Source organism: Thermobia domestica, chromosome 1 (genome assembly GCF_964235325.1).
Source record: "Thermobia domestica chromosome 1, izTheDome1.hap1.1, whole genome shotgun sequence".
NCBI lineage: Eukaryota > Metazoa > Arthropoda > Insecta > Zygentoma > Lepismatidae > Thermobia > Thermobia domestica.
Genome location: NC_137454.1, coordinates 369,552,859 through 369,624,947, shown reverse-complemented (window position 1 = coordinate 369,624,947; position 72,089 = coordinate 369,552,859).

The following is a 72,089-nucleotide window of genomic DNA, read 5'->3' as shown; positions in this document are numbered from 1 at the left end:
TGTGTGATGAGTTCGCTTGCAGTGGATCATCTCGTGATCTTAAGCACTTTGTGCGGCGACGTGCTGAGCGTACAGGAAACTGCATGTCTTTTTAGATGTTCCGCCTCACAAGCTTTTTGCTCCGTTGTGTGGAAATGTGTGTTTTATTTCATGTAAGAGCGAGCAAATGCTTGTAGACGTATATTTCAGCGGATAATAACGACTAATCCCTTTCACATTTCTTACGATACTCTTACATACTTAATCGAGGGGGAAAAAAAGTGCACATAATTGTATTTTATGAGAAAGAACAAAGACGCAGGAGTTTAGTTGTTATGAAAAAGAAAATAATAATACAATAAATATAATTAACGTGAGAGGACTTCTGTACCTGACTTTCAAATCAAATCAAGGCAAACCCTAACAAGAACTTATTTTATGGGGCATTGTAAACGACTAACGACAGAATTATTGTAGATATATGTAACAAATAATTCAAGTGTATACCTAGATATTTTGGGAGTTTCTGATCTCGAAAATTCTTTTCTCAATACGATCTCTAAATACGTAATTACTTTTTATTGACTTGCGTTTAGTGCATCCTGGTGTTCCTGGTGAGAACACCTAATTTCCAAATAAGTAAATAATTAAGCTTTTAATATCTCCTGAGGGAGCCTTGATCTCTGAAGACTGGTTCGTGTTTCTACCATTTCTCTAATTTATTTTTCGCCCTTTATTTAATTTTTGGATCAAAAGATCCAATATATTTCACTCAAAAATTTTCTAATAGGCCTTATATCTGGAGAAATACATATAGTGTAGCCAAACCCGAACTATCACTTAAGGTTGGTTTAAAAGGACAAGTTTTGCCGATAGATGTCACTACATTTCTCGTATCGCTCTCGTGTATTTTTTTACCGTTTACGAAAATTCACGATTTCTCTTACAAATTTCAAACTATAGACTTCAAATTTTTATAGAAGGAACGTCATAACCTATCAAAGGCAACAATCCGTGCCGAATTTTATTTAGAATTTTCTTCATTGTTGAAATGGCGTAATTGTTGATATTGGATATCCAAATCTTTAACAATATACTGTTTCAACCATGAAGAAAATTCCAAATAAAAAAATCAGCACGGATTGTTGCTTTCGATAGGTTATGAAATTCCTTCTCTAAAAATTTGAAGTATGTAGTTTGAAATTTGTAAGAGAAAGTGTGAATTTCGTGAAAGGTAACAAATACATGAGAGAGATACGAAGACTGTAGTGACATCTGTCGGCAAAACTTGTCCCTTTAAACCAACCTTAAGTCAGTATGATGTGCTTATTCAAAAAAAAAACTAATTATTGTCCAAAATCGCAATCTTTTGTTGAATTTTTTAAAATCATTCCGAAAATTATTGTTTGCCATACACGTAATTGCACTGCACATCCTAGTAATATTGATACCAGGGGCTATATTGTTATATTGCATACCACTGAATAAATATATAAATAAAAATAAACCACCAAAATCAGAAGATAAGTTAGCAAAACATACCTCCTCAGTCCCTACATCACTCTTCATTTTGTCGAATATTTTCGCTCTTTCTCCTACATACGGTTGGGCGGGAGAAAACAAATTTGTTTTCACTTTCTCTCTTGTAATGTCGATTAAATCGAAATTCACGATTTTTCTTTCCGAAATAGAGCGTGCTCTAAACACGAAAAATCTCATTGGATTGTTCAAAACATAAGAAATGACATGCGATCCGATGCCATACACGTTGAAATTTTGTCTCTAGGAAGAATCGTAAAGAGATTTCCAAGGATCTATCCTATAGTGTATAAAAGGCCTAAGCGTCATACGCGATGTACAGAAATTAACTATCTTGATTAGTCTAGTCATTGAGATAGACTGACCTGCTTAGAACATGGAATACTTTCTCCTGCAGGCAGACCTTTGCTTCGCGAGATATGGGCCATTGAATTTGGAATTAACAGAGCAATTAGGGGGCAGCCTGTAAACGTTTAGTTGAGGTTAAAATTTTAAATGTTAAATAAATGGAATGTTTATGTAAAATAAACATATGCACAAATCGGTAAAGAACTATTTTTTTCCGCGCAGTTGCGGAACCTGTTACTACTTTCATTATATTTCAAAATCTAAGTTCAATATCGCAATTTTACCGTGGAGCTTAGTAATAACGAAATACTGTTTGATCAAAGTAAAATTAAATGAAATCTTTGAGTTTTACGTCCCACTGTTATGCCGGTTAGGCTAAAGAAGACGTTGATTTTGAGAAATGATTGAAATGGTGGAATGAAGAAAGTGGGAGAACCCCCGAGAAAACCCACGCACACGGTGTTTGTCCACCACAAAGTTCACTTGGCAGGAGCAGGGTTTGAACCCGGGACCCCATGCACCAGAGGTGAACGCTCTACCACTGAGCCACCGCGGCCCTGTTTGATCAAATTTAGAGTTTAGCGTCCTTTTTCAGTAGCGACGCTATATGAGACGTTCATCTACAGTTTAACGTGAGATCCGAGCTCACAGTGGTTCAGTGTTAGAGTTTACATCTATTGCGTGAGATTCTTGGTTCTATCCCCGGCCAAGTAAGTTTGTAGTAGACATCGTTGCCATGGGTTTTCTCGGGGTACTCCCGCTTACTCACACATTCTCATTCCACCAATTCTTCAATCATCATCCGCCTCCCTTAGCCTAACGGGCGTAAATGAAGGACGTTAAACTGGAAAGATGTAAGATTTCATTTCATTTCTTAACGTGGGATGTGAACCACGTGAACTCCAGCCGGGATTCGAACCCAGGTCTCTCGAGGGAACTCTAACGACAATCTGTAAAATATTAGTTGGTGATTTCTCTTTCATGAGTGATTTATTGTAATTAATCTGTGAGGGCATGCACTTTAAAGACGAATTACTCTACAATATTCAGTACGTCGAAATTACTGTACTAATTATTGTAATTCATAGCACTTGTAGATAAGTAAAGACCGTGCAGCAATATTTGAATAATAATAAACACTGTGTCGTCGTTACCTGTCCAAATACTGAATGATCTTAAAATAACTAAATAATGAATGTTTTGGATATGTATAATAGCAATATAAGTGGACGTGATTATTATTTTTTTTATTACGTTTCATAGGATATTTTTAGTGTGGCACATTAATACGGGCTTTCCCAACCAGTGTAAATTTATGTAATTAATTTTAAAGGTGACGTGAAACAAAAGCAAGGATAGAAGCCTTTAGGAGGAACAAAATAATATTTTGTGGAACTTTGAATAAAGAGGTGAGAAAAAGACTCATAAAGTAATTCGTGTACATTATACTATATAGATCAGAAATATGGACATTACGCAAAAATGATGAAAAACGACTGGACGCTTTCAAGATATGGGTGTGGAGAAGAATAGAAAGAATTAGCTGGGTCGAGCGGAAAACGAATGAGAGGGTCTTAGAAAGGGCAAAACAGGAAAGAACAATTTTATATATTATTAACAAGAGAAAGAGAAACTGGTTGGGAGATTGGCTAAGAAGGAACTGTATCACGAGGGACGTGCTAGAGGGTATGGTGACAGGAAAGAAAGAGAGAGAGAGGGCGAAGGAGACTACAATTATTGCACGATATCAAAACAGAAAAATCGTATGTCAAGACGAAGAGATTAGCGGAAGACCGTGTAGCATGGAAGTTTCTCAGACAAGTGACCTGCCAAGAATGACAGAACACCTATGATGATATAAAAGTCTCATAAGTGTGTCATGATGTCATGAAAGTACTATAAAAGTGTGTCACTAATCAGATTATGTTGCATGCCAGACGAGAAGTGTGTTTTTAAATTTGAGACATGGCGAGAAAATAAAACCTTTTTTTTTAAAGGCAAAAATCGAGGTGAGATTAGAAATTTCACGAGTGTCGTGGGCATCATTAGTTCGCCCAAATCTTAGATCTTAAACGCCCAAATCTTAGATCTTAAACGCCCAAGTCTTAGATCTTAAACGCCCAAGTTTTAGATCTTAAACGCCCAAGTTTTAGATCTTAAACGCCCAAGTCTTAGATCTTAAACGCCCAAGTCTTAGATCTTAAACGCCCAAGTTTTAGATCTTAAACGCCCAAGTCTTAGATCTTAAACGCCCAAGTTTTAGATCTTAAACGCCCAAATGTTAGATCTTAAACGCCCAAATGTTAGATCTTAAACGCCCAAATGTTAGATCTTAAACGCCCAAATCTTAGATATTAAACGCCCAAATCTTAGATATTAAACGCCCAAATGTTAGATCTTAAACGCCCAAATCTTAGATCTTAAACGCCCAAATCTTAGATATTAAACGCCCAAATGTTAGATCTTAAACTCCCAAATCTTAGATCTTAAACGCTGGTGGACAACATTTCGTTCGTGAGTTTTCTCGGGGTACTCTCGTTTCTTCCCACTTTCTTATTTCACCAATTAATCCATTGCTTGAATCATCGTCTTCCTTAGCTTAAAGGGTATAGTTGTGGGACATTAAACTGAAAGATGTCATTTCCTACTTTAAGCAGTGGATCCCGTCTCACATAATTGTGATGCTGAAAAAAAAAAAGTTAAGAGGAGTTTAAATGAGCTCAAATAATCAACAGATAGCATCACTTGACCTCTCTTTTTGTAATGTATTTTGTAGATAGGGATAATATTCAAAACAATACAATGAAGTTCAAAAGATGAATACTCAGACTTTGTCCAAGGTCGAATTCAATGAATAATCAGGGTATACTGTAATCCGTGTAGTTTTTTTCTTTCATTATTCATACAGTTTCATTATTGCGAACATGTTTCTGCGGAGTAAAATAAATGCTTTGAAGAATGAAAGAAACAGAATATCAAATGAAATCTGAGTTTTACGTCCCACAGTTATCCCGGTTAGGCTAAAGAAGACGGTGATAATGAGTAATGAATGAAATGGTGGAATGAAGAAAGTGGGAGAACCCCGAGGAAACCCACGCACACGGTGTTTGTCCACCACAAAGTTCATTTGGCGGGGGCTGGGATCGAAACCGGAACTCCAAGCACCAGAGGTGAACACTCTACCACTGAGCCACCGCGGCCCCCACAAAATATCAAATACTGTACTAATTATTCTTTTTATTAATTATTCAACTCACCTTTAAACAAAGTTGAAATATTCATCTCTTGAATTTGATTGAATTTCTTTGAATATTGTAGCTCCATACAAGATACTGTCCCGTAACAATACATTGAAAAATAGGGGGCATGTGCTGCCATCTATTGGTGATATCGAAGTCTTTACACTTACCTTAACCCTTTAGCGCGCAGCTTTGCATATGTGCAAAGCTTACTTTGAAATTGTGTTGTACAGTCTGCAGCATAAAACCTGCATCATGAGCATGTAAGTTTATTGTGAAACTACGCCTAACAGCGCAGGGAATCAACATAATGTTTAAGTGGCACGAATCACGCAGGAGAAACCTCGTCGTCCTCCACTGCACACTTATTTTGGAGCAAAAGACTTCGTCGTTTCACAATAAACTTACATGCTCATGTTGCAGGTTTTTTGCTGCGGACTGTACCATGTAGTTTCTAGTTCGGACATAGAAAAGCAGCTTTACATATCTAGTAAAATGCCCTTTCACTATCGAAGTTCTGAATTTCCCGCTAGATGTCATAGTAAGCCAGCGTTGGACTCTTTGCCTTACGTGTTGCACGCGGAGTTGCGCCACATTGTCATTTTTTTGAGCTTTCTTTGCTCGTTTAGGTGGACAGCTTTGAACTGTTAACTTTTTCTGTGTTAGACAGAAGTGTAGTGAGTGCAAAAGTGCAAGTACGCTGACATTCGTTGCGTTTTATTGGTTCTACCTGGTTTTAGTGGACTTTGCAGATGTCAACGCGCAACTTTGCATATACTCTATATGCAAACACCATAAAATATCCCATAGACTCCATATTATTTGCATTATTTAAAAAAATGATTCCGTGTTTTCTACACGGAAACCACTCCAAATTAAAAAATATCAGTCTGATCGGAAAAATGGTGCATTAAAGGGTTAAATTCTAGTTAATCAGTTAAAGATGCTTTTCCGATCATGGGTGATATCAATAAAACGGAGAAGTTACTCATTACGTCCAATTTTGAAGTAGTTACTCGCATTGGTATCAATAAAAAGAGAACTGAGCACTAGTCGTCTCGGCTGACCTCGGAGAAGCCCCGCCCTTTTGAAGTAACCACACCTCTATTCTCGAGCCGAGTAACTACTCCGCGTTTGATATCAATACATGTTTCTCCCTAAGATTCAAGGAGTTCACCTTAATATATTTGGTCTAGGAATTAATTCGTGCGGGTGGACAAGAGATGGCGCAACGAACGGAGCGTCTCACAGTTCCGTGTATCCACACGTGTTGCAAACCCCTGTCATCGCGTATCGTTCGTAGTACAGGGCAGTGGATTAAAGCGTCAACAACACCAGTTTGTAGTTAAGTGAACATGGCGCAATTTGTGCCTGATAAAGTGTTTTTGCGGGATGTCCTGCTGCATTACTTTAACATGCAGAAAAGTGCGACTGAAAGTCATCGTATTTTGGTGGAAGTGTATGGTGACCATGCTCTAGCTGAGCGAACGTGTCAGAAGTGGTTTGCACGGTTTAGAAGTGGTGATTTCGGCTTGGCAGACCAAGAGCGAGCTGGACAGCCAAAAAAATTTCAAGACGAAGAATTGACAGCATTGCTCGAGCAGGATTCGTGTCAAACGCAGGAACAACTTGCAGCAGCATTAGGCGTTGATCAAACAACAGTCTCCAAACGCTTGAAAGCCATGGGAATGATTCAAAAGATGTCACATTGGGTTCCACATGAATTGAAAGACAGAGACGTTGAAAGACGAAAAACCATTTGCGAATTGCTGCTTCAACGACAGAGCAGAAAGGGGTTTCTGCATCGAATTATTACGGGTGATGAGAAGTGGATCCATTACGAGAACCCTAAACGAAAAAAGACCTGGGTGAAACCAGGTGAACCAGGTCCATCACAACCAAAACGAGATATTCACTGTGCAAAGGTTATGCTGTGCATATGGTGGGATATGAAAGGTGTGGTGTACTATGAGCTGCTGCAACCGGGTGAAACTATGAATGGAGAACGTTATCGACGACAATTAATGCGTTTGAAGCAAGCTCTGGCCAGAACACGACCAGAATGGGAGAACAGACATGATAAACTTATTGTTCAACATGATAACGCTCGCCCACATGTCGCAAAACCGGTCAAAACCTATTTAGAAAATGTCGGATGGGAAGTTTTACCCCACCCGCCGTATTCACCAGACGTTGCTCCTTCGGACTACTACTTGTTCGATTGCATGAACAACGATTTGATTGGACAGCGGTTTACTTCTTCAGAAGATATCGAAACATGGGTCTCTGACTGGATCGCTTCCAAGGATGAGGACTTCTTTCGCCACGGAATCCGTACATTGCCTGACAGATGGGCGAAAGTGGTGGCTAGCGATGGACAATATTTTTCTTAAGGTATTTATGTATTTTGTGTTTGTACTACAGCTTCAATGTGTGCGTACCAACCGCACGAATTAATTCCTAGACCAAATACATAGATATTCTGTTTGCATGAAAGAGATACAGCAAAACAAATAAATAATCCTAATAGTAAAACATAAAGAAGCAAAGAGTGTTGTTTTTGTAATATTTCTGTTCTGTTAATATATTCCCTTTAGCATTTTTGCGGGCTAGAATGGTTTTGCTTTCATTGCACATGTTCGTAGGTTGAAACACTGGTAGGAATTGGGTTGGTTGGATTTTAGCCTCCTGTTTGAGGAACGAAGCTATTTGAGACATGGGCCTACCGTTTAAGGTGAAATCTAAAACACAGTGATGCGTTCGAATTTAAAGGCTTCCCCACCGATAATTGAACTCGGCGGGACTCTGTACACCAAAGGCACGCGCGCTAGTAACTAGATCATAGGAGATGGCCAGAGATATTCAGAATATCAAATTACCATAACGGATTAAATTAAATGAGAAACTTTGTTTTCTAATTAGCCTATCGATATATTTTTACTCCGAAATTTTCTAGTGCTCGAACTTTAGTAAACTCCAGATACTTTATAATGCTGGTGAAAATTTATAAAACCAAATACATTCGTATAGTTCTCGAATAGTATCCGTCTGTAAGGTTGTTACAATTTCAAACGCAATCAGACATTGAAACAATTACGTTTTCCATAATAAGTATATTTTCAGTCAACGGCATGTGAGTTAAACAATCACATTTTCCGTAATGAATAGATTTTTCAGTCAATACCATTAAAACGGAATAATTAAAATTTCTGGAATAGAGTTTCAGTGAATAGCGCCAAAATTGAACAATAATTTTTCCATAATGTGATTTTTTTCAGTTTTAATAGCACTAAAACTAAACCATACATTTTCTGTAATGAATGAATTTTTCAGTCAATGTCTCCAAAATGGAGCAATAAATTTTCCATAATGATTTGTTTTTTCAGTTAATTAAATTTTCCATAATAAATAGATCTTTCATTTAATAGCACCAGAATGGAAGAATTAAGTTTTTCATTATGAATAATTTTTCAGTTAGTGGCACCAGAATTTTTGATTACACTCTCTACTATTTTGCGATTGCTATTACGCTAGCAGCACCTGTGTGACAATGACTTGAAGCCTACATATCGCTCACCAAATAGCCGTTTTGTATTATGTAGATTATGCTATTGTGTAGGTTACCTGCTGTATTATCCTTTCAATTCGAAACGTAAGTCATCTCCATGTTTGCTTTGTATCACTACCAGTAAACTCCCGACTCTGTAAAGAATCGAATCTTTCAGTGAAATCCTTTGAAAGCTACAAATTCCGCACCCAAATATTGTAATGGCAGTTATTTAGTCAAATCCTGCTTCCATCTCGTATTACCATCCTGTGCATGTGCCCATCCCACTGATTACTCTTGATACAATTTTATCATCACCCTATATAGGATAAATATTTGTCCTATTATGTTTCTCTCTTTTCTTCCAGATACAGGATGTCCGATAAGTGCTGGAAGTGACTGCTATTTGTTCTTCATACAAGTAAATACGATGAATCATGTTGTTGAAACACTTCTCAATATTATCTGTGAGATTTTACTTACACAGCAACTAACATTATCTTCCAATTCTGGAATACTGTGCGGATGAGTAATATAAACGGAGTTCATAAGATAACTGCACAAGAAATCTGCAGGCGTTAAATCTGGAAAGAATATAATGAACACATACCTACGTGATAGGGCACACCGAACACCAATTTTCTGTAAATGCAGAGGCAATTTCTTCAGCACATGTGAGTTGTTACTGGCCCATACCCGAGAATTTTGGGCATTAATGTATCCATCCAGATGGAACCATAACTCATCAGTCCAGTATCAATCACAAAATTCTTTTACAGATTCAGTGAACCAATGACAATAGTCTTTTGGGGCATCACATGCTAACTACTCTAACTTTATTGGAGTATAATTGCAAATACATGAGGCAAAGCCATGTGTACACTGCCAATGTAGGGGCCGGAGTGGTTCGAAATTGTTACACTTTTGGAAGGATGGGGGAGAGAGACTCACAACATTTGCAACTTGCACATTGATCAGCTGTTCTGTTAACATTGATCGACCGCTTCTCTGTGTATCTAGTAACCTACCTGTCTCCTGGAACTTGCACGGACACTTGATTCAGAATTTGTTTGAAACATCTATTCCGTATTTCTCTGTATAGGCTTTCTGGGTCAAAGTATAATTGCTGGTGCGGATCTCTCTGTCACAGTGAATATACGCTGTTGCATCGGATAGACCATGGCTGTTCAGTTTTTCGACACCTATAGGAAAACAAACAGTTCATGAGATTCCCATAAGGTTGTGTAACTTTTGGAAATAGGCTGTATTCACTCAGTTCTAATCGTCGTAAGGATATGCAACAGCACTACCTCTTGGAATAAAATGAAATCTATAATATGGGACCACTACGTCTATTAATGACAGTAGCGAGACCATGAGACGCAACTCCGGACCATTTACGTTTATTGTCGATAGTAGTGACATCATGCGGCGCATGAATCAAGTTTTTGCTTCCACTGGAATCTACAGCGATATTCACAGTGATTATTCGATTACTATAGAGATTCAAGTGTAGTATATATATCATAAATCTTGGTTAGCAAAATGACAATGAACAGGATATGACGTCACACTATTCCAGTTCGGTCTGCACTCCCATCGGCAGTCGAATCCGAGACCAAGTGGATCAAAGGTGTACTATGTAACCAAATGGTGGATAGAACCTTTAATAAAGTAAGGCACAATCAGAGCTGCAGAAAATCATTGAGGAAGGAAAACCAACGTTTTGGTAAAGGTTTTGAATGCTAGTCAATTACTTTGTTTATGAGACTGGCATATCATTACGCCACGAAAGTCAAATTCTCTGAAAAGAAGATATATATATACACACTAAGAGGAAAAATCAGGAGTTGATATCAAATGGTATAAAAGAAACTTCGGCGCCTGGCAACCTTGCAGATGTTATGGCCATACTATTACCTGAAGCAGTGGGAGGTCACTGGAAGTTCTTCTTGGCTTGTTCCTCCCCATCATTGCTTTCGACTACATTTTTATATGGACCAAGGCAAATCATCACGACAATTTAATATCGTAAAATACTCTCTGAGCAAATGATGCGATGCAGCCAATATCTATTTACGGCAAGTTTTAAATCAAATGTAGACCCCGCCCTCTCGCCGAGAGGTGAACAAGGTCGCTATAACAAAGCTTTAATCCTTCCTATGTCATCATGTTCGCTCACGTTATGTTTGTTTCTTGTTTCAGAAACGGATGCAATAATTAGTATATATTGATTTAAGTATTATTAGTTCTTTCCTTCGTTTTATTATTAATAGAACGAATAGGCTCCTAAAGGTTGTCAAGTATGTGAGGCGGTAGGAATATTGTGGTGAAGAGAACAGAATGTTCAGTAACTGGTTTCTTTAATCTTTTTGCGAATAGCCTATATATTAAAAAAAAAAAAAAAAAAGTAATAGGCGTTGTGACAGCTCATCGCTTCTTTGCTACCGTAAATAAACACGTATTATAGCGTAAATAAAACCTGCTGTTACATCAAACACCGTATAACTGAATGGTCCGTATTCTTGTTACTACTATTTAAGCTTTATTCATTTATATTGTAGAAGTGAGCGAAAGTTTATTTTTTTTAATTATTATTACTGAAGATCCTCATCGCCTTACTATATTTCTGTGGCTTGGGTCCAAAAGGACCAATGTCACTTTTTGGCAAATTTTAACGCCTACAAATGGATATTTTCTTGTGGAAGAAAAGTAAATGTTAATATGAATGGCATATATTCCAAACTATTTCGTGTTGACATTTGCTCTTCTTGCACAAGAAAACATCCATTTATAGACGTTAAAAGTTAAGAGTATCTTATTTTTACCAAAACGTGCTATTGGTCCTTTTAGACATAAGCCACGGATTTACGTATTTTATTTATTTAAGAAGACAAAAGCCATGGTGATTGGAACGAAGGGGTCTGTGTCAAATATAAAAGTAGGAGGGGAGAAAATAGAACAAGTGAATAGTTTTCCATACCTGGGTAGTATTCTTAGTAATGACATGAAGTGCGAACGTGAAATAAAAGCAAGGATAGGAATGGCGAAAGAAGCCTTTAGGAGGAAGAAAAGTCTGTTTTGTGGGACCTTGAATAAAGAGTTGAGAAAAAAATACTCATAAAATGCTTCGTGTGGAGTGTTGTACTGTATGGGGCGGAAACGTGGACATACGTAAAGGTGATGAAAATCGACTGGAAGCCTTCGAAATGTGGGTGTGGAGAAGAATGGAAAGAATTAGTTGGGTCGAGCGGAAAACGAATGAGAGAGTGCTAGAAATGGTGGGTGAGAAAAGAACACTTTTAGATATTATTAGGAAGAGGAAGAGAAACTGGTTGGGACATTGCCTAAGAAGAAATTGTATCATGAGGGACGTCCTAGAAGGTGTGGTGGCGGGAAAGAGAGGGAGAGGGCGAAGGAGACTACAATTAATGGATGATATTAAAACAGAAAGATCATACGCGAAGATGAAGGTGTTAGCGGAGGACCGTAGAGCATGGAAGCTTCTCAGCTGCGGCAAGTGACCTGCCAATAAAGGCAGAATACCTATGATGATGATGATGATATATAGTATTCTAAAGTGGTTCATACAGACATACTACAGATATCTAAACTTTCATTTACCTTGCTTTGTTATAAGAACGACATATTCGCCACATAGGAGAGACTTCATTAGTACATTCGTTCTAGTTTTCTGACAAAAAGAAATCAGTGTTTGCTCGCCTTGTTCTTAAGGTAGAAACCTGAAGTTCAATCTTACTTGTTAGCTCTAAACAGTCTATCGCGTTGTTAAAGATTTTGAATGAAAATAATACATCAACAATGTTTCTCCTTTGCTTAAGAGGCCTCATCCCAGCGAAATTAAAATACCGCTAATTTTACTGTAATTATGTGATATCTTCAAATAGATAAAAGATAATTGAAATGTGGAACAAGAGCGCCCTAGACAATATTATTTTGCGTGAGGTATTGTTATCGCAAGTCACCTAGTGGCTTTCCGTTTTCAGCCGTTTACAAACGCGAAAATAAATGCCGATTTTCAAAATGGTTGGAAATCGAAAGCAGGTAAGTGAGTCGTGATAACGGTATCTCATGTAAAATGATATTGTCTAGGGCTGTCTTGTTCCACATTTCAATTATCTTTTATCTATTTGAAGATATCACATAATTACTGAAAAATTAGCGGTATTTTAATATCGCTGGGATGAGGCGTCTTAAGGGTTTCAAAGTGAAATTTTGCTACGAGAGTAGCAGCTGATTCACATTTAGGATAGTGACCTTTCTGTTCATAAGTGAGATATCTTAAGAATTTAGTTTATCATTTCTATCTGTTTTGTGTAAATAACATGCTTCGTGTTCCATATTTCATGCACTATTTTATAAAATTCATGAAATTTTCGCAGAACAATTTTTTTAAAAAAAATCACGTGGGAGTTTAAATAAACTTCCTCATTATTAATTAATTGGAATCCAAAGCAGTAGGAATTGTGCAAAAGGTTCATAGATCATATACACCGTATTGTATCAAAATCTATTTTTTAAATGTTTTTTTTATTATTTATATGAATAAATGCCACCCAACTTTGGAACTTTTTGTATAAAATAAAAGGCAAATCCTGATCAAAGCATATGCCGTCTAATAAATAATAGCGTTACAGTTTCGGCAAAGTATATTTGTCTTCATCATAATGTGTCTCATGAAGGCAAATATACTTTTCCGAAATTGTAACGCTATTATTTATTAGGTAGTATAGGCTTTTGTCAGAATTTGTCATTTATTTATTTATTTATACTTTATTATTATTTACGAAAACTATTTCATGGACTACATCTCCTAAATCACGAGGGTTAGGAGGGAGTCAAACAGATTTTCTAATGATTGATTGACTTTAAACCCAAGCAGAGAGAACGGTTACGAAGCGTAATAAGTAACGTATGCCGTACTGTGTTGTAAAAAGTTATCGTAAAACATATTTTCTTAATTCAAAAAATGAGATGAAATTTTTGTTTTACATCCCACGGTTTTGGACTTGGCTAAAGGACTGGGTGATAATGAGAAATGAATGAAATGGTGGAATGAAGAAAGTGGGTTGAAACAGGATTAACTTCGAGAAAACCCACGAACATGGTGTTTTGTCAATCATAAAGCCTACTTGCCGCGAGGTGGAATCGAACCAGGGACCCTATGCATCAGAGGTGAACGCTCTACTACTGAGCCACCGTGCGCCTTTCTTAATTCAGAGTAGGGGTGAAGTCAATAACGGGAAAGTCTAAGAAAATATTTGCCATATTGAATCAAAATCGAACCATTTTTGGTGAAAGTTATCGAAGAGTTTTATATACATATATAAATAAGGAAACTTCTAAGTTTGAAAAACATACCTCTTTTATCAGCTTGTCAGTAAACGATTTTAACGTAAAGCAATGTAGTGATCTAAAAACCTTGAAAAAAGTTATTAAATTATATTTATCTATCTACATATACATATTTGCAATTGCTTAGTACATTCTCTGCCCTTATCTCCTCCCGTCCTTTTCTCATATTGTTTGGAGGCTTTTTCTTTCAGATTGTAAAAACGTACTCCTACGTCGCACATTGGCCAGTTGGAAATGACTGGTAGCCTGTATCATACGGCGTCTATCGGCCAGTTCGAAATGACTAGTAGCTACACCATACGTCCTCCATTGGCCAGTTGAAAATGAATGGTAGCCTATATCATACGTCCTCCATCGGCCAGTTGGAAATGATTGGTAGCCTATATCACACGTACTTCATCAACCAGGTGGAAATTATTGGTGGTCTATATCTACGTCCTCCATCCGCCAGTGCATATGACTGGTAGCTTATATCATAAGTCCTCCATTGGCCAATTGGAAATGACTGGTAGCCCATATCATACGTCCTCCATTGGCTAGTTGAAAATTACAGGTAGCCTATATCATACGTCCTCCATCGTCCAGTTGGAAATAACTGGTAGCTTATATCATACGACCTTAAGTGAACTCATCCGAACTTCATCAAATTTAGTATAGTGGTAGACATTGAACGCATGTGCAATACTTTCCTATACAGATTTTTGGTTTCTGAACCCTCCCCCGCTAATCTAGTCTCGCGCGCCTTTGGTGCTCAGGATCCTAAGTTCACGGCGGGAAATCTTAAAAATTTGAACGCATTACGAGTTTCGGATTCTTCACTTTAAACCGGTAGTTTCCATCTTTTTTTTTTTTTTAATTTTGATTGATGACACATTTTGCTGAATGCCTGTAGTGTCATGACTTACATGTTCGAATTTTTAATTAATAATACTGCAATGTAATGGTTTAAGATTATACATTTCTGTAGAGTAATGACTGTGTAATACTGAACATGGTTGGTGATGCTGGAAGCGTTGACTGTAGTCTGTTTCAAAATTGTTTTTACTTAAATGTTTCATGATTAACACCGTATGGGACTGCACGACACACCTGTTGGGAACCACTGTAGGTCCTTGTCTGATATAGCCTCAGTGCTGAAGGGACGCTAAACTCTACCCAAACAACCAACTTTGGTTCCTGTGATATGGGTCACCGTAGTTGGTATTTGGGCTTATTAGATGTTTATTTTATTTTATCGAAAATTTAACATGGAACAAATCTTTAAATGTTAGTGTATGTCATAAGAAAGTAAATGATGATACTGTTGATTAATTGTGTTTAAATGAAGTGTATACCTACAATATAGGTTTGCTAAAGTTAGTAAAAGATAGCATGGGCGCCCGAAGAAACTTTTTTAGGGAGGGGCCCATCTCCCTGGTTGCTATATTACATTTGGTATTTTTTTTTTATTTTTATTAGGAAAATTTTAAGACATTTACGTTTCAGTGAGCCAGAGAGAGGCCCGGACCCCACCCTGCTCCCACCTTCGGGCGCCCATTAAAGATAGCCAACGACGTAGCTGCACTAGGGTACCGCTTCCAGTGAGGTTAGGGATGTTATCCAGTGCCAGGTCTGGTCAGCGTCAGAGGAAAGATGGATGACTGTTCATACTTACCGTATCGTGTTGGTATTGTGGCCTCCGCTCAGCATCGTGAGGACAGTTGAGGAGCTACTTGAAAGAACCATGTAGCGACCTTCTGTCTAAGAGAACCAGCCAGCATTCACAGCGAGGAGAGCAGATGTACTGACCGCATGTCTTAAAGAATTGACCCTATACCGCTAAAGGTTATTGCTCCGTAAGTTCTCTTTACTCGAAAATTAATGAATGACGAATTTTTCCCACGATAATTAAATATACTAAATAATTGACATAATGTTGCTGTACAGTTAACTAATAGTTTGATTATTCAAGATAAACGAGAATATTTTAAATATATCGTCGTATGCTTGTTCGTTATTTGTACGTAGCCAATGAAACATATTCTCCTGTGTGTACACATACTAAATCGATTGAAATTCGGTTCCCAGTATACGTCTTGCTTCTCTTCTTTTATCCTTCCTTTTTCCGTTTTGCTTTCCCTTGTTGAGGTTGTATTATGGATGATCTGTGTGTGCTTCACTGCCTCGTGCGTGTAATTGCATCATCCACGCCCAGCCAGAGTCTCAAACGGACGACCTCCCGCATGGACAGCCACATCATAAATCAGTGATGCGGTCAAGACACATATTTTGTAATGCCTCTTGCAGAGATCCAACTAAAGAAGTGGTTCCTTTTCCCTTTACAGCTGCTCACATCTGTATCAGAGCATTGCAGATCCTGCAATCATAGACCGCTTAAATGTCAGATTGAATTTTTATGGTAGTATTGTTGGTTTTCTTTTCTTCGTTGTAGTATTGTGCTGGTTTCAAAACTAACTGAGGTTTGTATTATGGTTAGGTGAAAAAGCTAAGTTATTGTACCATACAACTACCGAAATTCATGAATGCAATACAAAATTTATTAACTTGAAAAAAATAAGTCCATGTTTTTGCCTCGAGGTACAAAGTAGTAGCCAAAATTTCAGAAGGGAGACATGGTGGCTCAGTGGTAGAGCGTTCACCTCCGGTGCTTGGGGTCCTTAGTTCGATCCCAGCTCGCGCCGTGTGGACTTTGTGGTGCACAAACATCATGTTTGTCTGTTTCCTCGTTTCCTCCCACTTTCTTCATTCCACCATTTCAGTCATTTCTCATTACCGTCTCCTTTAGTCTAACCGGCATAATCGTGGGACGTAAAACTTAAGGATTTCATTTCATTTTTTTCATTTCATCTCCAAATTATCAGACTATCTCAATTCCTTTAACATATTACACTATTTTAAAATCATTGTACACAGAATGATATAACTATTCTATCAGGCCTTGTTTCCATTTTGTACTAATACACAATAACACACTGAGCAAGGCTATGTGATAATATGCAATAAAACAGTATCACGTAACGGTTTCAACACAATAACTGTGTCTTCATCAGACTTCCACTCCTTCTCTTTGATGATGATGTTTAGCAATATTGGCCAAAAAAAGAGAAAAAATTAAAATAATAATGATTATAACCAAACCTCATAATATTTTAGAATAATTTGAGTTAAAACTGAAAACGACTCAATTATCTATGTCTTTTGTGTAAACTTAATGTATATAAATACTTATATTAGACCTATATTAGAAATGCAAAATAACGACATAAAACTCCAAGTTATTTGAAATAACTGTAGAAAATCACTCTTAATTGCGAATGTGGATTATTTATTGTTGTATAATGTTCTATCGCTCAATCCTCATGATAAACAATTATTCAGCGTATAAACATCCGCCCATGAAACCAAACATGCGGTCACATGCGCTGAGTTTTTGTCAATGTCATGAAAATGTTATTTCGATATTAATTTTATATGCACACATTAAAAATTTCTAACGGATGCTTGAGCCTCGGAGTCAAGGCCATACCCATGTAGTCGACACTATGGTATACAAAATTATCGATCAATACTACATTTCTTTTTGTTTTGGAAGAAGAAAGCCAATAATATGTTCTGAAATGAAATATCTAGTTTAATGTCCCACTTACGTACCGAGGCTACGGGAGACGGTGATGATGAGAAATGAATGAAATGGTGAAATGAAGAAAGTAGGAGGAAACTGGAAAACCCCGAGAAAACCCACACACACGGTGTTTGTCTACCAAAAAGGTTTATATGACGCAAGACAATATCTGTGTGGCTTAAAAACGTGCAATATCTACAGAAAACGCGAACCGATTCAGAAAACGACATACTGCAGCTGTATGCTACAGGGGCAGATCGACTCACACGGATTGCATAAACTACTGGGAACACACTGACTCCAGCAGCATTTTTATTGAAGCCAAGAAATTCAAGTGAAAGTTGTAATGGCTTTTCTCCCTTCCTTTTTACATGCTTTAAAAAAATCGAGTAATACCGGTACTTGTGCAAGACTTTTGCGCAAGAGTCTTGGTCTTGCAGGTATGGTCTTGGTCTGAAGACATGCCTGCAAGACTTGCACAAATTGCAAGACTAAGACTCTGGCTCTCATCACTAGTTGTGTGTTACGGTATACTAAAAGAGTAACTATTCCCAAAATGTCAGATTTTTTTATCAAGCACATTGGAGATATTGGACAGTGAAACATGCTGAATTGGCATAATTCCCCAACTTTACGATTTTTTTCCAGACCTTTGAGAGAAGCTAAAGGTCTTCTAATTTTTTAGTATAAACTTATGATCCCGGACTACGTGCACACACAAATTCAGACCTCTACGTCAGTTGTTTTCTCTTCCCAAACATTCTTCAACGTCCAATGCTGCTACTGTAGGCCCTGATTTAATCCCTTTCAAATGGTTTTAGACAAAAATGTTAACAGGACAAAGTTTTAGCTTTGCACAAGTTGGACACGGCCAGCAATTTTCATTTCGGTAGGACCAACTTATGTGGAGATATTGAATAATCCGTAAATGCCTCAAATCGAGAAAACTCAACTGAAAATGCCGGCTCCCGAGATGTTTTAAAAATCCAATTATCGTGATTTTGAAGTATCCTGATATAGGATAAACATTAATGAAATAATTAGATTTTTTGGAGATGGTCGATTGGCACATGCTTCATCACTTACCGGTTAGAATGGATTGACTCAGCAATGTCAGTTGTGGTCAGATCAAAAATAATTGACCGGTCGTATTCACCAGATTGTGTTGGTATTGTGGTGTCCATCCAGTGGCATCGAGCTCTGCCATTAAGAGGCCTCATCCCGGCGAAATTAAAATACCGCTAATTTTACAGTAATTGTGTGATATCTTCAAATAGACAAAAGACAATTGAAATGTGTAACAAGAGTGCCCTAGTCAATATTATTTTGCGTGAGGTACCGTTATCACAAGTCACCTAGTGGCTTTCCGTTTTCAGCCGTTTTGAAACGCGAAAATAAATGCCCATTTTCAAAATGGCTCGAAATCGAAAACAGATAAATGAATTGTGATAACGGTATCTCATGTAAAATGATATTGTCTAGGGCGCTGTTGTTCCACATTTCGATTATCTTTTATCTATTTGAAGATATCACATAAGTACTGTAAAATTAACGGTATTTTAATTTCACCGGGATGAGGCCTCTTAACGGTGAGGGAAAGCCGATTTGCTGACCACATCACTCCAAAAGCATGAGTGCCACAAGCTGGCTGGTAGGCCCTGGCCCCTGATAGCTGTTGCGCCAGTAATTGTATTTTTCTTTTAACTATTCACTATCAATGGCTTGATTAAAGAGTTCGAAAGTTGGGCAATTTCCATTACTTTATAAGTAACTTTGCTGACAGAAGCAAATTAGTAGTCAGTTGTTCCTTGCGGTCGATAATAAACACAATAAAATAATATGTGAGTATCTAATAAAACTAAAATAAAATACAGTTATGTCAAAAAAAAGAGAGAGTGAGAGAGAGATTTGTTTCTTCTGTGGTCATTTTCTTTGTTTCCTTGTAAAACATGAAAACCACAATAAATGTAATCTAAGTTTAACGTCCTACACTTACACCTTACTGTATGTTAAAGGAAATCCTGTGAATATAAGAAAGTTAATGATAAGGAAAAAGTGGTAGAATAAAACAAGTGGGAAGAAACAGTACTAAGAGGGGATTCTTGACCCGGGACATTCTCCTACTGCCTGCACCATTGTTAGCAAGTCGTATGCCTTAAATTGAGAAATGTCTATGCACAACGTTTCTTAGCTAAACTTTTCGTCTAGACGCAGAAGTTAGTTGTGAGAACACTAATGAAGTTGACTATGCGCAGTAGCATGGCCTATTCTATGTTTGCAACAGAGATAAAATCGTTCGAGTGCAATTGCGTACATGTAAGTAGCAGTTAAGATGAAATGGCTGCCGTATTACAAAATCTCGCCAAATGTGAAGTGAGATCTGTCATACGATTTCTCAACGTCAAAGGACAGAATGCAGCTGCCTTCCATCGGGAATTATGTACTATTTAGGGACCGACAGTAATAAGTGAAGAGGAGATCAGACAGAGGTGTAGAGAGTTACAGGAAAGGCGTTCAAATTCATGATGATGAGCGTAGCGGAAGGCCTAGGGTTCATATGGACGATCTGGTGCATCCGCTGATGAGAAATTGCGATCCAGTCGCCGATTCAAAATAACTGAACCCGCCAAGAAGTTTCCGGAAGTGCTTGGAGAAACAGTGCATCGAATTCTGACTGACAAGCTGAGGTTATCACAAACTCTGAGATGGGTGCAAGACATGTTGACAGACACCCACAAGGAGCAAAGTATGACAGCTGCACGTGATTATTTTGGCCTCCTTGGGGAGGATAGGGATGTCCTCTCTTCTCACTTGGTGACAGGGGATGTAATTTGGATATCCGGCCAGTACTGGGAATTCTGTGGCTCCACTGCGAATCGAACCAGTGTCTTTGCGCATCAAGGTTGCACACTAACTGCTTGGTCGCACTACAAGTCCAATTGTATTCATATTTAAAATTGTCTGTTAGCAAAAGGCTTGCCTGGCTATCTCGTCTCGGAAAGATGTTTTGAAAGTGACGTCGTCTCGTATCGTATATTGTCTCCAATATTCATTGTCTCTCTCTCTCTCTGTGTGTGTGTGTGTGTACTTCTCTTTCTCTTTTCTTTTTGCTCTTAACTTTCCACAATTATGTACCATTCTCGAATCGTATCGTAGCCAACCACAGTTAGCAATGATTTACAACCGAATGGAGTTCACTAATTTATGTTGTGTTTAGTTTAATAATAATTTGACAACTTTTGTGTAGTACCAATGAGCTCACTTAGTTTATTATTGTTATTATTGCAGTGGACCCTCGGTTAGCGAACAATTTTGCTTATAAACAAGTTTTGTGAAAATTTTTCCGTCTGCTACGAATAATACTTTTGGCAAAGCAGACACACGCCTGTCCCAACAATTCTATTTGCTTAGTAGTGCTTCTGCACGTTTATCGTAAACATTACCTGTCACAGTTCTATGTTCAAAAACAACTTCTGTTCTTTTTTTCCCCACTTTTTTTGTGTTTTTATCCGTCATACTGTTTTGTCTAATTTAGTATTATTGATTTGTTATTTTCGTTCTATTTCCATCACAGAAAAACACTTATACAGATGGTGATCAGAAAAATGGAAACACCTGTACACGTCAGATGTATAGGTTGGCAGTGGTGTCGTGGCGCCCGCAGCGCCGGACCGCTGGTGGTGGTGTGTTAAATCGGTCTCCATACTACGTCAGGCGCAGTGGAACAGCAGTGTCCAGTGGCTGCAGCAGACGGAGGTAGTGTAAAGTGGGAGATCTCTCAGATTTTCAAAGAGGGCAAATTGTTGGTGCGCGGTTATGTGGAGTGAGTGTGACGGCAGTGGCTACTGTGTTAGGTGTGTCGCGTGGGACAGTGTCGAAGGTGATGACGGCCTACACAACACACGGGAAAACCACATTGGGGAAGCGGAACAGTGGGCGGAAGAAAATCATGAGTGACAGGTCACGCCGGGCATTAAAGCGCATTGTCACGCAGAACCGTCGTGCCACTGTGGAGCAAGTGACGCAGGAACTCAATCAGCACTTCCCCCACCCTGTTTCGACAATCACAGTCCTCCGCGAATTACATAACATGAACTTACGGGGTCGTGTTGCACGGGCCAAACCGATCATCAGGGGCCATAACGCTTTCGCACGCCGCAAATGGTGCCGCGACCATGCAACTTGGACCGCTGAGGACTGGAAACGTGTGATATGGTCGGATGAGTCATCCTTCACCCTATTCCCAACCACGGGCCGTGTTTATGTGTGAAGAACACCCAAAGAAACTTATGATCTGCAGTGTCTCCGCCCAACTGTGAAACATGGCGGCGGCTCGGTGATGCTGTGGGCCGCCATATCATGATTTTCATTGGGTCCTGTGGTCACACTTAGCGGACGAATCACTGCCAACGATTATGTCGCAATTTTAGGAGACCATTTTCATCCTATGGTCCGGATGTTGTTCCCGGACAATGACGCCATCTTCCAGGGTGATAATGCACCCATTCACACAGCTGGCGTTGTTGCAGCGTGGTTTGAGGAACATCGGGATAAAGTTCAACACCTCCCCTGGCCCGCCCAATTCCCAGATCTCAACATAATTGAACATCTGTGGTCCGTCTTGGAAAGACGACTCCGGCGACGATTTCCACCTCCATCCTCTCCCACAGAACTGGCCGATACTCTGCACGAGGAATGGTGTAAAATTCCACTTGCTACCATTCACGACCTCTATGCCTCCATCCCACGTCGCATCAAGGCTGTTCTGAAGGCGAAAGGTGGCCCGACACCATATTAACCTGGTAAGTTGCGATTTCGTTGAGGTGTTTCCATTTTTCTGATCACCATCTGTATATAGTACGATGCTTCTTTGGCTAGAACAGGTAAATTGTATTTACATTAATTTCAATGGAAAAAAAAAAATAATTTCAGTTTACGAACAGCGTTATTGAACTTGTTAAGTCCATAATCCATGGGTCAAATATGTTATATTCTTATTTAAGAGACAGAGCATTTCGGTAACAACCTAAGCGAGTGATTCTCTCGCATTGAAAATATGTAATGTAAGAACTTTTTAATTATCTCATACCAGCCAAGTAAATTTGTGGTGGACAACATCGTGTCCGTGAGTTTTCTTGGGATATTGCTATTTCCTCCAACATTCTCATTCCACCCATCCTTCCATCATCATTCACTTGCATTAATCATCCGTCTCTCTTAGCCTAAAGGGCATAATTGTGGGACGTTAGCCTGAAAGATTTTAATTTCTCATGATGCCTACGCTCCACTAATGGTGAATCACCAGTCGAAACGATAGTTTTCGAATGACATGACTTTCAGTATATTCTGTCTTGCCACACAAAAAATATATTCCAAACAAAATAATTTTTTAAAGCTTTGATTAAAAAGAAATATTCGACATTGCAGGTTCAAGTACGATATATCGAGAAAGATTTGGGATAAACTGGTATTATTGGTCTTAGGTAGAATGATGTGTCACTGAAATATTCTGTTTGGTGTGGCATAAGATGTTGTAAGTTGCTGAGGTCATTTTGTCTTGTAGCTGAAGGTTGACCTTCACCTTGCCTTCAATCAATCACAATTTATCTGGTTCTGCGGCCGGCTCGTGAACGACCATGACACCTATTTCCTTCTCTGATGTGAAAAGGTTATGGCGGGAAGACTCCAAAGATATGTGGTTATACCGCAGAAAGCGTCTGGATTTTCTTTGTGGAGAAAATGGTCAGAGGCAATGAGAATGTAGCTACGAATAAAAGATCAAATATCAGTGGGGAAAAAAGTATCAGCTTGATATTCGAAACGTTTTGATGGCCCGCGGTGAACGGTTTGCCTCAGGCACGTAAACTTTTACTGTATTGAATCAGCATCTATTAACTGTGCCTGAAGCTTCAGGTGTCTGTGTTGTTTATTGGCGAGAAATAGATGGAAAGAACCTTTCACCGAAGGTAATACATCAAGGAAATTTCGAAACTTTAATTACATTCGACATCACTTAACGGAGATTTTCTGTTGGCTTCTTGGGGTTTATTCGTACGGGAAAAAGTTTATTATTGGCTTGAGTAAATTAGCAGCTGGGAAACTCGGATATAAGATGAATGCGTAGTTTCAGATACTATACATATACATATGTATGGAATATGCAAATGTTTGTATAGATTGTTAGTGAACTGCTATTGCTGACGTGTGAAATCACGGTGTGCTGATTCTTAGGGTGCGCATACACTTTCCGCAACACAGCACGAGCATCCACTGTGGCGGAATGTTGGAGCCTGTATACTGTGCATAACAGGACATGATTTGCATAATTAATTATCCAATAACCTTTAACAACATATGTAGAAACAAATTGTAGAAATTGATACCAATTGTGTATTTTCAGTAGTGATTCATCATGCATGTCTGATAATGATGATACTCCATCTCGATTTTTTAAAATTAAATTGAAAATTTAGAAGAGACAGTAAAACTATCATTCTTTACTGCATCAAACTTTATTTTTGTAAAAATAAATTCAGTGACACAGCACGGACATCCAGTATTGTGAGATTACTATGTATGTAGGGTTATCGTCCGTGCTGCAAAAGCCGAAAATGTACCGCTTTTTATAATTTTTCACTCCGTCCTGCAGCCATTTAAATTATTGTTTAATTGTCTGGCATTTAATCAGACTCACATTTGATTCGCATTTTGTTTCCTAAAAACTACAAGAAATGATAGAAATTCTTAATCAGTTTGCGTCATGTGAGTAATTGAGCTTATAATAAGTCTAATATAAATGACTTGACTCATACTGTACACCGTGTGCGTGGGTTTTCTCGGGGTTCTCCCGTTTCCTCCCACTTTCTTCATTCCACCATTTCATTCATTACTCATCATCACCGTCTCCTAACCGGCATAACCGTGGGACGTAAAACTCAAAGATTTCATTTCATTTCATTGACTCATACTGTGGGCCTGGTATGCATTTCTGGCGTAGATCAAATTAAACTCTTGACGAGCAGTGATGTGAACTTTTCAAAAAAAAAAAAAAAGTAACGATAATAGCGCCGTAACCTCGAACTTTTCCTGGACAAGCGTTAATATTTGGGCCTCCCTAGAAAATATGACAACTAAAATTTGGGCCCTCCGATAAACATATATTTTTACTGCTTCTAGGGACTCCGGCTGGCGTTGTACTAAAGGGCCCAGATTACATTTATGCTTTATATTTTGTTAAGATCATGGGGTTCAGCAGGAAATGATACGGTGGACACATTCCATGCTTCACTAACTAAATTGAGGGGAAAATATTCGATACAATTAAAGCCGTAAGAAAGGTATGTATATTATTTCTGGGGCTCTAATAGACATTTTACTCAAATGGGCCGAGATCACATTTATGTTTCACTTAAGTTTATTTATTTATTTATTTGTTTGTTTATTTCTTGGTGAGCCTATTTCATGCTTCATTTATACATTCACGTACGTATCGTATGGAGTAAGGAAGTTTTATCTTGAAATCAATCCTCTCAAACGGCGGGGATCTTAAATGAAGGGGCAATTTCCCCCACAAGTTCCAGCCCTGAATAATTTCATTAAAGTATTCAATGAACTTCTTAAACTTTGACAATTTTAATTTACAATTCCAAGCTGTAATGTAGCGACTGAAAGAATGTTTTCTTTTAATAAATGCTCAGTGGATAAATAAAAGAAATCACTTTATTAATGCAGATCGTAGTAGTAACATATTATTTCAATGTATGACTTGAAGAATTTTTCAAATGCTTTCGCACAAACATACGTAATGCATTTCATCTGCCGAAAGTATGACCTGCGGTTAAATATAATTCTTTTTTATAACTGACTGTCGATATCTTAATGCATTAAAGAGGCTTTCTCAACCTTTTTCATATCACGGTCCCCTTCTGTTACATCCTCTTCCCATTGACCCCGGTAAGTATTTTCCGGTTTATAATAAGCTTTTCGATTATTGCTGCTTATCACTTTTAGTTGTATTTGCATTTAAGTCTTACATAGAAATAAAAATAAATGCCTATAAGAGTAAGAAATCCTTTAGTTTCACGTCCCATGATTATTCCCTTTAAGATAAAGGAGACTGATGATAAGGGCAAGTGAATCATGATAGAATAAATGGTGGAATGAGAAAGTGAGAGAATATGGGAGTATTTTTTTTAAAAAAACACGGATACGATGTTGTCCATCACAAACTTATTTGGCCGGGGATGAGACCCCACGCATCGGAGGTAAGCTCTCTACCACTGAGCCACCGTACCCGCTCTGCCACAAAAAGAAAATGTCTACACTGTTAGCGAAGGTGGTAAATATACCATTCTATTTTACATTTCAACCTGCAACCTACAAGTAAATATAGGAAAGTGCTTACATTTAGGCATGCGCACGAGACAAGATTTGTGGCTGTCTCGTCTCGAAAATGTGATGTAAAAGTGATGTCTCGACTCGAAAAATGTATATTTGTCTATTGGAAGTGCCGTGTCTCGACTCGAATTTTGTCAGGAATATCCTGTTTCGACTCGTCTCGTGCGCATCCCTACTTACATTAGTATGTATACGTAATGTTAATTACAAAATTTGTTGAAAATATAGAGGGTCAACAATCAGGAACCGAGTTCTTTTTCGGACCTGCTATTCAAACCGTAAGTTACAGAATTTAAGAATTTACAGTTTTATTGTTGATCGCTACAAAGCAAAAACTGTAATGGATAGAGAAATTAGTTTTTTGCAATCAATTTAGCGTCCTAAGAATACACATTACATCCTTCACTCTCTACTAGAACCGGAAGTGCGGGCGCGGTGGCTCAGTGGTAGAGCGTTCACCTCCGGTGCTTGGGGTCCATGGTTCGATCCCAGCTCGTGCCGCGTGGACTTTTTGGTGCACAAACTCCGTGCTCGTGGGTTTTCTCGGGGTTCTCCTGTTTCCTCCCACTTTCTTCATTCCACCATTTTCTCTCATTTCTCATTATCACCGTCTCCTTTAGCCTAACTGGCATAACTGTGGGACGTTAAACTTAAAGATTTCATAGAACCGGAAGAGGTAGAAATTCACCATAATTTCAGATTTCAATACTAATTTACGCAGAGCAAAAACGATAACAGCGAGAAGCGATTATTTAAATGGATTTAGCGTTCTTACGATAAGAATATATACCATAGAAATTAACTACTTCCGGTTTTAATGTCAACACTTTAGAATAAAAAGCATAATAGGTAGCGAGAATCAATTTTCTGTTATAGATTAAGCGTCCCAGAAATATATTTTATCTTTATTCTAATCTTTCTGCTAAAACCAAAAATGACATAAATCAACTACTTCCTGTTTTAACGTTGATCATTTTACAGTCAAAACGGTAAGAGAGAGCGAAAAGCGGTTTTCTGCACTCAATTAAGCGTCTCAGGAACATGTTACATCTTTACTCTAATAGCTCTATTAAAACCGGAAGTGGTAGAAATCAACCACATTCAGATTTACCTTTGGTCGTTATAGACTGGAAACGGTAATAAATAGAGAGAAACTGTTTCCTGCAGTCGATTAAGCGTCTCAACAATGCACTTCATTTCCATCCGTAAGTTTCTACTAAAAACGAAAATGGCAGAAATCCACTATGAATTCTGGTTTCAATATTAATCTACATTGACCAAAAACTGTTTTATGAAATCCATTGAGCGTTCTAAAAATAGGTACACTCATGTCCAAAATTATTGTCGCATATCTATAAATATGTTGTTGTAGGAATATAATTTGATAACGAATTCTCCCGCTATTTCTTATAATGTTAGTATGTGTATAATCGGCAAAGACATGTATGTGGCAAATTTCATGTCAAAAGAGCAGTAAATAAGAACAATAAAACGAAAATAAAACTTTTTATCCATTTAGCAACATTTTGTTTTACTTATTCTAATTTTCGTATTTATAATTCTTTTCCTATGAAATTTACCACAAATATACATTTCCAGATTATTCATATAGTATCAGTATTAAAAGTACCCTGTAAAATCATTATCAAATAATATTCTTACAAGGAGACAGTTATAGATATGCGATAATCATTTTGGACATGACTGTACCCCTTCACCATTAACTCCTATTCGAACCAGAAGTGATAAAATCAACGACTTCCGATTTTAACGGTGATTGTTATAAAGTGGAAACGGTAACAAATAACGAGAAAGGTTTTTCCAGTCAATTAATCGTAGCAAGAATATATTCCGTTTTTATTTTAAACTTTTTTAAAAAACCGGAAGGGACAGAAAAAATTCTTTCAGTTTTAACCTTGATCGTTACATATAGTGAAAATCAGTTTTGTGCAATCGTTTAAGTGGTTCAAGAATATGTTCTATCTCCACTTTAATTTCTCTATTGATACCAGAAGTAGCCGAAAATAAACTGTTTCCGGTTTTAATAATAACCCTTGTAGAGTAAAACAGTAATAGACAAAAAAGAAACAGTTTCCTGCGAGCGATTAAGCATCCGAAGAATAAGTTTAATTTCATCCTTAAATCTATACTAAAACTGGAAATGCTAGAAATGCAATGTGACTTCCGGTTTCAGTATTGATCTAATAGAGCTAAAACGATAAGAGTAGCGAGAAGCAGTTTTATGAAAAATACATTTCTAATAATATATACAATATTGATTCTTAATTTCCTATTTAATCCGAAAGTAAGCTTCTTTGTGTATAAACGATTAGTATACGAGCCTTTAGCGTGGGAGACCCGGGTTCGATTCCCTCTGTAATGTCCATCAAATAAGATCCCGTGGCAGTCTATTATATGCTTTATGTGTGTCATTGAAAACCATATGTACACTCGTGTCCAAAATGATTGTCGCATATCTATAACTGTCTTCTTGTAAGAATATAATTTGATACTGATTTTGCAGGGTACTTTTAATACTGATACAATGTGTGTAATCGGGAAATGTATATTTGTTGTAAATTTCATAGGAAAAGAATTATAAATACGAAAATTATAATGAGTAAAATAATGTAAATTTCATAGGAAAAGAATTACAAATACGAAAATTGTAATGAGTAAAATAAAATGTTGCTAAATGGACAAGAAAGTGTTCTTTTCGTTTTATTGTTCTTATTTAGTGCTCTTTTGACATGAAATTTTCCACATACATGTCTTTGCCGATTATAAAAATACTAACATTATAAGAAATACCGGGCGAATTCGTTACCAAATTATATTCCTACAACAACGTATTTATAGACATGCGACAATAATTTTGGCCATGAGTGTACGTCCTTCTGGTATTCTCTGTATTTGCCCATTAACATCCCAACTGCAAATATTTCATCCGTTGTCGACCGTCCTAGCATGAAACAAAGTTGGTTGTCTGTTATTTCGGTCTCTTCCCTCAGTCTTGCTTTTATCATTCTCTCCCAGAGTTTTATTGCAGGACTCACAAGTTTTACTCGCTTGTAGTTGCTACATTCTTATACATCTCCCTTGTTTTTTTTTAAAAAAAACGGATACAACATAGCTTCTTCTACAATCTTTTGGCATATTTCCTTTTTCCATTAACTTATTAAAAGGTCTGTAAAACTACCATAACTCTTCTGTACCATAACTTTTCCATGTTTCAAGAGGGATATTATCCGGTCCTGGGGCTTTACCACTTTTCATCTTTATCATGACATTTTCCACCTCTACCATAGTCACAGGATGAAGTAGTCCCTAATTCGTGAGTAAATTTTCAAAGTTTTCCCAATGTTTTCTTCATTGAGAAGTTTTTGGAAGTAACATTACTCCTTTCCCTGCTTCTTTATTTTCTTTTCATTTGTCAGAACCTTGTTATTTTCATTCGTGATGCAGCGCACATGCGAAATACCTTTCGTTTACGCCTCTTACTCATCTTCGAAAGCTTGATTAATCACCATTTCTTCCTCTTTCGTTTCCAGGTTGTTGTGGAACTTATCATAAGCCTTGCCATTTGCTACAGTACCTTCTTGTCGTTTTTCGCTTCCTTGCGATCCCTCAAGTCTTGTTGATTCCCAGACTTCTGCCACCTTTTTGTATCGTTCCTTTTTCTCCTTCATAGCTGCTTGAACTTTTTTATTACACTACCACATTTCTTTATCAATGTGACCTCTTTTGTGTGTGTGTGTGTGTGTATGTATGTGTTTATCCCACAACTTTTCATGCTGTTTTCTGAGTGCGGTTGATATTCTGCACCACCCCTCTTCTACGTGCATGGCTTCTTCCTTTATTTGCAGTGCTTGAGATGTGATAATTTCCTTTCGATTTTTTCAGCACTTCTCCCATCTAGTTTCCACCACTTCACTCGATCAGGAAGATTTTGTCGTCTTCCTCCTACCTTTTTCTTGACTCAGATATCGGCTACTACGAAGTGGCTCTACTCCGTTAAACTCGCACCTAATATTAGTTGTAGTCCATTGTATTATGGAAGTTTCGTCTCCTTCATAAGATGCTTCTCAACTACACTGAGAAAAAAAATGTAGGTGGCGTACTTAAAAAGATAGGTTACATGCGTAATTCCTCTAGTTTTTGGACAACGTACAGCAGATGTATAACTGAAAACGCATGTTTTATAATACTTTCTGTATAAGTGTTCCATCTATACGTACTTTCTGTATGAAGCAATGAAAGCGGTCAGGATCTCACATACAAATGAACGTATATAACATATAGCTGACGAAGGTAACATAAGTATATGCATGTGAAATACGGAAAACTGTTAGATGTCAGACATCCTGCAACGGCATGATGTAACATCGAAAAGGCAGTGCCCATGTAGCATGCGGATAACGTATGCTCCGTACTGATTTCTATAGTAAGCAAGAGGATACCGTATATGTGTACAATATACCGCTGTCCGGAGAACGGATTTTTCTCTGTGTATAAACAAAAAGAAAATTTGGTCGCTCCTCTTTCGAAACAGACTATCAAGGCCCGAGAGCTATGTATGGAGGTAAAGGCACTTTGTTAACTTCGCCACTGATTTTGTTCAAATGTCTGTTTATTGAAATTTAGCGATCCTTTCATCACCGAAGCTATGCAAAACGTGGATATGCAATTTAAGACTGGGGTCTCTGATTAGATCTCGGCTCACGCCAAGTGCTTTAAGGTGAACAAACACCATGTGTCTATGTGGGCTTTCTCGGGGTTATCCCGTTTCCTCCCACTTTCAACATTTTATCGTTATCATCCATCTCATTATCACTGTCTCCCTTAGCTGTGAAGCATAATCGTGGGACGTTATGAAAGAAAAAAAAAACAAAGATACAATATAAAGTGTTACACAAACTAGCCTAATGAGTTCAAATTTCAGTGCTCTCTTACTGAGAATGAAACTGGGGCCGTGAGCACTAGGGATGTACATAAAGTTCCGGTTTTCAGAACTGGTTCCAGACCTGGATCCTAAAAAGAGTTCCGGAACTGGATCTTAAAAACAGGTTGCAGATCTGGATCCGAAAACAGGTCCAGAACCGTATCTTAGGAGCCGGTTTCGGAACCGGATCTTAGGAACCTGTTCCAGACCGGGATCCAAAAGCGCCCCCAAAGACCCGTGGGGGAGGCACAAAGTTCACCTTCAAAACACTGTAAAGAGGACCACGTGCTTGTGCCCTACCCGCCCAGACCCGCTTTTGCCCCCATAACAAAAAATTTGGTCCACTAGTGGGTATTTAGCCAAATGAGTATGCCAGTTACCCACTTTGTTTAGCCAAACGTGACAAGCGGCCTGCCTGTCGCTTCCACCATTTCATCTAGCACACTGTTCACAGCCTACTGTTTAGCGTAGGGATGGCCACAAAGTTTCCGTTTCGCGAGAAACCGGTTCTTGGAGATTCGGTTTTCAAAACCGGTTCCAGATCTGGATCCGATAACCCGGTTATGGGCCTGGATCCAAAAACCCGGTTCTGGAACCGGATCCGTTCAGAGCCGAAAACCGGTTCCACCAGAACCGGTTCCGGCCATCCCTAGTGAGCACCAAAAGCATATGTGCTTTCCAACTAGAATATTGGGTAAGGATTTTGGCATTGATCGAAGTAAGGTAGTCTGCATCACGGCCCAGTATCCGTTACTTCTTCACGTTGCTCCAGGTACCCATTTCAGAAAAGCCATGTGAAGGTACTCAGAGAGCCACATCAGAACGGAGATGGAACGAAGACCGGTCTCCCAGTTGGCAAATAGATGCCTTAGGTCTTTTGCCATTGTTGGCAGGTCACTTGCTACAACTGAGAAGCTTCCATGCTCCATGTTTTTTTTCGCTAACCTCTTAGTGTTCACGTACGTTTTTTTTTTAAATATCATCCATTAATTGTAGCCTCCTTCGCTTCTCCCTCTCTTTCCTGCCACCATATTCTCTAGCACGTCACTCATTATACAGTCCCTTTTTAGCCAATGTCCCAACCAGTTTCTCTTTCTCTTCTTAATAAAATCTAAGATTGTTCTTTTCTCCCCCACCATTTCTAACACAGTCCGCTTGACCCAACTAATAGTCTGTTCTTCTCCACACCTACATTTCAAAAGCTTCAATCGTTTTTAAACATTTTTTGTGTGATCCCCCATGTTTCTGACCCATACATTGCGAACTTTACACGAATCATTTTATGAGTCTTTTTCTCAACTCTGTATTCAAAATCCTACAAAATATATTTTCATCTTCCTAAAAACTTCTTTCGCCATTCCTATCCTTGCTTTTATTTCACGTTCACATTTCATATCATAACTAATAATACTACCGAGGTATCGAAAACTAGTCACCTGTTCTATTTTCTCCTCTACTACTTCTATATTTGACACCGACCGCTTCGTTCTAGTCATCATGTCCTTTGTCTTTCTAACATGTATTTTCATCCCATATTCTTCACGGCCCTTCCTCAAGTTTTCAACATCTGATTTTCTCTTCAGATTTTGCAGCAAGTGTCATATCATCTGGAAATCGTATACACCTGATCATTTTTCTCCTATTGAAATGCCGTCTTTATTTTATAGGCTCTTATTCACTGTCTCTTCTAAATAGGTATTAAATATTTTTGGGTGCTCTTTTGAGTTCATAGTATTTCTCTGTAGTATTTCACTTTTAATTTGCGAATTCAACTCTTATTTACCGTTCATAATTTCAAGTCTATACGTGTAACTAAGCATGGGTTGTATCCTTCTTAATTTGTTTTCAAGAGTCTATTATGAAATAACAACACTTATTGTCGTACTATATTCGTTGTAACACAATGTTAGTCTCATATTAGTATCTTTTAGTTTTTCTAATAATTTAAAAATAGAGTATTTCAGATAGAAATACAGTATTTCATTAGCCTTCCTAGCAACTTAGTTGCTAGTGTGCGCCTTCGATGCACGTGGTCCTGGGCTCGATTCCCAAAGGGAGAGCATTGAAGGCATTACGATAGTTTGGATTTCACCTCAAATTGTTGGTCCACGTCACACACAGCCTCGATGCTGAAAAGGATGCTCCAACCAGACACGGCGATTGGACGTGAAAAGTGGGGGTAGGGCAAGAAATGATCTGAATATTTGTATATCAGTGTTAGTTCTCCTGGTTTGTATATCGGTGTTAGTTTTCTAACACTTCGTGTAACGAGAGGTTGTATAGCTAATAGGATGCTATCTAATAGAATATTTTCAGTTAAAATACAGTATATCGTATTTCATATTTTATTAAGTAAATTGACAGGAGTAACGCAAGTAGGTACTAGCCCTTCGTGCTCTTAAACAACGAAAATGTAAGAAGAGATTTGATTCCTTGCTCATGAACATCTTAAAATTGTCTGGAAAATTGTGTAATCAGATTTTATAACAAATTTGCAAAACAAATAAATAGAAAGGATAATATTAATCATAGTGATGAATAATGAGGCTTATTTTGCAAATGTTATATTAAAACTGGGGATTATATTTTTGATTCCACACATGCCATTAAATGTATGTTACTACTCCTAGAAAATGGAAGACAATAAGACACAAAGCATGTGCTACAACATTTAAAGGAATACACAATTGCAATATTAATTGCTTTGAATTGTAATTAAAACGCAATTTCTGTAGCTTTCTTAACTCCACGGGAATACAAATAACCAATACGTACTCACACAGCGGCAAATACTATATGGCACCATTTTTTCTCTGAACCAGTAATACATACAAAAAAAACTTTAAATTTCCAAATGAAACTATATGTATTAAGGGGTCAGTTCAAAAAAGTGGGAGGGCAACTGTCCCCCTAACGCCGATCCCTAACTTCAACCAACAATTAAACGATACTTCATTACCATTTATATTTTTGGAAATGTTCATCTTTTTTGTGTGTGTTTCTTTTTTTCTATGAATAGACTATGAGTTAGGAACAATCTCTGGAGAAACAGTTAATTGTAAGTAATTGGCGTGCCCCTATCTACGTATTTTCCGCAAATCGTGTCTGGTTGGAAACACTTGAACACAGTTGGAATGTAATGAAGCATTGTAATTGGTGGCTTCGTTTATTACTTTACAGTTTTGAAAGGAATGCCCGACGTCTTTCTTTTTTTTTTTTTTTTTCCAGAATGTGGAATTTTAACAGGAATATGATTACACAAAGCGGGCAGATAAGGAGAAATAATAATAAAAAAATACAAACTCTTGAATTATTTTGCTTTTTTTTAAAAAAAAATGTTTTGGAAGTGAGCGTGCATTGGAGTGGAAATGTATCTATCAGGGATTTAATTTATATAATCCCACGAAGGTGGTTGCTCGTGGAGCACCACATAATTCATCTGCTCATTTCCTGTTATCTGACGAAGTGAATACTTGATGAATAGAGTTACCCTGTAGCATGGAATTAGTAACTAGATCTTCTTACATAACCTGTTTCTGGCTGCTTGTAGAAGAATATGTTTTTCTTTTTATGTAGATAGTGATAAATCATAAAAGAGCAGCGTCACAGTTCAATTTTACCAGTTTTCTTATCAGCCACTTTCTTTGTTCTCTTCTTGTTGTTGTTATTTTTGCTTTTTTTCTCTCTTATTTATCTGTTCTGCATAGAAAATTTTTGTTTGACCTTATCCGTCCTTTGTGTGGATATGTAATTTTTTAATTATTACATTTTGCCAATTACCAAGATGTGTGTGACTCAAGGTTTGTCTTCAGGTTGGCAGATTCCACTTGTGCATCGCTCATGGAATTTCTGATCACCTTCTCGTTGCTGTCTCAGAGCTGAAGTTAATGTCAAAATATACTGTTCCCATCTATCATGATGAATGAGTTCAAGTATAATTTTTGTAACCTTTCTAATGTGGTTTCTGATGTATTATTATTTATAACATGCATAATGCTTATCTGATATGTCTATTACTTGAGGTGATGTTTTGCAAATTTTGATGAATGATTTTTGCTGTTTTGTTCAATTCTCTGTTATGAGAGTCGGTTGGTTAGAGGATCAGTAAAACCTGATGTAACATCATTTATTTGCTAACAGATCCCCGTCGTAGTAATTGTAATTAAGTACTTGCTACAGAAGGAATATGGCTTAATAACCGGCACAACATTAAAGTTGGTCTCTTCTGTGGTAAGCCGGTTTGTGATTAGAAGAGTAGGATGCATAAGATGAAGAAATATTTCTGTAATTTGTCTTGGTGTGTAACTACCAGGGTTTTCAGTGGTTTTCTGTTTTTTTTATTTTTTTTATACTCTCATTATCAAAACATTCTTTTTACCATCAGATGCGTTTCCGAAACTGTTTCCTTAACTTGTCCAACATATGTTCACTTTTTTATGCAAATGATGCGGTCAGGACTTTGTCTTATACAGTCACGAGCAAAAGTGTATAGTTTCTTGAACGACCTGCCAAATTCTAAACACCTAATTAGTGTATTTGATAAAGTTTGTGAACTTCTGTCTAATGATATAAATTGAAATTCAGCCACAATCAAAAGATTAATGGGTGGGAATTTAGCAAACCTTTCAGCAGCGCAAGGTTGTATAAGATGTGGACCTACAGCTTAACGTTGATTCGAACCACTTGAGTTCCCACCAGGAATCGAACCGGATTTCCCAAGCTGAATTTGTGGAGCTCCCTCATGGCTAAATGGTTACAGCATACTCAATCAATAGAGTTTATAAGGTCATACAAGAAGTATCATTGTTCACTGGTGACAATGCGGTTTATTAATATTGAATCAGTATCCACATTGTCAATCAGGTCCTTGAAATGGTTATGCGCATCTCCTGCTTGTCTATTAACGTGCAAAAAACCACTTTCTCAGAAGCACGTGTGTCATGTGCAATAGAAGTCCTTTGTCTAAATGATGTGATAATTGCCATGGCTGATATATACTACTTCTGCAACAGGGGTGACGTGAGCTAATGGAAACCCACTCTGACCCACCACCCACCATGACCCATCGTCATCAACTCTGATCCATGCCCTCCTCTCCACTGACTAAAGAGTTTACACTTGTAATAGAACAAGGCTGTGAAATTATCAATCGATCGGAGTTTGATAACCCATGATCCACATCCTCCTCTTCACTGACTAAAGAGTTTACACTTGTAATAAAACAAGGCTGTGAAATTATCACTAATCGGAGATCGAACTTCTACGATCAATCGCTCAAGCACTGCTCTGTTACAATACCAATGAATATGACCTTTATGATATGAAATGGTAAAGAGTTTGGCATGGGCCATATTACGATGAATTTCATTTTAATTATCATATATAATTATTTCCTGGTTGAATTACAGATACTTTTCAGTGGAAAATAGGATGAAATTTGAAACTCTCAAACTAAAGTAGGCCAAAATAAAAATAAAAAAAAAAATGTAAAATTCGACTGTCTCGAAATCCAAGTAGTAAGTCTTATTGCTGTTATTACAATTACAAATATCAATATCCAAAAGTGCTTAAGGTTTTTTTTTTTTTTTTTTTTTTTTTTTTTTTTTTTTTTACTTGGAGATACTCATCTCAGGTAAGTAAATAGGAACAAATGAAAAAGGAAAAAAATGGAGGCCTTGAAAGTAAATCATAGACAAATTCACCAGCGTTCAAAAGACGCTGTCTACAGTGCACTGAACAGAATGGGTCGGTGGGTCAGTGGGTCACGTCCTGTTGACCCACGACCCGCTGACCCACTTCAGCTCTGTTCTGCAATACAAGCCTTATCACTTGTCCGGAAACGATTTTCATGGACAATCTGTTGCACTTACTGGATTTTTTTTTTTCGTAGTTCTGATTGGCATTAGATGTCTTGTACTCGTGTCATCTTGAAGTATGTATTTGTGCACACAACATTTCTAGAAGATGAAGCCCATCTTCAAGTGTCCAACAATGTTTCTATGTTATCCATACCAAACATATCATATTAATAAGTACTTAGAAACTAAATTTCGGGAATGTAGCTATACTTGCGGTAACTCATCAGCAAGTTATAGTCACGCTTCGCTACTGGTAGTATCAGAATAATTCCTCGTGTATAAATAGTTTAATCATCTAAGCTGTCTAAACAAACACGTTCTTGGATCTGATATTTGCATATTGCTTGTTGGACTTACGTTAGATCAAACTGAACCAGTGAAGCGTCAAGTGTAATTTGGGAGGCTCTTCGTATATTGATTGAGATGTTTATCGGAATGACTCGTGGTCATGTAGATTTCAAAACGGAAATTGGAAAGTTAGACTGCGGAACGACACTGTTTCTTATATACCATCTTTTTTCTCTTATATGTTAACCTGTGTTGTATACAAGAAATTGCAAAGAAACCGAAATTAATTGAAATGTGAAGTTTCTTGCATCCTTTCGCAGTTTTTTGCTCGATCAAGAAAGAATAAAAAAGTTGGAGAACTGAATCATCTTCGAGACTCCAGTGCAGATGATAAAGTAACAATTTAGAGCTAAGTCACGTATTCATCGTTTTTTCTTTCATTATCCGAGTACACCCACTGGATCAGAAGGAAGTAAGTTAGCACACTTTAATGTGCATTCAAGTTGAAATGGAGTTTATATTTACTTTCAGCACTGAACTAAATTAAAGGTTACACATGATGAATCAGCTGTTTCATATTAGTATTCGTATTTTAGTATTTTATTTTATTAGGATCATACTAGTGGGTCTTATAAGGTCGTAGTGTTATTAGGATTATGTTAGTGGCCATTATTAGACTGTAATGTTATTAATAGTTATTAAATGTTTAGGCATTAAAACGTGGAAAATAGGCAGGCAAATTGGCACTTAAAATTTAAAAAATGGGCACTAAAATGTAACTCGAAATAGTAAAGATAAATACTCAATACAATTAAAAAATAAATTCAAGTCATCGATAATGTTCAAAGAATATAGAAACATATCTGTGTGTTAATATTTTCCTTTAATGTATATTTCATACGATATAAAACGAAGCTTGACATGTATTACATGTAGATTTCGTAAATACATTTTCTACAGCACTTTATCAGTACACATAACAGTCCAAATTTTATACACTTTATCAGTACACATGGCAGGCCAAACTTTTACATGTTATCAGTACAAACAACATTTATATTTCTCGGAGGAAGCAAAATCCTTTCTTGAAATTCTAAATTATATATTTCCCCCCAATAAAGTCATATTTTAAAGAAAATGCATAGAATAGGCAACATTAGGCATTAAAGCAATTATGTAGGCAGAAATGGGCGAAATAGGCAAAATAAATTTGGCTTAAATTGAAACTGTAACCCCTCATATGAAGGGTAAGGGGGGAAAACAAGGAATGTCCATGTGTACTTTGACCTATCTGTTGGTGACTCTTGGTACTATTTAACTGTATATGTAAGCATCCGTAGATGTAAAAATATCCAAGTATAAAGGGGCAAAAGTTTTGACTAATCCTATTCTTTTTTACGCGGCTTTCAATATTAAAACGCCGTTTTCTCGAAAATACAGTTTTCTGACATTCCTTCTTTTTTCCCCTTACCCTTCATATAAACTTTAAACCGTTTTTTTTTTTAATCATATCTTTAATATTAAAGAATAGGCATGTCGGCTAACATCCGGTTTCTAGTTATTAAGATCACACTAATGGGTACTATAAGATTACAATGCTATTAGGATCATGCTATTGGGGCTTATAAGACTGTAATGTTATTAAGACCACGCTAGTTGGTATTTTAAAAGATTGTAATGTTGTTATTATCACACTAGTGGGTATTCTAAGATTGTAATGTTAATACTTACTACTTACTCCAGACTAGAGGTGGCTAACTCCGGAATTTTTACTTTCCGGAAATCGGAGAGTGAAATCGGAAAAATCCGGAATTCGGAAAAAACCCTGAGTTAAAAAATATCTTACGTCGGAAAAATTCCGAAATTTCTCCGAAGTCCGAACCGGATTCCGGAAAATTTTGGCCAACTCTACTCCAGATGATATCTGTTGGACAAAAGCGATTGTTTGATTTTTTTTTTTTCAATAGATAGCTAGAGTGATAATTATCTCGGCCGCGTCCTTGAATTGAGTCATCCGTTAACATCTTAAGGTATAACGTCTACGTCTATGTAATATTGAATGAATATTATTCTGCATCCGAAGAAACGATAAGTAAAATATTTCCTCCTATATTTTTTTCAGAATAAAAATGATAGAACTAGATTTATTTTATAAGAGAAGGAGTATAAATTAATTAAGTGTAAAATTAAATTCACATGTTACATCAGTCATTTCCCAGTTAAGTAAGTATAGTTTTAGTGAAAAAGTGTAGAAATGTGTGTTAAATGAGAATGTTTTGGGAGAGTCTGGTCCTGGTGTACCCCCTCTAGTGGGTGTGCCCCTGCCCCAAAATTATTTTTAACGTATAATTTTAATTTTTGTTTGACTATAAGATATTGTGCAGAACTAAAAATAAAATAGAATAAAAAGCTTGTATATGCATCAAACGATGACATCAGCCTGAACAAGATAACACTTTTTAACATCAAGAAATTAGTCATGAGAATTATTCCTCAAGAATATGTGGTTCATTGCCAATAATACTTCATAGTTTCTATTCTGCTGGAATATATTTGCTTATTTATTTATGAAATATTTACGTAAAAAAAAAAAAAGGATTGTTATCCAGCAACTTTTTAAAGCCAATAGTTATTTTATTTATCGATTGTCATTAGATATAGAAATTAAAATATATTACATAAAATCCAGCAACTTGTATTTTAGTGTTGTTTGTCATCCCCTAACAATGACATATATTTTAAACCATAGTTGAAAAAATAATTAAAAAAATTAACGGTTCAAAATTCGGAATTTAAGGCTATGGAAAAAAATAATTCATTAAATGGGAAATTAATGCTAGAGAAAGGTAAGTTAAAAAGGTCTTTGCTAGTAAGATAGTGAAATCGGCTCTTGATCAAAATTAGGTCGTTATTGAACCAAAATGTTAGTTTCGACCTAAAACCATTTCAGAAAATGTTTCGACCCCCTGCTACCCCTTACGTATCACACTCAATCGTACCGTATCGTATCATCATGATCAAAACTTATAAGCTATTAATTTTCTTTTTTAAATTCTGGTGGGGATGCTTCAAATAATTTGAAAGTTTCACAGATTGTAGATAATGTGTAGATATAAATGGTAACATTTTTCAGAAACAAATTCATGCGTATTTTCTTGTCTTTTTTGCGTGTTGAAAATTTCATAAAATAGTAAAAAAATTTTGTGGGGGACACATCCCTTATTTTTTGTTAAAAATGTAATACCTTGAGATACAAAATCTAGTTTTTCAAGGTCTGAAAGTGGTGGCAACGTTGGCTTTTGCTAAATTAAAACTAAAGAAGTATTTTTCAATTTTTTGGACATCTTAGGGCCCAAAATTTTTTAACGATTTTTTGAAATTTTCAACACACGAAAATACAAGAAAATATGCTTCGATTTTTTAAAAAAATGTTCACATGTACGTCTACTGTACATAATGTCTACAATCTGTGATACTTTCAAATTATTTGGACCATCCCCACTAGAATTTAAAAACTATATTAAATTTTGAGCATGTATGATATAATAATTCGGTAAGGAATAGGAGTAGGAGGTCGAAATTTTTTGAGGCTGGTTTTAGGTCGAAACTAACGTTTTGGGTGAATAACGACCCAATTTGGATAAAGGGTGATTTCACTATCTTACTAGGAAAGGCCCTTTAAAAAATAACTTCAAAATTAACGCTTTTCAGTACTAGGCTACGTTAGAACAGTCTTGAGGTTTGAAAATTAACGTTAAATTTACTCGATAAATTTAAGGCATTGAGAAACTATTATTATAAAGTTAGTGTTTATGTTCGCGCACACGTCTTCATGAATAATACTACCTAACTACTCAAAACTAATTACCATTTCTACTTTCTCCCCTCCTTCCATAACAAGGTACTTCAAATTGTTGTTTCGTAATTCTGGTAATCTAAATTAACATCTGCGTTCTTACAGTGACTCAATAGTTACATTTCGATTACTACCGTAATGTATCTAAGCTTAGTAAGTGAAAATACAGATCGAAAAATGCGTCAGTGCTGATGCTGTCACTTCAGTGAAATCTTATTGTTATGATGATCTTTGATAGTGAACATTATTTCCTGAAAAAAGGCCTTATGTAGCTCTGGTTCCCTTTGCCATATAATGTATATATTTATATGTATATAACTCTGAAGAACTGTTGAATTTAGTAAACATATATACACATATACTTTAATCTGGAGCATCATTTTTATGATACTGCAAAGGAAGTATTAACTTAGGTCGTAAACAGCACGTTCCGCAATTTTCTTTTGCAAACCATCATGACCCAGAGCGTCATCTTTTTTAGTGAGACTTCATCAAAATTCATATTCTCCCATGATGCTTCTGGTTTGTGCTCGTTCTTCCTGATAACATCCTCTGGCAAAGAAGGGGCAATGCAATTTCCAAGATACATCAAATGGAGGACTCTTTTTATTACACGGTCCTTTTAATCTAAGCGAATGCTTCTTCTTCAGTATCTCAAGTGGAGACTGTATTGTAAATAATACTAGCGTATGGGAAGCTATATACTTCCGTCATCTCCTAATCTAAAACTCCGCTGAGATAGTTTGATCTTCTTAGCTGGTGTTGGTGTTAGTAGATGTATGTCAAAAATAATGTCAATCCAATAAATAAGATTGAAAATTTTGCTGGAAAGACAAGAATTGGCTTTTAGAAGTTGCCTCAAAATCGAAAAAGAAGTGACAGCATTACTTTATTAAGATGTTGCTTGATAGACCAGAATCATGGACTATATTAAAATATTTACTTCATATTATTTCTCCTCGATATACTTGTTTCCTGTAAACAGCTAACTTGAAAGGCTTTTTTACTATCTATATCAGTACCTTAATATTCTTTTTCTTTCAGTTGACATTTAATATTACGGACATTACTGTCAATTTATTGGCACTCCAATCGGAACCGTATTGGAAAATACGTATATTCTTTTACGGTTAGATTACGGAACTGAGTGTTAACAGTGACTCAAATGTCCTTTTAGTTTTATTACCGTGCAAGTCGCCCTCTTCTCATTTTATTAGTAGCGAGAAAACTTTCTCTTGTCCTGATGAGCAACATGAAAAATAAGTATATACATAAGTTGAGCATAAAGAAGCAATATCAAGAAGCGATTTTTTTTTTTATATACAGTTTTGGCTCTTGTAGATTTCCAAATTGAAGATACAATATATGGGTCAGTATTCTTCTAAATAATATTTATGGCGGACTATTTATTTCCTGCCTCATATTAACTTTTCGTCTGCAAGCCGTAAAGAGTATTATTGACCGGGAAAGTTGGTCATGTATGTGTTTATATAGATGCAGAGAAATGATAATATGAATTGGTTGTTGTGGTATTGCAGGGTCAGAAATTAATCGAAAGCCTATAATGAACATGGAAGTTCTGCAATTTCCACTTTATCATTTCTGCCAGTTGAAATAGCAAAATATATATTTATATAGCATAGATGAGTAATCGCTTCAGGGTTGTTACATCACTATATATTTAGGGATGCGCACGAGACAAGATTTGTGGCTGTCTCGTCTCGAAAATGTGCTGTAAAAGTGGTGTCTCGACTCGAAAAATGTATATTTTACTATTGGAAGAGCCCTGTCTCGACTCGAATTTTGTCAGGAAAATCCTGTCTCGACTCGTCTCGTGCGCATCCATATAATATATTGGATAGTCAAGTAATTTCGGCAGTAGGATGTCAAGTATTATAACATCACAGTAGGTGCATTAATGGTAATTTCTAATGGTAACCCATTGTCCAGTAGCCTATAGAGGATGATATGAGACGTAAAACTTAAATATTTTTTTTAAAAAAAAAAGAATTGTTTTTGAGTTCGAATTGAAATGGAGCTTATAAATTCAAATTACTGATGTAAAATAAGTAAATTCAATTACTTATCATTAAAGACTGAATGTTAGGCAAAATGCATATTCTTTAATATTAAAGATATGATCAAAAACAACGTTTTAAAGTTTACATGGTGGGTTTAGTTTCAATTTAAGCCACTTTTATTTTACCTATTTGGCCCTTTTCTGCCAAAATAATTGCTTTAGTGCCTAATGTTGCCTATTCTATGCCTTTTCTTTAAATAACTTTATTGGGATAATATGTAATTTAGTACCGTATTTCAAGAAAGGATTCTTCCTCTTCCTAGAAATGTAAGTGCTGTTTGTAGTGATAAGATGCCGTAAAACTTTGGACTGCTATGTGTACTGATAAAGTACTGTAAAATTTGCGCTGCTGTGTGTACTGATAAAGTGTATAGCATTTGGACTGTTATGTGTAGTGATAAAGGTTGTATAAAATGCATTTACCAAATATACAAGGAATACATGACAAGCTTCGGCTGAGTGAAAGAAGATATTAACAAACAGATATGTTTCTATATTCTTTGAACATTATCTATGACTTGAATTTATTTTTTAATTGTATTGAGTATTTATCTTCATTATTTCGAGTTACATTTTAGTGCCTATTTTACTGGCTATTTTTTTTTTTTTTTTTTTTTAAATTTCAAGTGCATATTTGCCTGACTATTTTCCAGGTTTTTAATGCTTAAACATCCGGGGCCTTATGCAGAGTCGTTTTGACGTATGATTAGCGTCATACTAAAAGTCTGACTACTGCAGGAATCATATGTTAGTCGAACTCTTTAGTATGACACTAATCACGCGTCAGAACGTCTGTGCATAAGGCCCCCGGTCTCTACTTACGATATTTTACTCGAGATAAAAATTTTGGTTTATATATCACAATTAATTCAGTTAAGACCAAAAGTTTTTTTAAATGTAAAATTATATTGGTTTATGAAGCATAGAAAATTAATTAATATTCCATTTTATTTTATACTAATTGAATATACCCATTCTTCGCATGGGGACTGTATTTGGAAGTCAACGTCTGTGGGAGTATCACCCTACATTTCAGCGACCGCGAAAACTATGGATTTGACACTAATATCGGTCATTCTGTGCTATTTTTACATGTCTCGGTATCTCCCCCGCTGACCCCCCAGCCCGCATGCAATGGTAGCTGAATTTGCAAATCATCACTAAGGAAAGTGTCACCATTGATCTCAGCGACAGCAAAAACTATGACTTCGACACATTTTTTACTACTTTTACATGTGCCGGTAAACGCCCCACGAAGACCCTTCCTGGTTCGAATTTTGAAAAGAAAAAAAAAAACGCTTCGCCTTGGTCTGGGGCCTGGACCAAGGTATCCGTGACCAAAATTTGGTAACTCTCGGTCAACTTGTCTGGTCCCCAGGCCGGTCCCGGTAAACGCCCACCTGAGATCCCCTGATTCGAAATTTGAAAAAAAAATAATAAAAAAAGCACCGTCTTGATCTGGGGCCTGGACCAAGGTACCCGTGACCAAATTTTGGTAACTCGTGTCACTTGTCTGGTCCCCAGGCCGCACACAGAGAGACAAACACACCACAAACAAACTCTTTATTTTTTATTTATATTACATAGATTTGCTGTTTACGTTTGGACTTGGTGTTCGTGTCGTTCCTCGCGTCATGAATGGAAGGGTTGTCCATGAGAGAGACAAGACAGCATGTTCCTAATGAGACACAACTCTTTCAAGAGAAATATGTTTTCCGAGATGATACCAGGAATAGGGATGGTATCGAGACGAGACGAGACGAGACTTTGTACAGTCTCGGTCTCGTCTCGGTTTAAAAATAGCTGTCTCGGTCTCGGTCTCGTCTCGAGTCAAAAATCGCCGTCTCGGTCTCGGTCTCGTCTCGGTCAACAAATGCTTGTCTCGATCTCGGTCTCGGTCTCGAGGGCCAAATCTCGGTCTCGTCTCGGTCTCGTCTCGAAAGTCTCGAAATAAATAGGTGGAATTAAAATTGTAAAAGTATTATTATTGTAAAGTCTGTCGTTTCTGCTTCTTATTTTTGGCTTTATTCTTGACTTAGAATTATAGTATGGTGTACTTCTTCAGAGCTAATTTGCTAGCGCTGATGCCTTCCATGCGTGTGTTCCAGTTTCAATCATCAGTGGGTATATCACATCTGGGATAAAATTATAATAGTAACCCATATTTCACTTTTAGCAAAAGACTTTCTCATATGGCCTCAGTACTGCCTATACAATTAAACTCTAAAAGACTTTCTCATATGGCCTCAGTACTGCCTATACAATTAAACTCTATTAAATTAACTTCAGTACTATACAGTAGTTTATTTCCTTTCTTAGAATAAGAATTGTTCAATACATTCTAACGGATAACGCAACACATAGCAGCATGAATGTATTTAATCGTACCGAAATTGAAATTTTACAATTTCTCATTTATTATCCAATACATTCTGTTTTGACTGTTATTTTAAAAACATGAACAAATAGGGTAAATTATTACTACAATATATTTTGTTTAAAATTGACCAAATGCTTTATTACCGTTTCACATCTACGTATTTAATTGACACCTTATAACACGAAATTCCTGAACTTTGTGGTGGGAGCTACGGTACTCATCTTTGCTATGTGTGGCCCCGGGTTGCATCACGAAACAAGTTAGATTCAAAGTCAGATTTTGCATAGTTCGCTAATTTAGCTAAATTTAACTACATTCTGTTTTTTATACAAGTTCCTAAAGTTGTAATGCATTACATTCGCATACGTATATCCACTGCCGTAACATACATTAAACTTATTCCTGAGCTCTTAGCGGTGCATGTGAATGCGGTGAATTTTCTCTCTCTCGCCAAAACTAGTGATGCTTAACTTTCTAGTTTTCTTTCGTATTCATTTTCGTAGTTTTGCAGCAACATGAAGTAATTAAATAGTCATATATATATATATATATATATATATATATATATATATATATATATATATATATATATAAGACATTAGTGGTAGACTATGTTAAGTCACTTTTTGGTCAAATTGGCTTTGAATGCTTTTTTTAATAGACTATGTTCTTTCTAGTGGTGTAATAATGTAAGTCTAAAGCCATCTTACTACTTTGTAACTACTTAGTATTCTATAGTTTGAAAAACAGTATTATAGATCTTAGTTAATGAACCGGTTTTTCGCTTCTCCTGTAAAATTACGAAATTATGACTTGGTTTAGTTTACCTCTGAGGTTTCGATATAAAATCATCACCATCATCATAATCAAGCATTATCAATCAACTGCTGGATGAAGTCTTCTCAAGTTTTCTCTACAACTAGGTATATCTACTTTGGGTAATTCTTTTTCAGGTTACTCCCCAGTGGTTCCTGATTTTGTCATAATTTCTTGTATGCGGACATTTCCTAGGCTGTTTTTGTCACGTGGTATCCAATCTAAAATTGTTTTCGTCTATCGATCATAATTTCGTCTTGCAATATGTCCCATCACATTTTCCGGTCTATTTTAAACATTATTTCATTAGTACCAGTCATTAGTTGCCAAACAATTCATTTCTATATATTTGGGCTATAAATAGTTCATATCCTCTACTTTTGGAGCACAGACACGCTACTTTTTGATCTTCGGATCTGGCAACACTGACGCAATTATTTAAATCAACACAATGTAAGAACCCCCATTTGCTGTAATGGCTAATACGCTTGATTTTGGTTCGCATGGTCCCGAGTTCGATTCCCGGTGGCGGTAATGTTCAACGACCGAAGTTTTTCGGATTCCACTATGATCAGTAACTTCATGCCTCCTTTAGCCGCCCTAGCATAATCGTGAGACGTTAAACTAAAACAAAACAAACCAAAAATCAACACAATGTGTATTACTAACTGTAAGTCTTTGAATAATTGCATATAGCTATATGGTATGGATCGAGTTTGAGGTGGTCGGTGGTCAAACTATAACAAATGAAATGCAGTTAGGGTGTAATTAAAATTTTAATAAAACAGTGTTTTAATCTAAAAAATACACCAGGCCTAAGGCTTAGGGAGAACAACTAGTGCTACTGAAAAGTTGTCAGTTACGTTTAATTTCAGTTACAATTAGCTTTTATATGTATTGCTTGAACGAAAACTTTGACATTAACATTATAAGTAGCCCAAAGACTATGAAAAACATCATGTTTTGAAAACATTCTTGCACTATAAAACAAATTACGAGTAATTTTAAAATATTTTGCACTTTAGCTACGTTATTTGCACTATATTTATAATAATATTTAGCAATTTATTTAAGTTCGCAATACTGCTTAAAATAATGTAACTACGACTTGTTGTAATTAAAATTACTGAACACTAATGTTATAATGTTCCTGCCATTTGAGTTATTAGAGATCTTCAAAATGTTGATGTTAATGATATGTATTGTCCTTTGTTACACTGAATAATATATGCGCTTTTGTAGTTTAATTTAATATCTAAATTAGAAATATGTAGAGCTCTTTCGTAGCTAAGCAGTTAGCCTATGGCGTGAGAGACCCGGGTTAGATTCCCGGCAGGAGCTCATGTGGTTTAGATTCAACGTTAATCAGTAGGTTCAGTCTCATATAACCTCGCTGCTGAAAGAGACGTTAAACTCAATTAAAAAATGAAATGAAATTTTTGAGTTTTACGTCCCACGTTTATGCCGGTTAGGCTAAAGGAGATTGTGATTATGAGAGATGAATGAAATGGTGGACTGAAGAAAGTGGCAGGAAACGGGAGAACCCCGAGAAAACCCACGCACTAAACTAAATTAACTGAACAGAAATATGTAATATCAAACGTAGTGCAATTTGAGAAATTACAACTTTATGTTGCGTTGGCAACATTGCTTGTTTATCTAGTGGTATTGCAGAGTATCTAGAAGAATTTCCCCTTCCATATTTCACACAGCATGTTAAAAAAATTCAGCATTTTTAATATATATGACTATTATATATAACTAGATGAAATACCCATTTTTCGCATGCGACCAGTCTTTGGAAGTCAAGGCCTGTGGGAGTATCACTATCTCAGCAACCGAGAAAACTATGTATTTGACACTAATATCGGTCATTTTGTTTTATTTTTACATGTCTCGGTACCCCCTCTCCAGCATGTGAACCCCGGCCCGCATGCACTGGAAGCTGAATTTGAAAGTCATCGCTAATGGAAGTGACACCATTGATCTCAGCGACCGCAAAAACTATACATTTGACACTAATATCGGCCATTTTGGATTACTTTTCATGTCTCGGTATCCCTCCTGTGAACTCCGGCCCGCAGCTGAATGGGGTGAATTTGGAGTTTAATGCGATCGGAATTTCACCATTGATCTAAGAAAACGCGAAAACTATTTGACACTAATATCGGTCATTTTGTATTATTTTTACGTCTCGGTACTCCCCTCTTCCGCAAGTGAATCACGGCCCGCACGCACTGGTAGCTGACTTTGAAAGTCATCGCTAATGGAAGTATCATCATTGATCTCAGCGACTGCGAAAACTATGTATTCGACACTAATATCGGTCATTTTCTACTACTTTTACATGTCCCCTTAAACGCCCCTCCTGACTCAAAATTAAAAAAAAAAAAAGCTTCTTCTTGGTCTGAGGCCTGGGACATGATACTTGTCACCCAAATTTCGTAACTCTTGGACTCTCGTCTGGTCCCCAGGCCGCACACAGGCAATCAGAAAGACAGGCACGCAGACACACAAACATAAAAAAAAATCTCTTCCTTTTACTTATATTAGATATGATATACAGGCGAGGATCCAAGGGGAGTGTTAAAGGGGTTATACCTCCCCTTGACGCTCAGCTATACACTGTATAAAATGGGCTTCTATCCTAATTCTTTCTTTACACTGGATTAAATGTCAAACTATGGTTTAGCCCCTCCCTCGATCATATATATATATATATATATATATATATATATATATATATATATATATATATATATATATGTGTGTGTGTGTGTGTGTGTGTGTGTGTGTATGTATGTGTGTGTTGAAAGAGAGACAGAGATGACTATACACATCAGCAGTGGATTTTGTTTCGGAAGAGGCTTGAGAACGAGTAAGAAATATTTGTGTTGTACGTGCAATGCGAAAAAATGATCACAAATCTCTTTCGGGAGGGGCTTCAGTCCGATAGCAATCCTCTAAATACGCCACTGAACATTAGTCAACCGTTCCCATATTACCTAATACAGCAACGAAAGAAATTTTGAGTAAAGGTCAATCTTAATAGTTGTCTATATCAATATTCGAGACGAGACCGAGACTTTCGAGACTGACCTAAGTCTCGTCTCGGTCTCGTCTCGATTTATAGAGCTCCGTCTCGGTCTCGGTCTCGTCTCGGTAGATAAAAGGCCGTCTCGGTCTCGGTCTCGTCTCGGTATATAAAAGGCCGTCTCGGTCTCGGTCTCGTCTCGATAATTCGAGACGAGACCGAGTTTAGTCTCGGTCTCGGTACCATCCCTAACCAGGAATGGTACGGGTCATGAATTTCGTGACTCAGCTAACTCGGACGGACCTGTTGCCTATACAGACCTGGTGGGCACAAAACATCGTCATACATATAGATAGTGTGTGTGAATCTGCTAATGTAATTCTAACAGAAACTACTCTTCTCACTTAATCAATAATATGCTTTATCTTCCTCTGTCTCTTTTGTGTGTGTGTGTGTGTGTGTGTGTTTGTGTCAGATAATTGCACTAGAAGATAACTACAAGATTTATCAGAGTATAAACGCGTTAGAATCATAGAAAAGAAAAGCTACATGTATTCTTACGAAGGATCGTTTACCCGTAAGTTTAATAAAGCGAACTTGTAAAAACTTGTCATGTACAATATAAGAGATGCCACTGAGCTAGAACAGTGTTTTGTTTGATGTTTTTGTATAGTCTGTGTTCAAACCCATTTCATTACTGTTTTTTCAGTACTGTAGAAAGACGAATAAATATGTGAAGTAGTCAAGATCTTGATTAAGAATTGTCACACCAGGAAACAAATACGTGAACATGTGACCTCGAGTAGTGTCCATCATCAATTCATCATGAAATTTTGTGATAACGCCGTAGAGATGATACTTTGGCTGCTTCCGGATCTCTGGATCTCTCTGGGTCAAAATGGGTTTGAGAAGCGAGACCGAGTTTCGGAAGACGTGGACAAAAGTCACAATCCAAGTGATCCAGCGACTTCTGACCCATGCCATCATTCGTCGAGACATTACTTTCACTACACCTTTTCGAGATGAAACAGCTTCAGCTCTTCCTAGTCTTGATTATATCGAAAAGTTGTGATAATATGACTATGAAAATAGCTATTGGTGAACTACACAAGTACACACTTCTTTAAATTTTGGGAACCTTTATATCTTTAATTTGTGAAGGCTTCTTTCCTCATGTGATATACTTGTATTATGTCATCGAAAAATCAAGTATACTTATATTAATTTTTACAAGTTTCAAGTAATACCTTCTACAACGAAGTTTAGTATATCCTCTGTGACTGATAGATTATAGTGTGACTTAACACAAAACTTAATGTTCCTAACATAAAATCATTACAAATTTTTTGACAACCAATTCTGATATTAAATATCAAGTACCACCCTCAATGTCACTTTTTTCCACATGTAATCTTTAAATATAACTAACTAACTAACTAACTCTATGGCCTATGGAACCCGGAGGTTCAATGCCGCGTTCACAAAAGCTCTCCACTGACTTCTATCCTTAGCTAATTGCATCCAGTTTCTACTTTGTATTCCTATCTCTGAGAGATCCATCTTAATATTATCCTCCCATCTGCGCCTAGGTCTTCCTAATGGTCGTTTTCCTATGGGTCTACCATTCAAGACTTTGAAAGCGTTTCTACTTTCTTCCATTCTAGCTACATGACCTGCCCACCTAAGCCTCCTAGACTTGACGACCCTAACAATGTTGGGTAAACCGTATAAACTATGTAGTTCCTCGTTATGAAGCTTCCGCCATTCCCCATTCTCGTTCCTCTTGGGTCCGAATATTCTTCTCAGGATCCTGTTCTCAAATACTTTCAGTCTATGTTCTTCCCTCAGAGTAAGCGACCATGTTTCGCAACCATACAAAACAACAGGCATGATTATCGTTTTATATATTTTAAGCTTCAAATTCCTCGACAGAATTCGCGACGACAAGAGATTTTGAACCGAATAGTAACACGAATTCCCTGCTTTTAGTCGACATTTAATTTCTTCGTGAATATGATTTTCGTCTGTTAATATTGATCCTAAATATTTGAAAGTATCCACTTTATCAAAAGTATTATTTAATATTTTAACGCCTCCACAATTTGCCGTATTACGGTCCCGACGCACTTCCATGTATTTAGTTTTCTCTGCATTTACTTCTAAACCCATGTCCCTGCAAGCGTTTAATAATATCTCTGCATTTATTTCTACTGTTCTCCTATCATCCCCTATTAAATTTACATCATCAGCATATGCCATAACCTGGTGAATGCCGTTCAACTCTAGGCCCTGGTTGCTATCTTTGATTTTCCTTACGGCGTATTCCAGCACAAAGTTAAATAATAATGGCGACAACGCATCTCCTTGTTTCAGGCCATTTTCGACGTGGAAGCTCGTGGACAAAAATTTTCCTACCCGCACTTTACTTTGGGATTCACTTAAACATATCTTAATTAATCTAATTAGCTTTCTCGGTATTCCGAGCTCTGTAAGAACGTTGTATAATGTTTCTCTCCTAACCGAGTCGTAAGCCTTTCTAAAATCAATAAATAGTTGATGTACCGGGGTATTGTATTCCCACTTCTTTTCGAGTATTTGGCGAATGGTAAATATTTGGTCGATAGTTGATCGATTTCGTCTAAATCCGCACTGATAATCTCCAATAATTTCATCTGCGTATGGGGTCAATCTTGCTAACAGAATATTTGAAAGGATTTTATAGGATGTTGACAGAAGAGAAATGCCTCGATAATTATTACAGTCAGTTTTGTCGCCTTTCTTGTGAATTGGAACAATGATTGACTCTTTCCACTCTTGTGGCAATTCTTCCTTGTTCCAGATAAGGAGAATGAGTTTGTGTATCTTGTTCCACAATTTTTCGCCTCCAGCTAAAATTAACTCAGCCGGAATTTCATCTACACCCGGAGATTTGTATTTCTTTAATTTCTTTATAGCGGCTTCCACTTCTATTCGATTGGGTTCTGGAATATACGGTTCTGCGGTGTGTATCTCCTTTTTTCCACGCACATTAGTTTTTGGCTGCGTGTTCAGCAAATCGTCAAAGAAATCTTTCCATCTATTTAGGAGGCTATCCGTATCAGTGAGAACTGTTCCGTCAGATTTCTTTAATATATAAGCACGAGGTTGATAGCCTTTCTTAAATTCGCTGATCCCCTTATACATGTCCCGAATATTTTTATTTTTACTATTATCTTCAAGTTCCTTAATTTTAGCTTTCAAAAAATCCCGTTTCTTTGTTCTAAAAGTTTTGGAAGTTTCCCGCCTGATATCTGCGAAATTTTGTGTAGTTATTTCATTCGGATTTTGTAGCCACCGTAATTTTGCCTGTTTTCTCTTCTCTACTAGTTTAATGCATTCTTGGTCGAACCATGGTTTGTTCCTACGTATTTCCGCATGTCCCAATTTTTCTATTGCTGAACTTTTAATGCTGTCTCTAATTTCAATCCAAGTATCCTCAACACTAGTGCACTCCGAGTCTTCTAAAACCGAGAATCTATTCGAAACTTCAATCTGGTATTCCTCTCTTACCTGGCTCTCTTCTAATTTCTTTAAATTAAATCTCTCCGTTTTCGAGTATTGAGTATTACATTTATTCAACGATAATCTCTCCCGTATTATCGCTGCTACCAGGTAGTGATCAGTGTCACAATCAGCCCCTCTAAACGACCGGACGTCAATTATGCTAGATTGTCTTCTTCTATCTACTAAAACGTGATCAATTTGATTATGTGTTTTTCCGTCTGGTGATGTCCAAGTGTATTTATGAACGTCGCGATGTGGGAATTTTGTACTCTTCACGATTAGGTTTTTGGATGTTGCAAAGTTCACGAGTCTAACACCGTTGTCATTACTTTCCTTATGCAAACTTTCGTTCCCTATAATCGGTTTGAAAATATCCTCTCGTCCTACCTTCGCATTGAAATCCCCTAATAGAATCTTCATATGGTATCGCGGGAGTTGGTCAAATATCCGTTCCACTTCTTCGTAAAAACTATCTTTTATATCGTCACCCTTATCTTCAGTTGGAGCATGTACATTTAAAACAATAATATCACACCACCGTCCCTTAAGAGTAATAAAAGAAAGTCTGTCAGTAACAAATTCAACCCGTTTAATTGCTGGTAATATTCGTTTGTGAACGAAAAACCCTGTTCCTAACTGGTGATTTTTATTTCCTTCCCCGTAAAAGAACGTAAAATTTCCGGAATTCTCAGATCCATTTCCTTCCCACCTAACTTCCTGAACTCCTACTAAGTCCATCTTGTATTTCTCTAACTCACTCGTTACAGATTTTAACGCGCCTGCCCTATAAAGACTTCTAATATTCCATGTTCCAAATCTCATGTCCATTTTCTTTTGCTGATGTCGTGCCAAGTTATCAGTCCTTGTCCGAGGCTTTTGTGAATGTTTCTGAACAAGTACCTTTTTTTACAGGATGAGGGTGTTAGCCTTACCCAAACCCCCAAGCTGGAGGACCACTCCTAGTCGTCTGTCCGCGACTGCTTATTCAGTATATTCGCAGCTAACCTCTATATCTAGAGGCCTTCTCCTCGATCCGCAACCTGAGGACGCGCCATGCCGTGGTGACAGGAACCCACGTTACACGGAATCTTTAAATATGCATGACATATAGTTGCAGTTAACGTGTGTTACATAAATGACTCACCGTTGTGCATGGAGCATCGATTATTTTTTAATGAAACGAAATCTGTTGTTTGTTACACTATTCTTGGTTTATCATAGTTTATGGATTTGCACAGCAGGAGTGTGCTTCAAGAGTGATGTTAACAACCGAGTCGCGTCTACTCAGTGATGGAATTATTGGTGTACATGAGCTTCGTGTTATACTTGTGATGGATAACATCACAAGAAAATATACTTGGCTACCACTCACTTATCTGGCAGTAATCTTTAGAAGAATGTTTAATAGATTTTTTTATATATATAAAATATCATTGATAAACTTAAATCTTTAACCCTCTGTATTAGGAAGATAAACTGCCGCAGATGTTCCTTGCTCATTTGTCATTTTTCCCTGTCTCATTGAAAAGCAGTGGCTCGTATGATCACGGGGACTTAATATGGAATGCTGGGTGTTGATTCAAGGTAGATGCCTGTCTGGTGGTTTGGGTTTTCAGTACTTGGAAAAAAAAAAAGTATAGAAGTCTTTGGATGTGTGTATATGGAAGACCATCTCACTGGAATAAGCATTAAATTATCGTTTGTGCGTTGTCACATGGCTGTTAAGAACGACTTCCTCTGCGACAAATCATTGCGTAGACAGCCATTTTACGAGCCCTGCCGTTAAATGGTGCCCTCGGAGAAATGAACAACTCTCTTGTATAGGCAGGTAGAAATGCATGAAGAGCACCACGATTGTGGACCGACTGTTTGTAACGAAACGAAAAGCATCTCCAAAACATGTCCAGCTGTGATCGTACAGAATAATGAATGGGAGAACTCCAAGTCTTTCAACATGGGACCTGTTACATCTGAAAGATCACGTGGGGGCAGCAGTTAAATGCACCTGTCTTTGGAAGGTGTGTGTGAGAGCACCTTCTGTGACAGTGATAGCATGCGCGATGCGTAAGTTTTGAACCTGATACACATTTTGAGCAGATGTGGCGAGCATGTAACCTACAATAATGTATATTTCACATTTATAATGCTTCTGGGCTGTAAATTAAGTAGGCGATAGGTGAAATAACTGGTGGTAGTAATTTTATTAGACTGGATATTGACTATGAGTTCATTTAAAGCGAGTTAGAAAAATGACGGATACTTCTCCTAAGATACTTTCTTTTTATTTGATGTGGTATCAAAATATCTACATACTGCTGCGGTAGTTTTCAGGCAGTTTATTGGGTGTTGATAGTAATGAAATGTTGGTGCAAAGCGTTTCCTTTTTAGAACAAATGTTTTTTTGTTTCATGTTGTGAAGCTACGGTAGTCTCTGAAACGATAGAGACACAATAATTTAACCCACAGACGACAGCTATCCCTCCCCGCTGGTCTAGTGGTTAGCGCATGCGTCTTTGGTCCACCTGCTCCAGGGTTCGATTCCCGGTGCGAGAGCAGAAAAAAATAATTTCACCATCATCTCATTAATCATCCGTCTCTTTTAGGTTAAAGGGCATAACCAAGGGGCACGGTCGCTCAGTGGTAGAGCACTTACTTCTGGTGCGTGAGGTTCATGGTTCGGTCCCCAGCCAAGTTAGTTTGTGCTAGGCAACATCGTGCCCGTGGGTTTTTTCGGGGCACTTCCGTTTCCTCTTATTGCCATTCCCCCAATTCTTCCATCTTCATTCACTTTGTCTTAATCAACCATCTCTCTTAGTCTAAAGGGCATATTCGTAGGACGTTAAACTAAAATCTTTCATTTTTCAAAGGGCATAACCGTGGGATATTAAACTAAAACAAATATCCATTTTCGGAAACAATAGATTTATCACAATTCCGGTTTCTAGGAATAAAGATCTTACTCGTGAGATGCTGAATGTATCAAAAAGCAGTTTCTCACTATCAAAAAGCACTATTTTTGCTTTATGTGCTGTGAGCTAGTAACTTCAGATATCCCCATAAGAAAAAAAAAGTATAATGGAAGAGATCGGGGAGATATCGGAGTGTCCAAAGTGACTTAAAAATGATGTGCCGTGGTAACACCGATTCCAAATACTTCATGATCACATGAGCAGTACGGGAGGTGCCACTGTTCTGTTGAAATAATTTTCTTTCCTTCTTCTCACCAGTCAAAGTAGCAGGTGACCAGCTGAAGATAACGTTCACTGTTTATCGTTGTATGGAAGAAAAGAATAAAAATTAGATTTCGAGACTCGAAACACCATATGCCAATCTTCTGGACGTGAAGGGAAAACTTATGCATTGCATGCGGGTTGTCAGCTGACTACAAACGCGAGTTTTGTGAATTTACGTACCTGTCAAGGTAAAACACCATATTCTTCTTTATCAACGTTGGTTTCATTTGAACCACTGACAATACTCAACACACTTGAGGAAATCACCTGGCACTTGTGCACAACTATGGCTTTATACAGAATTATTGGTAATGATTTCCTCACAGCGGTACATTCTATGTCGTAATTTGGATTTGATTTGATTTTGAGTTTAGCGTCCCTTTCGGCAGTGAAGCTATATGAGAGTCTACCTACTGATTAACGTGGAATCCGAGCCACATGAGCTCCCGCCTGCAAGCGAACCCGGGTCTCCGACGCCAAAATTTTATAGCGTAAGATATACTACTTTGACAAAAAATCTAAGGACTATTATTCTTTATTGCTGCACTCATAACTTCCAATTTGTTGTCGGTGAAAACAATCAATTCGCCATTTCGGCGAGTATCTGAACACACTTCTAGTTTTCTTGAATTCATGGCGCAATCGTTTAATGGGTAATTTATTCGGAAATGTGTTCCCAACATATTCCTCTACATAACGTGTCACGGTGGTTTTGCAGCTCAAACTCCTTGTGAATTCTTCCCTCCAGTATGTACATTGTGTTGTTGTAATACTGTACTACAGTTCCTTATCTTAGGTATAACCACCTGTCAATCTGGACAAAAAAAAAAAAAAAAAAAAAGCCTATTCATTGCGTGGCTTTTTGATCCTTCTGTGTGTGTATATACAGAGTCTGCCAGAAAAATGTGTACACTCTTTGTCACCCTACATGAGGATACTGGCATTGACAACCGTTCAGAAATTTGTTGTAGTATAATTTTCACCCAACAGATGTCGGCATTGTCAATTGTTTCTAGTTCAAATTAGCTCAACAGATGTCAGGACTGTCAGGTAGGACGTGCTGCTTTCTCCCGATCTTCCTTTGTGAATATCACAAATCGTTCCATGCGCCTCAAACTTGGCAACAATGATTGTTAGGCTGGTTGATGGTTCAGTAGCAAACTTCCCTCTCCACTGACGCTGCACTTCGATGGCACTCCCAAACCTGATAAAACACTTCAAAAACTAATTTACGCTGCTCGAACGTCAAGTGTCCTCCTGTCATTTTCTTATCTCACTAACCATGATGACAGTACGACATCTGTTGGGCGAAAAACCGTACTACAACATACTTAAATTTCAGAACAATTGTCAATGACAGTAGCGTGATACAGGACGACAAACAGTGTATACATTTTTCTGACGGGCTCTGTATATATTGTTCGTGTTCGTGTGTTACACTAGCTTTTTTACGAGCATTTTTCGTACATTGCTTACTCGATAGTAGAATTTTCGCTAACAAATTGGTTCATTTTCATCAAATGTTTTTCTCATAGCTAGTATTGCTTGCAAGAGGGGCCCTCTAAGCTCAAGCACTACTGTATATTTTTACTGTTAATCTATTTTTTTCTCTCTCCAAAACGAATTCCATGAATACAAAATACTATATCACCACTGTTAAACTTATCAAAATATGGTTTTCCATTTTAAGACTTTTTAAAGGAAAAACTTCTGTAGGGTTGAAAAATGCTGCTGCATTATTAAATAAGTCAATCATAAAAGAAAGAAATAAAAGTTTTAAGTACATATATTTTATTTCTGCCCATTTTGTTTAGCATTTTCGTTTATTCTGTCATACAATAAAAGCCTTAATGTTCAGGTAGTAATTACTAAACCCTCACCAACAGGAAACTGTTGGATGCAACCGTTTAGTACTGATTCTACGAAAAGTACGACTCCGTAAGAATAAATTCTTTCATAGCTTCCTGCGGAGTTTGTAACCATTTTTACGAGCAGCATATTGGCTCGCCAGTTGAAAAGATGGGAAGAATATCCGTAGCATGGGTGTAGGCGAATGTCATAACAACTGTTGCTGAAAACCCTGGCTATTTGAGATACTGCAGTGCACATATCGTTAATGCCTTGGAGTTATGAGCAATGAAATATGGCAGATGTACACAAAGGAAAGGATATGAACTCTCTCTTGTCAAAGGGTAAACAGTTGCTTCATATTTTTCCTCAAGCCATACAAGAAAGAGCATACGAAATCAGGTTTCGAAACTTGATCCCTCTTGTCTTCTAGCAATCGTACAGAGATGGTCTTCACATAAAGTGAGACGTAAATCTCGGATTCCTTTCCCAGTCTGTGAAAGGCAATGACTGATTGATGATGTTCACGTATCAAACTTTGAATAAGAAGCATCCAGATTAATTTACAGAAAAGGTTATTTAATATTGTATATTCTTTGTTTATGTTGTATTTACAAGAAGTGTGTGTGTGTGTGTGTGTCATTGTTACAAGTGTTATGTCACCCCTTAGAAGAAAACGAACTGCAGTCTGCTAATTAACACTGGTTTATACACGGTGTTTCAAAGCAACAACGACAGTGTTTGGGAGGCGATTCCTGACACCGAGACAAGACAAAAAAGTATGGACTAAGCTGGGTGCACAAATGCTTCCTTTCGGAATTATAGGCTGCCGAAAACATGAAAAAATGAACTTTAAAGATCCATAGCTTCAAAACTATGGGACCTACTGTAGTCGGGTCAAGAGTTCACTTAGGAATTAATATGTGCCCTATCCAAAAAGACATGTTTCAGAACATCCTAAGTTACTCACGAAACAATTTTTATAGACTGAGTTTGGCTTCGGGCATATAATTTGAAGTACTCATCAACTACCTCTATAAAAATTGTTGCGGAAATATTGCACGATTCTAAAACTTGGATATTTGGATAGGGCACATACTAGTTCCTAAGTGAAGTATTGACCCGACTACGGTAGGTCCTACACAGTGGCGGCGGTTGGACGTTAAAAGTGAGGGGGCAAGACATGATCTGAATATTTGTATATAAATGTTAGTTTTCCTGGTTGTTTCTAACATTTTGTTTGACGAAAGGTTGTATAACTAATAGGATACTATATTTTCAGTTAAAATACCGTATATCGTATATAATAGTTTATTAAGTAAATTGAGAAGAACAACGCAAGTAGATACTAGCCCTTTGTACTCTTAAACAACGAAAGTGTAAGAAGAGATTTGATTCCTTGCTCATGAACATCTTAAAATTCTGTCTGGAAAATTGTGATATCAGATTATTTAATAAATTTGCAAAACAAATAAATAGAAAGGATAATATTAATCATAGTAATGAATAATGATGCTTGTTTTGCAAAAGTTATATTGAAACTGAGGATTAATGAAAAACTTAATATTTAATTCCAAACATGATATTAAATGTATGTTATTACTCTTAGAAAATGAAAGACAGTAAATACTACAAGCATATGCTACGACATTTAAAGAAATATTTGCTTTTGCAACTTCTTGAAATATGTTCGTTGCCATTAGGTGCAGATTTCACTTTCTTGGAACACATCAAAACACAACAATACTTACAATCCACCCTTCAGTTATACAAAATAAACTTAAAACCTAGAATTATGTTCAATTTACTAAATTTTATTGTATATACATTCGTACATCCTTAAACACAACACTTCACTCGTATATTACACTACAAAACAATGGAAAAGGTAGAAGTTGTTTCTTATCACGCTCTTTTTAATCCATATTCCTTACTTTAGAAAGAAGAAAAGACATTTTAGGAACTGTCAATTTTTGTGCAATTAAAGAATAACTTGTGAAATAGGCCCTACTTTTTTGCATAATGTTCTTTCGATTAGCTTCAAAGCGGCTCACTAACATATCGAGCCCTTGTAAGAAGAAATGAAAGTATGCTGAAATTGTGCTCCAATAGGTTATTTTTTGGGGTTATTTTCTGTGGCGATTAAAACGCAATTACTGTAGCTTTCTTTACTCCACGGGAAGACAACCAATACGTATTCACGCAACAGCAAATATTATATGGCAGCATTTTTTCCTATTAATCAGTAACACATACAAAATCGTTACATTTCCAAATGAAACTATATACATTAATTGGTTACTTAAAAAAAGTGCGGGGGCAACTGCCCCCCTTTGCCCCCCCTAATCGCCGCCCATGGTCCTACAGTTTTCGAGCTATAAACTTTTTAAAGTTCGCTTCTTTCATGTTTTCAGCAACCTATAACTCCGGAAGGAAACATTTGTGCACGCCGATGACCAAGGATGGTCTATACTTTTTGTCTTATCTTGGTGTCAGGAATCACCTTCCAAACGTTGTCGGTGTTGTTTTGAAACAGGATATATATATATATATATATATATATATATATATAATATGGGCCGCGGTGGCTCTGTGATAGAGCGTTCACCTCTGGTGCATGGGGTCCTTGGTTCGATCTCAGCTTGCATCAAATGAATTTTGTGGTGAACAAGCACTGTATGCGTGGGTTTTCCCGGGATTCTCCCGATTCTTCCCACTACATTTATTCAGGACTTTTAGTCTTGCATCTAATGGTTCTTGGATACTGTCCTAAGATACGGTTTTTATTTGAAATAAATGAAACTCGTTTCAGTTATCGCTGTTTCAGTGCAACTCATCCTAAATCGCATGTAAGAAAAAATCCTACATCTTTTTTGTGCCAGTTATTCAATTGGACGGTGTCTTCGGTGTATTGTAAATTTTCTTGTGTAAATGTGGCACTTTTGAAGAGTGTATATTACCATCACTTAATGATATATATACCTCAAAATTATGGTAAACTTTTTTTATGTCCAAAGATGAGACGTAGCCATCAATAATCATATTGAACAAAATGGCATAATTGAGTGTAAATTACCATGCATAATTTTCGAAAAAAAAAATTAATTTTATGGCATGAAAAACTATGGTGTTCGCTGCCAGTCTAAAGTAGTTAATAGGGGCCACGATGGCTCAGTGGTAGAGAGCTTAGCTCCGGTACTGAGAACCCTGGTTCTATTCCCGGACAAGTAAGTTTGTGGGTTTTCTCCAGGTACTCCCGTTTTTCTCTCACATTCTCATTGTACTGATTCTTCAAATCATCATTCAGTGGTAGAGCGTTCACCTCTGGTGCTTGGGGTCCCGGGTTCGATCCCAGCCTCCGCCAAGTGAACTTTGTGGTGGACAAACACCGTGTTCGTGGGTTTTCTCGGGGTTCTCCCGTTTCCTCCCACTTTCTTCATTCCACCATTTCATTCATCACTCATCATCACCGTCTCCTTTAGCCTAACCGGCATAACCGTGGGACGTAAAACTCAAAGATTTCATTTCATTTTCAATCATCATTCACTTGCCTTAATCATCCGTCTTCCTTAGCCTAATGGGCGTAATCGTGGGACGTTAAGCTGAAAGATTTTCATAAAGTAGTTAATAGCTTTTATTTTTCTGGAATAGATTATTTATATTACATATTTGTGTGTTTTTTAATGAAAAATATAGTGTGTTTAATAGCAGATTATGTGTATATATATATTGTATGATTTCTGCGAACAGTAGCACACACACTGTTTGTAAGAAGCTACATTTACCAAGGTCAAACATGAGAATTATGTTAATATGGACTATGGACTACCGTTTGCAGAACACAATACATCCTGAAAAGAAGACTAGATGTGTAAAATACAAACCTTATGGCTGATTTGTTTATTTTATTTGTACTTTGCTGAAATGCCGTTCTTCGCACGGGGAGAATCCAAATGAAATCTATCAGTTTGTCCCAAAATTATGCCTCTTTTAGGTTAAGGGAGGCGAATGATTAGGGCAAATGAATGATGATGGAAGAATAGATTGAATAAGGATGTGATAGGAAATAGGAGTACTCCTGAAAAACCCACGGACACGATGTTGTCCACCACAAACTTACTTAACTGGAGATCGAACCAGGGACCTCATGCATCTGAAGTAAGCGTTCTACCACTGAAACACCGTGCCCCTACGGGGAGTATAGGAGCATAGATTCGCGGAAAATTTGAACTGCTACTTCCCTTATGATTAACTTTTCAATCAAAGTGGCATAATAAAAATTGCAGCTTCACGTAGCTACTATAGCCGAGAACTCATTTCAAATTGTTCAACCGCTTTCCCGTGATGTGACCACAAACAATCGGCAGTGTCGGTTTCAATTTTAAGAAAGCAATTGTAGAAAATGTCCCTTTCCACCTTAAAATAGGAGTTTCCAAAAGTGCTGGAACATAGTTCCGCTTATTTTTAATAAGGAGTTTAGGTACCAAGTTTTTCTTTCTTTCTAACTTGACAGAATCGTGAGAATCTAAATTTTTCCCATAAATTTTAAACTCCCACTTCCTCATTATAGCATTTTAATCGAAGTAACATGGTAAAAGACCAGTTCTAGGCAGGTTATAACTATATCCGAAAAATCATTTCAAACAGTTCAGCCGTTTTCCCCTGATGCGCTCACAAACAGTATCCTTTTCATTTATGTGTGTACAGTGGCGGATCTAGCCCGGGGCCGGGGGGCCTAGGCTCCCTAGTTTTTTGAGAGAGAAAAACATTTAAATTATCATTTAGACCCTATATATATATTTTTTTTTTGGAAGTTTATAGTAAACTCATGATATACTTATCATAGTCTGGGGTCTGGTCCCTTCAGTTTTTACCTTCTGGATCCGCCACTAATATATATATATATATATATATATATATATATATATATATATATATATATATATATATATATATTAGATTCAATAGAGGTAGTATGAGATCTGTAACGTAAAGGAAACTATGCTTGTTTAATTGTTGAAAAAGACTTCGTGTATCGTGTATCGCTGTTCAAAAATCATGGGACATTTTCATTTACATTATTTAGTGTCAAGTAGATATGTAATTGAAGTGGAAAAGCTCCGTTTCGTGAAATCCCGGCGAGAATTAAACACTTAAAGAAACATTTTAGTATTTGTCAGGATAATTACAAAGAATTTTAATTATAGTACAAGGATAATATTTGTCACCTTGATTGTGATTACTTAGAATAAACGTCTAGAGAATTGCATATGAATACTTCACATGTATATGCGGTAACTTCTAATTCCATTGTGTACCTTTTCCTCTCCCTAAATCCATCAAAGGAGCTGCATTATATGGCCCTTGCTAATGTCTTCGTCTTTTGTGTACGAATATCAAAATTCATTGGAAGCAAAGTGCATATGAATATGCAAGTAGTGAACTGTGGCTTATGGAATTTCAACGTATAAAAACGTATTATTCGTAAAAGATGCTGAAATACCAAAGAAAGTGTTTTTTTGTTGTTGCATGCATAATTGTGATAAATAATTCACCTCTCTAATGGGTCTGTAGTTCAAAGAGCTATGCGATGATTAGAATACCTCGTGGATGAGAAGACTGAGAAAAAACAGGCAAAGTGTTTTGTGTATATATATATAGTGTGCGACAAAATTACATTGACAAATGTTTTCGTTTCTAGAAATTTTGAGACAGAACAAAACATGACAGTTATCAAGAAAGCTTTCAGTTTTAGGAATAATGCGAGGTGTGTTCAAAAAGTGTTCAACTTGGTTAGCAAAATTACATTTATTGATTTGGAAATCCGAAACACTAATCCCCTTCAAAGTAATCTACTTGGTAATGCATACATTTCTCCCAGCGCTCCTGCCATCGTTGGAAATACTTCTGGAACACAGTTTCTGGAATGGTGAGCAACCGTACCCTCGCATTTCGCATGGTTTTCTCTTGACTCAAATCAAGTCCCTTTTAGTGGCACTTTCAGCTTGGGAAATAACCAAAAATCACACGAAGCCATGTCGGGCGAATAGGTTGAGTTGAATTTCAGTTTAGCGTCCCTTTCAGCAGCGAGGCTGGACCTACTAATTAACGTGGAATCCGAACCACATGAGCTCCCGCCGGGAATCGAATCCGGGTCTCCCGCGCCAAAGGCGCGTACGCTAACCGCTTAGCCACGGAGGAGCTCTCGGGTGAATAGGGACCGTGACGACACACAGGAATGTTGTGTTTGGCGATGAAAGCCTTCGCCATTCAGATTTCGCGGACACTCTCCTTATGCCCAAATTAATCAATAACATGTGTTCATAGTAAGAAATACAGTAGAGTTGCTGTGCGTGAACTTATGGAACCTTACAATATACATTCGTATTTTATACAAGACATTAATATACAGTAGTGTTGTTAAAATTAGAGTAATTCATTATAGGAATATTCAAATCATGAATTCTTTAGTTCGAATGTTGAAGATATATATTCAAACACTCGAATAACAGCAGAAAAATTATGTGAATAAATAGCACTAATATATCTACAAAATACAAGACCTGCAGTACTTCGTTTTCATCAATTGCAGGATTTGTATCAAACAAAGTATTATTGTTCTTTTCACACTGAATACAAGCGTTATTGTAAAAATATTCTACTTTATTCTACCTACGGTGAGAAGAGGAAATGACTTCGAAAATAAGATTGATAGCTGGAATATATTTTAGTTCATAACTCTGGAAGTAGTAGAGACTCCACTTTCCCTTTCAACCAGCAACACACAAAGTTAACATGTGCGTGAGTTGTGCGTTTATAGTCATAAAATTTTCGTGAACGAAGTCTCCTCGTTTATCACCATGGAAACGCATTGCAATGCTGAAAACCTTCATCACATATTCATGTTGAAACGCTTCGTGAAGTTTTTAAAAATAAAGAATTCTCCTCAGTAGAGAACTTATCATCCTTTTGCACTACTCGTTTTCTCTCAATTTTTTTTAACTGTATACAAAATTGTCAATTACGATGTACTACAAAATTATAGTTTTTTTTTTTTCTGTAATTCTGTTGTGTGTGCTGTTCTCACAGTCGATTAATTTGAAGCCACATATAATTGCAACATTGTAAACCATCATGAAAGAGGCGTTATTTCAGCCAGACTAGCATAACCGTAGGGGTGATATAATTGCATAATTGTGTATTATCGGAGGGTGCGAATTGCTCGTTTGTTACGTCATACAGAGTTTGTGTAATGTGACTGGGTCATTATACTTCATTTGGTCATTCCAGTTACTAAATTGTCAACCGTTCTGGCTGTTTATAGCGTGATGGGAGAAGTCGTTACACAGCTTCCCAAATGACTACAAAATACTATTCGAATACTTCGGTCAACATTTGCTTTTCATGTTGGTTTATGTTAAAGTAGAAAGTCCTGTAATCCACATTGTAACTGCTCGGATCTGTCGTTTTGTATATATTTTTCAATGTTAATAGTGGTGCTAGCTGGTGAGCAATGATAATAGTATAATATAGGGTGTTTCAAATGCCATGTATCAAAATGAAATTGCATATATTCCATTCATAAAATTTCATCCAATAAAGTTGCTGTAACCTAGTTTCTTGAACTTTGTGTTGAGCAATGATGTTAGTCGTAATTGCACTTGAAATTATAGATATCGATTCGTTGCGGCAGTTGTAGTTGATATTGTCCTTTTCATTAGGAAACTGGAAAATGACACCTTTAATTTGTGGTTTCTGCACTTCTTGAGCGAGACATCTCTTGAAAAATGATTTGCGACTTAGGTATGTTAACTCCCTCACAAGACTTCTACATTACAATTAAATCTTACATTAAGGAATGTATAAAAGTCAAATGTAATTGAAACAATATGGCAATATACTTTAATATATGTGATTGGAAGATTTTTTTTTTTTAAATGGAATTAATATTTAGACCTTATATGGAACAATCTACGTATTTCTCTTCATTGTGTACAACAACAAAATTAATGGGAAACACGGGTGCATAATTGTGAATTGAAACAAAGAATATTATATTTCTCGTTCTCATTCTTAAAAATGTTGTCTCGAGTCCCCTCCTCCCACACGTACAAATTAAAAAAAAAAAAAATCCTAGTTATATCTTATGGTAACAGCAGAATTCGGGTGGCCAGTTTCTTTCGATGCGATTGCAAACAATGGAATGGAGGATTATATTGTATGGTTAAGGAAGGCTGACGTCTCACACAGTTATACGTGATGCAAACAAAATGGAGGAGAGGGTTGTTCGCCAAATAGTGCAGTATTCATGCACATTGTTTCTAGGCAGCTAAGATCATTGACTGTTCTTGCCGGTAGCTAAATGTTGAATCTTCTCACAAATATTTCAAGTATTTTTTTTTTTAATCAAATATTACAAATGATCATGTTATATTGTTACGATTATAGAGTTACGACTTGTTAAACGTTCTAAAAGACCCCCACAATCCTTATTGAAATTTGATTTCGGTGGAATTGCTTGAAACCGTGATATATATTATAGATATTGCGATCCCGAGAAAAAGTCTTAATGGACATAACCACAAATCACTTACAGCGATATATCCCTATTATAGTTAATCTGTACCTATATTATCAACACTGATCAGAGGCGCAATAATTAAGCATATAGCTTAGATATTAATTAAAAGAAAGAACGTTATTATTGACAGGACATGTTGTCATGAATAAGATTATTAGTTTATTATTGATAGGACATGTTGTTATTGACAAGATTATTAGTTGTTATGGGAAAGATCATTACTGAGTTATACACACGAAATTGGAAGATATGTACAAAAGCTATGGTTGCTGTTGATATTTCATGTACGTATAAAACAGAAGAATAAATCGACGATATCTGGACACAATTAATGTTTATGGTTAGTAATTAGTAGCTGATATGTTTATTATAATAACATGATAATTTAAAGATACGTAAAACGAATCAGGGCTAAAGCGAAGTATTTATAATATATTTCGTTTTATCTGGTGCCGAAGACACGGGACTATACTATACTATTTAGTTCCGAAGAATAGTAAGAACTGAGTTTATGTGTATACGTATTTTATGAGTTTCACTACTTTAAGAAGTGGGAAGAGAATCCAAAGAATTAGCAATATGCAGGATTCCGAGATTGAAGAAGTACCCAGTATTTCAAATGAAACCATATCTGGAAATGCCGTAACTCTGTCTGAACATTCCTATTCTAATCTTATTGATGTGTTTAGTCGACTACTAGATGAAAAGCTAGAACAGAAATTTGATCAACAACAAAAATTGTACGATGAAAAGCTAGAACAGAAATTTGATCAGCAACAAACTAAATTTGACCAACAACAAAAATTGTACGATGAAAAGCTAGAACAGATACTAGCGCAGCATAAATCTCTTGCAGATAAAGTACAAGGTGTGCAAGAAAATTTTGATCGCTTGCAATACAATTTGAAAGAAAATTTGCAAGTATTAGCTGATGAAGTTACCATCAAAATTACAAATGATATGACGCGAGAAGTTGATACTAGGTTTCAACAATTTAGTAACAAATGGCAAGATAGACAGGATCAACTAGCTCTAGAAACAGAGTCGATAAAGAAAGCCGTTGAAGCCGTGGAATCGACGACAGCCCAACAAAAAAATCAGATAGTGAATATTACTGCCCAGGTTAATTCACATAGCATACTGATATCCAACTTACAAGAGGGAATCAGATCGTTACAAGAGAGGGAATGTGACTACAATGATCCTATGTATAAAGAGGCTTTGAGTACTCCCAATCAACAGGAAACAATGCATCATCAACAGGAAACATTGCATAACTGCCCGAGAACTCCATTAATAGAAACTGACGGGATATCTTCTTCTAAGAGTTCTACTGATGATGGTTTAGTTGTGGAAAACCACAGTAGGCGATTCCAAAGTCCAGATCGCAAAAGAAGAAAGGAGATAAATAAGTGCAAAAGGGTTCCAGACCATTATCAACGCCAACAAAAACATAACTATAGCAAAATAAACGTTAAGGTCAGTGAAATTAAGGCCATGACTAAATTCAGCGGTAAGTGTGACGAAACCGCAAGCTCGTTCTTAGAAAAATTTGAAGCAGAGTGTGAAATTATGGGTGTAGATCAATCTAAATTTATGAAATTGTTACCACATCTGTTACTTCCTCCTTGTTCCTTGTGGTTTAAAGCTATTCGCGATCATATAAAATCCTACGAAGAATTTAAACGGGCCTTGTTGGCTAATTACGAAAATGATTTCTTGTTAGCTAACCGTGATGCGATGGTGCGAACTCGACACTATTCACCTCGGGTCGATAAATCTCTTACGGATTTTACAATCAATGCATATAATGAACTTAAACTCGTCAATCCGTTTCAGCCCGAATGCAGAATAATCGCTTCCGTACGCATTTTATTGCCGTATAAATTACAACAGATTCTGTTGTCTGCTCAATGCGTAAACTTCAATCATCTGATAATTTTAGTTCAGAACTTCGAGAATCAATTCCCGAACCCTAGCGGAAGTAATCGTAATCCACCCAATCCAATTCCTGTCAGAAACCTGAATATAACTAATGAAAATACCGAAAATCTTCGCAGCGATGAGAGGTCACGTGACAATACTGGCATTGGAATTAGTGAAAGATCTGTTATACGTACTGGAACTGGAGCTAATGGAAGATTCAATTCTAGCGGTAGAAATGGAACGAATTATAATAATCCGAGGAACAGTTGGACGAACGGAAGAAACTTTCGTGGAAGACGTAATTACAGTAACAATGTCATGCATACCAGTGTGACCCAAAACAGATTCAATTGGAGATCTCGAGATGGCAGGAACTGTCGGAATAGGACCGAAGTAATAAATGAAACGGGAAATGGATCAAGAGAGAATAACCAAGATTGTGGTGTTCAATGTACTTTAATTGACTCATTTGTTAATCATAATTTAAACTAAAACCCGCTGATATGGTTGGGGTTAATCCCATACCAGCCGAAGGTTCCCACAGTTATTCGACGCAAAATTCGTCTATTAATTTATTTGTGAATAATATTGATGATAAATATAATTTAGATATGAAAAGCTGGAGCAGGTAAACGGCTAAAGCTGGTTAAAATTTCAACCCTGATATGTTAACTAAATTAAACTTGGATAACAATTCTTAATTTATTCTCTCAGATGTTACGAGTTGTGTTGTGAATACTTCATTTGGTCTTTATATTTCTGCAACATGTTATGATGTGATTAATTTATTTTATCTTTGTATTAACTTTGAGTGTTATGTTTACCTTTATTTTACTTTACATGTTCAAAAGAGATTTGATTATGTTAACTTGAAATCCATGACATTGATTTTAAATTGAAGCCTTTAAATGTAATTATTGCCTTCTGATCTTGTTGTTGTTTTGATAAGATGATGATCTTAATTATAAATAATGTTGTTTGTATATGGATGTTATCGTTCAATATAAAAGAGGAACAACTAACTAGTAACTTTGCCTAAGTCATCAATTAGTTATAATTTTGAATAGACCCATAAATGATATTTGTAATGAATCGACGTTTTATGATACGTAATTAGTAATAAAAGAAAAATGTTGTTATAAATGAATTGATATATATATATGGAGAAAGAAGAGAAAAGAAAAATATTTATATTGATGTAATAATAATAATTAATACGAGGATTGATGTAATAATAATTAGTACGAGGGCTATTCAAAAAGTGAATGTTTTGAAAATACACAGGGTTCTTTCCTTCACTGTAATACTGTTACGGAATTCCCGTTCGGGCGACATTTCTACAGCGATATATCCCTATTATAGTTAATCTGTACCTATATTATCAACACTGATCAGAGGCGCAATAATTAAGCATATAGCTTAGATATTAATTAAAAGAAAGAACGTTATTATTGACAGGACATGTTGTCATGAATAAGATTATTAGTTTATTATTGATAGGACATGTTGTTATTGACAAGATTATTAGTTGTTATGGGAAAGATCATTACTGAGTTATACACACGAAATTGGAAGATATGTACAAAAGCTATGGTTGCTGTTGATATTTCATGTACGTATAAAACAGAAGAATAAATCGACGATATCTGGACACAATTAATGTTTATGGTTAGTAATTAGTAGCTGATATGTTTATTATAATAACATGATAATTTAAAGATACGTAAAACGAATCAGGGCTAAAGCGAAGTATTTATAATATATTTCGTTTTACACTGACCATTTGCCCACTACAGGCCCACTTTTTTGAAAACAGTAGAAGGTAACGATATTTTGGATTTCGGTGGAATTGTTTGAAACCGTATGTTGCAGATACTGTGATCCTGAGAAAAAGTCTCAATGGCCATAACCACCAATCATTGACCGTTTAGCCACTGCGAGGCCATTTTTTTTTTTTTTTTTTTCGAAAACAGCAGAGGGTAACGATATTCTGGGATATTAGTGGAATTGTATGAAACCATGAAAAGATTTAATCTCATCCTATCCCACAACGCGAAAAAGGGATGGGGAGAGTAGCGGCCAACACCATTTAAGCATATGTAACATCCCGATATTCATCTTGCGGGGCAAAGGATAGCCCCTGAAAACCCTAGACAAAATGACCGGCCTGGGCCGAACCTTCCGAATGCAAACAAATATTCTACCAACTGACCTAAAGTTGCTCGGTAGCCACAAATTAACACTTTTTCTCAATATGACAAGATCTAAAAACATACCACAGTTTCATTCATTTTCACCAAAATCCAAAATATCGCTATACTCGTCTATTTGAAAAAAAAAAAAAAAAAAAAAAAAAAAGTGGCCGAGTAGTGACCAAACGGTCAGTGATTGGTGGTTGTGCCCATTAAGACTTTTTCTCAAGATCAAATATCTATAACATATCACTGTTTCAAGCAATTCCACTGAAATCCAATTTCCATAAGGATTGTGCGCGTCTGTTGCCAAAACTACTGTCTCCGTTATTACAAAGCTTTTGGCAACAGCACCTCCAACGCACCAAGCAGTCCGTCCATCAGACAGCAGCTTTTTTAAACTGCTCTATAAATTAGATAGAGAAGGATAAATAGATAATTTGGAATAGCGATACCAAGTACACAAAACTAAAAACATGGCTTAAGTCCCACAAGCATACATTCACTTGTTCTCTGATTCATTCTACAGTATCAAAAAACTTGATCTTTTATAGATTTTCCTGTTTGCTAGTGGCATAGTTATGAACTCAGGAGAATGGTAGATTGATAGCTCTCTTTACGAAGGAAAGGAGAAATCCTGTAAGTCAGCCAAAGTTCATTTGGAATGTAGTGCAGCTGATGAATTTCAAAATGCTATTTTCCGTTGATAATGTGACTTGAACAGGTGGCTGACGTCAACAGTTGATCGTGGATTGTTTGTTGTTGTTTTTGTGTTCGGGTCTACCACTGGAGTAAAACAGAAGAAAATGCTAAAAGGCTTCTTATTCTCCCGATGCTTATGTTTTGATACATAACTATGGGAAGAACAGTTGTCAAAAGAGAACATGCTTTTACAATAAGAGGCGTAGTGGCCTTCTACAAAGTGCCTGTATTGACAGCAGATAAAACGACAGCCTTCATCTGATTCCGTTTACCATTAAAACAGAGGGAGAATCTGGTAGGTGGAGCTGTTTGACAGTTCGTAGAGACTTGCTAGATCGTATCGTAATGTCTAGTGGCTATGGAAATGGAAGACAGACTTCCATGAGCGTTTTTTGTGTTCGTATCTTTCAAGGAAGTTGTAGGAGGCTTCATATTCTTAATTGTTAGCAATTTCTTTTTCTTTGCTTTTTTTTTTTTTAATCGACTACAGAAATACAGTTAGGTTATCTTTGAAATGATTTCATGCATGTGTTTAGGGCGTGGCAGTTTGTGCAAAGAAAGGGACTTGAATAGCTATACAGAAGTGTATTTGCTCGCAACTCCGAAGAGTTATCGTTTCAAAAATTAGTACAGAAATAATTACAAATGCTGGAAAAAGCAGCTTTTTACATTTACCAGAAGGAACACACAAGACAAAAAGCGATAGGAAAACATATGAAGTTCATGTACAATATTACAAGGTGTCACTAACATGCATTCAATG